Source organism: Bidens hawaiensis, unplaced genomic scaffold (genome assembly GCF_021521415.1).
Source record: "Bidens hawaiensis isolate Kalapana, Puna unplaced genomic scaffold, B.hawaiensis_p1.1 tig00003115_1, whole genome shotgun sequence".
Classification (NCBI taxonomy): domain Eukaryota; kingdom Viridiplantae; phylum Streptophyta; class Magnoliopsida; order Asterales; family Asteraceae; genus Bidens; species Bidens hawaiensis.
In genome coordinates, this window is record NW_027491167.1 from 2,004,398 (window position 1) to 2,076,486 (window position 72,089).

Below are 72,089 nucleotides of genomic sequence, written 5' to 3' on the forward strand. Positions count from 1 at the left end.
TTTGAGAACACCATGTAATAGGAGCATCACCATAGTAGAACACATGACCTGTGGTGCTCCGACCGTCATCCTCATCAATATTGTGACTACTGTCACTAAACCCGTGTAGTAAACCGGTTCCACCTCGACCATACTTAATGCCATAATTTAACGTGCCCTGTATGTATCGCATAATCTGTTTCACCGCCACCGAACGAGGTACTCTCGGGTTTTGCATATACCGACTCATCACTCAAACCGAGTACGCGAGATCGGGTCGAGTATGAACCAAGTACCGAAGGCAACTGACTTGTCGCCGATACTCCGTTGCATCTACTTCCGGTTCTGACTCAAACTTTGACATCTTGTTCGCGGGTTGCGTCGGACAATAAGTCGGATTACATGATTGCAAATTAGCCTCTTTCAAAATCTTCAACGCGTAGGTTTTTTGTTTAATTGCAATCCCGTCCGCCATTTGATTAACTTCAATTCCCAAATAATAAGATAACTTACCCAAATCGCTCATCTCAAACTTTTCCGCCATTTGTTTCTCGAACTCGTTAATTTCGGTCTTATCCGAACCCGTCACCACCAAATCGTCCACATAAACGCCAATAATTAGGACCGATTTCGGTGTGTGTTTCTTGTAAACCGCTTGCTCTTTCTCACATCTTGGAATTTTAGACCTTTAAGAATCCCGTCTAGCTTGGTATTCCAAGCTCGTGGAGCTTGTCTTAGACCGTAAAGAGCCTTAGAAAGTTTATAAACTTTTCCCTCATGCCCCGGTTTTTCAAATCCCTCCGGTTGTAAAACATATACTTCTTCCTTGAGCTCGCCGTGTAAAAACGCGGATTTAACATCAACATGGTGTAAATCCCAACCATTACTAGCTGCAAGGGCAATAAGAAGTCTTACGGTTTCGAGTCGAGCTACGGGTGCGAACGCGTCTTCGAAATCAATTCCGGGTTGTTGCACGTAACCTTTTGCAACGAGTCGGGCTTTATACTTATTAATTGTCCCGTCAGCATTTCGTTTGATCTTAAATACCCACTTGAGCCCAATAATTTTTGCACCGGTTGGTGGGTTGACAAGAGACCACGTTTTACTTTTCTCAATTGACTCGATCTCTTGCTTCATGGTCCGTTCCCAATTCACGTTTCCTTTCGCTTCGGAATACAAACCCGGTTCTCCATCGGTAGCTATTAAATGAACTTCATCTCCTCTTACCACCCCATCTTTGATCACGTAATCATTTAATCGTAACGGAATCGCTCGCGTTCTGGTGGACCTACGGATCAGAATTTCAGTTGCGTTTTGGGCCGAACCTGGACTGTTTTGGGCTGTAACTGCTGGTTCGTTTTCTGCAGCAGCTTCTGTATCTTCTTCGTGTGCTGAATGGGCTGGGTCAGCTGTGTTAACTGATTCGGTAGTTGCAACTGTGCTGTCGAAACGATTTGAAGACTTGGTTGCTGATTCTGTGTGATCAGTAAGCTCGATGGGCTGCTCATTTTCTGTTATAGAACCCAGCCCAACTTGAATTTTAAATTCTTCGTGTATTGGCTCAGTTTGTGTTTTAACCCATTCCCAACTTTGTTTTTCATCAAACCGAACTTCCCAACTGACATAAATTTTTCGATGAGTTGGGTCATACATTCGGTATGCTTTTGTGCCCGGTTCAGTTCCAAAATGTACCATCGGTCGACTACGATCATCTAACTTCTTTTGAATCGGTGTGGTTTCTTTAACGTAACCCACACATCCAAAAACTCTAAGATGATCAACTGTCGGTTTGCGACTGAGTAGAACTTCATATGGGGTTTTTGAGATCACGGCTCTCGTTGGTGATCGATTTAAAATATAAACCGCATGTCTCGCGGCTTCTCCCCAAAAACTTTGTGGAACTTGCATCGCTTTTAACATGCATCGTACGACCCCGATTACCGTCCGATTTCGTCTTTCCACAACACCGTTTTGCTGTGGTGCATGCGGTGCGGTTAAGTGTCTCCTGATGGCATTATTTTCACACCAACTTCTAAACTCGTTTGATATGAATTCGCCTCCTCGATCGGTCCGAAAAACACAAATTTAGCGCCGGTTTAAGCTTCGATTAACACTTTGAATTTCTTAAAGACCTCAAACGCTTGATCTTTCATTTTTAGAAGATAACACCACATGTAACAGGAAAGGTCATCAACGATCAGAAATATGTATCTATTTCCGTCAGGTGTCGGTGGTGTTATCGGGCCACATAAATCTCCATGTAGTAGCTCGAGTGGTTTTGTGGCCCGGTATTTGCTTTGATCAGGATATGGTAGCCTTGATTGTTTCCCTACTAAACATGCATCACACAAATTAGTAGCATGAGAAATTAAAGGAATTCCACGTACCATATTTTTCGTGCCTAACGCCTTCATTGCCTCGAAGTTTAGGTGGCCCATTCGGGCGTGCCATAGCCATGCCGGATCGTCTAGTCTCGATAATAGGCAAACCGGAGCTCCCACGGTTAATTTTATTTATTTTTTCCGGCCAATTTAATTTTAGTTTAAACAAAAAACAGAAACTTTAATTTTGTTAAGATTATAAATTTATTAAGCTTTCTAAATCATAATTGTGATTTTTTAAAACAAACAAATAATTTTAAAATTGACAATAAAAACAGTAATTAAGTAAAGAATTTATGATTTTTTTTATTATTGTTATTATCTTTAATTCCTAAATTAAGCAATTTTTCGAATATATTAACTGATTTCATTAACCTTAAATAATGAAATCAAATATATATTGTATAATAATACATTCTAAATTTACATTTTGAATATATTCAATCAGTTATTTTTGAAGAAAAAACATTTACAATAAACCGGTTTAATTATATTAATAATGGTTTTCAGTTACCTTAAATATTTAAATAATTTTTATTGTATAATAATACATTCTAAATATAAATTTTAAATAGAATCAGTCGGTTATTTTTGGAATAAGGAATTACAATAAACCGCTTAAATTATATTCAAACTTTATTTAGAAAGTTTCTAATCATAATATGTTTACCAAAATTTATATTCTCTACATCCTACTATATAATATCTAACTAATCACATAAGCCTTTATCATACTTTTCATAATTATAATTCTGCAACAATGTAAGCTCCTACCCTTTTAATAATTGTTTTTATGTTTCAAATAATTGAGTCTAATCTTTTATATTTTAATTTTATTCATAGGACAATGGAAGCCCAAAAATTTACTGTAACAACTCGGGTTTCTGATTTATTTATGTCCAATACCCGACCCGTTTTTATTTCCGGGTAATTTTAATCGACAAAACTTCGCATTCATCAAGTTAATAATATTCTATATTAATTGTTTATTATATATATATATATATATATATATATATATATATATATAAATAGCTTTCATTATTTACAATTTACACCTCACACTATACTTTCATCTCATTATGTATCCATTGAAACTATAGGGACTTCTTTGCAAAGCTGCCAAAAGATATAATTTAACCTGGATCTTTATCCAAACCCGTGACCCAATTCGTGTATTTGCGACCCGTTTGATTAAGTTGCACCTTAATTCACGTTTTAATCTTGGAAATCAAATCAATAGATTTGTCAACCTTGCCTAATGCAGCCTACCCACACTCGCTAATAGATTAATTGACCTAAAACATATTCGTATTTCCTATTTTCGCATGGCCGACACAACCTGCTTACGAATATATGATAAAACTACCACCATAATACAATTAAACGAGCACACACTATCCTTACAACCTTGCAATAATAAGCCCCTTAACGAATTGCATTATCAAAGCCTACTGATGTGAATTCTGTTTCGCGTTTGAGCCGCACCAGGGGGATCGCCGTTCACCATCAATACGCATATGGATATGGCAATTACTATATGCCTCAAGTTCCTTTTTCATACCTTAACGTTAACCCTAACATTAATTTAACCAAAACATAACGGATTGATCAATTTCGTTTTTAGGGTTTCTAATGAATTTGGGGATAATCAGCTTTTGGAATTTTAAATTTATGTTGTCATGCTTTAAACAACATTCGAGCTTGGCTCAGTTGGTTGTGAGTTGTGCGTCCATGTACTGAGCCGGCCAGGGACGCAGGTTCGAGCCCTGGCCAGCCCAGTTTTGGGTGTTTTATTTTTATTAATTGTTTAAAGGGTTTTTTTTATGAATTATAGTTATATTTTAAATAATATTAAATATCAAATAGATGTTATTTTATTAGACCGACATCCGTAAGCTCATGTTTCTCGTCAACCAATCCCGTTACAAGTATATATATGTGTATGTATGTATGTATATGATACATATGTATTATTATTTAAACAAAAATTAGAACCAATGTATTTCAAACGTATTCATTATATTTATAAAATTAGATGTTCGTTAAAGAGTCTAAGCTTTATATTGTATTATAAACATATATATTTAACGTTTGTCTTAAATTAATTAATATATTACAAGTTATATTAATACATGTACACATTTATAATTGCGTTATATTTAGTTAAATTTTATTAAAATAATGATATAGTTATTCAACTCATATTTATTTATTTAAACTAATGATTTCACAATAACAATAACCGTAGAGTTCAACCGTTCTATCCACAATATTATAATCAAACATAACTTAAATCAAACCAAAATCCTAAATTCATTATACATGTTATCTCATTATTAATTAATTCATAATATTATGTTATTAGGAATCCTTGACAGTAAATCCCGATTGGTTCCTCATTCTCACATCCTCACTTGTGTTTACTAATCAGGTGAGTAATCACTCCCCTATTTTACTTGTTTTCAAATGTTTTGGGGACACTTGCGTACCATTTATCAGATTATTTATCTTATTATTTCTCAAACGCGAACTGTGATCTTTGTGCTGTGTATCAATTGAATGATTGTTTGTTACTTGCTATTTGCATACTTGCTTACTTGAATCGCATTCGGAGAGGTCCAACATAATCTCATTATAGTATGATCATACGACCGTCGTAGTGGCCGGATCCCGATCACATTGGCAATGGTTTCACCGACATCTCATTTTTGGTAACCAATGCCCATTTGCATGGCAACGGTTTAGCCCTTTCTTTATGGTTGATTGTTTATGTATGTGCTACGGTTTAATTGTTTATACTCACAGATAACAGTTTTGCCTATTTTTATTCACTTATATCATTATATATTATTACCACTTTTGTTTGTGTCAAAACTGGTGATCTACTCACTCAACATGTGTTGTTGACAAACATATATTTTGTACGCATTTGCAGGTTATAGATTTGGATTGCTTATCGAACTGAAGCTCACATAGAGATGACTTTAGGATAAAACATATACAAGAATAGTTGGTTTTGTGTTTGTAATTTTCATTATTTTTGTTGTATATGAATGTTGTTTGATAATAAATAAATTAATTAGATATTGTCGCTTTATAATTTTATGATAGTAACCTTGTGGGCTGTGACAATCAGTTCACGCCCCGGCATTTTCGTCGTAGGTTGGGGTGTGACATTTACCATGCTAAATGAAATCGATGTTCTCAAAACATCACCATCAACTCTTAAGGTTAGAGTTCTAAGAATTTGGAGCATCAAAGACAACAAAAATGTGAACGAGGATTTTTTGATCGGGATGGTGTTAATGGAAGAAGATGCAAGTATCTATTTATGAATCTGTATGTATGTTACAGATTCTACATTTTTTATATCTTAATTATTTGATTGACTTGTAATTGTAATTCTCATATATATTTTGTTCTTTAATGACATGAAAATAGGATCCAAGTCACCTTTTACAAACAGGATATCTTTCGTTTCAAAAGATTCTTGAAAGAAAGCTCAACTCTGACTATAGTTAATCCGAGCGTTGGTCTAAATGGATCGAACTACCGTGTGATTGACTGTTCCAACAAATTGGTGTTGGGACCAAATACACATGTGAATCAATGTCAGGAATTTGATGGTCGAATTTTTGGTTTTAAGATGATTTCTTTTGAATCACTAATCAATAAATATATTTCTTTGAAATCCACTGTTGGTATAAAAAAAATTTCATTCAAATAAATTGATTTATAATTTTAGTGTTAGATTTGCATTAAATATGTTAATTAATAAATTATTTATTTTTCTTTGTCTTAGATATTATTGGTCACGTGGTTCATGTGTTCAAGAGCAATGCTTCAAACGTCAAGGACAAAAACAAGCGTACGATGGTGATTTAAGGTATTACTATTAACCCAACTCATTTGGTAACATATTTTTGTTAATATACTTTATACTTTATACTGTTTCTAACACTTCTATAATTTCAGTGGAAATTGTGTGTATCTCACATTATGGGATCATTATGCGTCTAAGCTCTCTAAATATGTAATTGAACATTTTGATGAAGGCCAGACCATTATTGTACTGCAGTTTGGTAGGGTTAAGTATTACACCGGTTCTGATGGTAAAGGTAACTATGTCTACTGTTTTGAAGTTTCTTGAGTTTTAACATGCCACTAACTTAAACTTATGTGTCGTTGTATAATTTTCATTTTGGTTAGAGAAAGTGTATGTGTCGAATTCTTTTGGATCTAATGTTAGCCGTTTCTTTATAAACGACTTTTTATTTGAAATAAAAGAATACAAAAACAGGTATATTATTAAACCAATAATTATTGTTTTAGTTTATGTATGTAGTTTTTTAAATTTCATATTATGTTACTTATTCCTAAATTCATTAAATTTTAAATTTTGTAGTTTGTTGGTTTTGCTAAATGGCAATAATGTTTCTGTTCGTAAACCGATTCCGATGAAGATGTTGTCTTCTGTTGATGATGAGTTTTTTAAAGCAACAGATTTTTTTAACATCGGCGACATTTGTACCATTATATTTGTAAGTTAATTATTACACTCTTTATGTTATCCTAATTATATTTCAATCATAATTGAATATTTATTAACTGCTTTTGTACTTTAATGCAGCCTAAAAAGTATCAAATGGTTAGAAGAATATTCTAACTATGAGAGTGATTATGAAGATTTTCTAGACAATTTTGAGTCTGATGATGAACATTAAGGTAAAATATAACTCTCTTCATATTGTTCTTAGATTTAATACAAGTGTAGATGTTAAACACCTCTTTACACTTTCTAATAACTATACTGTATTTTGGAAGTTAAGATTTATTGGTTACATATAACAACTTTATTAATGTTTATATGTTAGTAATTCTTATACATGTTGTTTTGTTTGGTTTATAGTGTATATAATCTGCTATTGTGTTTTAACAATTTTCAGGTGTGTTAGGAAAAGTGATTTTGTGTTGGTTGAAGTTTTCAAGATGTTGATGATGGTTTAGTAGAAAAAAACATTATTAGTTAATTGTTGTTTTGTTTTGGAAGTTACGTAGTATAATATTAAGACAATGTATATCTATTAACTTTTTGTTTATATGGTTTTGTGTTTGGTGACAATTTAAATCTATCAATTTTTAATAGTTAAAGATATTATTTTTTCTTTAAATTGATGTTTAAGTGTAATCGTTTAGTGACATGTTATTCCACCCGCATGTCATGCTAGATATGTTGAAGTTATCTAATCATAGAAAACAAATTACACATCTTGAGTTGGAAAGCGATGTGAGTTTGAAGGTTAAATGATTAGCACAATGTGCCAACTATGAAAGTGATTATGATTGTTATCCCGATAGTTTGTTGTCCGATGATGAAGTAGAAGGTAATATATTAATAATTTAGATTAGATATTGTTGATAGATTTAATAAAAGAAGTATATTGACAACATCTTTTTAGACTTACTAATAATGATTTATGAATCTTAGCTTTGTATGTTATGCATAACAACTTTGTAATGCTTAGATGTTATATTATTAAACATGTTGTTATGTTAAGTTTATTTTAATTGAATATTGTTTTGTTTTTAAAAATTTTCAGGTGTTTAGGAAATTGGAGTTTGTGTTGGTATAACTTTTGAAGACTTTGATGATGTTTTAATATCAAAGAACATGTTTAGTGTTTTTGTTAATGTCTTTTGATGGTTGGGTTTAATTTAAGTTATTGTAATTTTGAAGTTTGAATCTATAGACAATGTAATTTTATAATAGTTTGGTAACAAACTATGAACAAGTATTATGTTAATTTAACCGTATGTTTAAATTTATTATTTGTAGTGACATGTTATTCCACCCGCGTGTCACGCGGGTCTATACCCTAGTTGTATGACTATATACACAGGACCAGTCTTCACTTGTAGACACACCAACTCAAACACACTTCATCTTCTTCCTACTGCAATAATATTATTTCCGTTTTCGTTTCAGGCAAGTATTCGAGTCCGGCAGAGCATCGATTCTGTTTCGAACCGGAGTACCCTGCGAACAGACCACGAATCTGTTTAAGGGAATTGTGTTAAACACAAACCCGATTTACTGTGTCGATTATTTCGTTTATATTCTGGTTATTATTAATACAAGATTTCTAACAGTTTCTTTGAATAAAGATTTTTCTAAAGTGAATTTGAATCTGATTAGAAAATCTGACTCAAATTGATTCAAGCAAACCAAATTAGGTGAAAATAAAAACATAAATTAAGTCGATTTAGTTTGATTTGAGAAAAATGCTAACCATATGTATTATATGAAGTTTATTGTACTAAGTGTTTAACCTATAAAATATGAAAAACCACAACAGTGCGACACATGTCCTCAAAGTGAAAGACACATGTGTCAATGTAGTTACGAACATAATTATACACAAATTATATAAATAATTACTTACAAAAATACCAGAGTATATAAATAAATACATATAAAATGGCACAATATATATAAATAAAAACACAATACTTAGGGAGAACTAGGAGATGGGTTCGGGAATGACATTCGTAATCCCACTCCCATATCATATTCTTAAACAATGCCCATATCCGGCTCAATACCTAACGAACACATGTCCAGTAATTATCTATCATGTATCAGTTATGATCGTTAATTTTTTTAAAATTACATGTTGAAAATCACAAATACAATTCTTACTATTTTACTTTTTATATAACTAGAGTACTTAAGGAAATTTAATATATACAAAAACTATTGATTAGTAATATATGATATTATTTTATTAACAAAGAAAAAAGGGAAAACAATTGCGGGTGGGTAAACATATGTATGTTTTAAGTGATCGAGTCGAACTCAAGTAAATATTAAACTCATTACATACTGATGAATTATTTTTAACATAATCATATACTCGGTCTTGCGCTCGATCAATTACCCCTCCCTAATGTTTAAGGTTCCTGATTTGCCTTTAGGTTCGAATTCTTTTATCATCCCTACATGTGTAAACTGAGCTCGCCTAACTTGGCTCGTTTCTAAGTCTATATATTTCTAAAGTTTGAGTTCAGTTCGTTATTATTTATTAGTTATTAAAATTCATTTATAACTATATTTTTATATCTATGTAAGTATAACTTTTATGTATAACATAATATATATATATATGACGTTTATAATAAGAAGTAGATTTTTCCTAAGAAGTGAAGGAAGTGTATTTTCACTATTAAATCTAATAAAACACACCGCACAATAAACACGCCGCAACTAAAATAAAACACATCGCATAATAAACACGATTTCCATATCCGTCGTCAGAACAACATATCTAACGCACCAGATTACTTCTTATATATATATATATATATTATTGTTATTTTTAACATAATTTTATAAATAATGATTGTTATATATTTAATATATTACGCAAAAATTATATAAATAATAGACTCGATTAGGCATACGAGCCTACTCGAATTTGATAAGCGGGGCCCGGTCTCAATCTTTTTATTAAACAAACTTATTTATAGGCTTGACGTCAGGCTCGATTCAAAATTTTAAAGGACCAATCTCAAATAGTTTATGAATATAGATTTAGACAAGATAACTAAAAATCATTAAATAAGAATAACATCATGAGTTGGAAATGAGTTTGGGTGGCAACGTATAAAAACAACAAAATGTTTGAAAAGGTGTTTGTACGTATAACTTATATTAGATGACTAGGTACATCATAACATGTTCGTAGTCCTAAATCCGGTCATAGAGAGCCCATGCTACACACTACGGTTCTATTAGATAACTATGTACATTACCATGTTTATAGTCCCGGAAATAACCGATCATGGACCACTCGATTGCGAGATGAGTAGCGTAAAGATGAACAATGCATATATTAACATAATGACAGAATATAAATTAATATTAATTAATTGAATTCAAACGACCAAAAACCAAAATTTTATGAGGAAATCGACAATATTCGTTATATTGCTATAATTCAAATGAAAAATCAAATGACAAAAATTGAAATGCCACTTGCGGAGCATGTCTTCGTAAAGTTGAGGCTTAGACTTGAATTCCATTGCTGTTAAATGCACAAACTTGAGTAACTCGGTCTTCTTATTGTTGGTTGGTTGAGTTTTGCTGAGCTTGGATAGCATGAATAGGTAGGGCTTGGATGGCTTGAACGGGCTGGGCTTGGATTAGTTAAGGTTGTATAGTTTGAGGTTGATTAAGTTAGGCTTGATTGAAATTCGGCTTGGGAAATTTGAGTTTGGTAGGTTTGGGCTTGGTAAAATTGGTATTGGTTGTGGCTTGAACTTGAGTTTGGTATACAAGTTTTGGGCATGCATTGCGGAGATGACTTGGATCACCAAAATGGTAGCAGGCTCGAAAGGTCGTAGGTGCTTGTATGAATGGTTGAGACTTGAGAATATGGTATTGTTTGAGGTTGGGTAGAGGGTTGAGTTACAAGTTCATGACACGCGTTAATAAGGTAGCCAAAATGACCGCAATTGAAGCATTGGCGGCATTTCAAGGTAACGGGGTGGTGAAACTTGCATGAGCTACACAAAGTATAGATTCTTTTTGAGCTGGGTTGAGTGTCTTGAGTTTGCGATGTGTTTGGGTTAGTTAGGGCATATATTTGGTGGTTCGGTTTTCATTTCTTATCACAGATGTGGTTAAATTTAGAGGATGGCTCTACTTTAACTTCTAGGGTAGGATCGGGTATGGATTTGTCAAGGGTCTTCTTCGTATCCTTTCACTTCACGGCCCCGACCTTAACGTGATTTTTCGTAAGGGTAGCTACGAGAGAGATCACATCATTGAGGGTTTGAGGGTCTCGTCACCAAAGGGAATCTTGGATTTGCATGGAAGGGCCAGTAATGTACTTCAGTTGCTCTTGAGATCGGGATGACTAGGCTAGGAACCAATAAAATTAGCTTGTGGAAGCGGTTGGTATATGCAAAATTCTCTCTACTATATGCAAAATTCTCTCTACTATCCTGCTTGAGTTTCCAAAATTCGACTTACAATCTCTTAACCTCGTGCTTTGAGCAAAACTGTTTAAGCATGAGGTTTTTCAAGTCATTACATGGAAAAGCCATGGCAAATTTAGTACTGTGGCTTCGTTTTACACCATTCCACCAAGTGAGTGCTCGTTGGTCAAAGACGCTTGAAACATAAGTGGTATTTTTTCATCGGGACAATCGCAATGGAGGAATTCATTCTCCTCCATACTTTCAAACTATTGGAGGAGGGTCATGGCACCCTCTACCCCAACATACTTAGGCGGGTTGGTGGTGGTAAATTGCTTATAGGAGCAAGGGTTGGGAGTAGTAGTAGCGGTTGTAGTGGTGGTGATAGCATGAATTTGAGCAGCAAGGTTTGGGAGTATTGCCGCCATTTCTTTAGTAATTTGAGAAGACATCTTGCGGCCCGAGTTTCCGAAATTGAATCTGTCACACCCCAACCTACGGCAGAAATGCCGGGGCGCGAACTGATTTTCACAGCTCTCAAGGTTACTATCATGCACAATATAAGTTTCAATATCTATTTAATAATTTCAAATAAAACAAATATTCATTACAATATCCCAACAACAAATAAGACCTCAAACAATTATAAAATCTTATTTAATATTGTCTCAATTAATTTCTTCTAGCATAAATCCTTAAGTGATCTTCTAACTTCAATTACTTCACATAAACGATAACCTGCATATGCGTTGAAAAGAAAGTAGTTTTGTCAACACAAGGTTGAGTGAGCAACACACCAGTTTAAATGTTCATATAGAAAATAAGTATTTGCAAAAAGTCATATGAGTATAACAAATTAACCAAATGAGCAAGTATAACTGAGATGTCGAGAAGCACAAAGCTATAACGACTGGCGTATGATCATACTAGACTGAGATTATGTTGGACCTCTCCGAATGCGGAAGCATACAAAGCAAATAAGCACATAAACAAGTAAGGTATAAGTTGTTAACACATAAGACAAAGTTGCAGTTTTATGTATAAGTATATATGAGAAATAAAATTTATGCATATGTCCCCAAAACGTGGAAAACAAGTAAAATAGGGGAATGTGGTACTCACCTGATCAAATAAGCAAAGTGGGAATGAATACGACAGGAAAGCGATAAACCACGCTCGACGAGGTATATCAACAAACAAATTTCCTAAGTAATAATAATTACGGAAACTAAATAAGAATTCAACAACGAAACTAAAATTATATAGAGGTTTGGGATTTGAGGATGATCGGACGAAATCATACAAAAGTTATTGATCACTTTAATTTGTCAAGTTTATTAACTAATATCTTTAACTATGATAAATTACATTAATAAATAAAATACTTAACTAAATAGCTATTTATAATTTTCAAATCGATTATATAAAGAGATTGTTTTAAGAATATTTATTTTAAACCAAAATACCTTTAATATATCTTTATTATTAAATATGATTTCTTATTAAACAATTTTGTAAATAATAAATAATAATAATAATTTTATATAAAATATAAATCTTTTTATAAAAATACTTAGACTATATTTTTAATACGTGAATTTACTGTTATACATACATTAAATTAAAAACTCCTTTTTAAATAAATTAAAACATGTAACAAACTTTAATAACAAAAGTGTGTATACACACACACACACACACACACACACACACACACACACATTTATATGGTTTTAATCCGAAGCTCAGAAAAGTGACAAGCTAATATGACGTTTTTTATAAAAATATTGATTTATTATCATATTTTTAACATATATAAAGTGTTTTAAAGAGTTAATTTAACTATTTAATCATGAAAATTGATTTTTTACAAAAATAACCCAAAAACGGGCTGCAGGAGACTCAAACCTGGGCCCCCAGCTCGTCCAGTATCTTTAGCATGATGCACGAACCAACTGAGCTACCCATCAATTCGTTTATAACATGAGAATCAAATATTTTAAACAGAAATAAAATCACCCAAATCAAACATAAACCTTAACAAACCCAATTGATTAATCGTGTATCAATTAACTAGATTAATCATAGGTCTTTTGATCAACACTAATTCACGATCAAAACCCTATAATTAGTTTACCTTGACAATGACCAGACGGGGTTAATTGAACCCAACAGTGTCGGCGCTAAGGTTGATCAAGATTAGGTACTTGGACGATGATTTAATCAACTTAACGAATGAGGTGTTGTTTGCGCTGGTATGAGGGTGTTGTATGTACGTTTAATTGAATTATAATTCACATTATGATATAGATTGATGATTGAAGAGTGTCGGCTAAGTATAATAGGCATTGCGAATCAAATTGATTGTTATAATTTAATTAAGATTGTCGGTAATATCGTAAATGGAAGGATTAACAAGGCCTATGATTTAGTTTCCAAATTAACAATGAAAATTGTGGTTCAAGATTGTTAACGGGTCGCGGGTTAGGTTTTTGGATCGTGGATACGGGTTTGGGTTTATGGGTTATTGGGTTAAAAAATTATAATATTCTAATAATACAAAAAATTGCAGAAAAGTTCTTATAGTTTAAATGTGGAACAAAAATAGGTTAAAGTTTAGTTTAAGGTTAAAAGTGAATTATATCCAAAGTTATTTTATATCTATTAATTAGTTATAAATAAAAAAATTATTAATAAAGTAATATTAACTCGAATGACGTGATAAAATTTTCTGAACATCGAGATGGGTCGGGTATTTAATAAGAATATTAATTTGAAAGAACCTAGTTGTTGGTATGGATTGTGGGTTAATGGGTTAAGAATATCATTTTATCAGATTTTGCGATTAAGTTCCTCAAGTTTAGGGTGTAATTTGTATAAAATTGAAAGTTCATTTAGATTATTAATTAAATATAATAAATAATAAATGATTTGTTGATTAAAATTATTCGTAAACGAAAATGGGTCGAATAATGGATATTATATAATAATCGGAAAAATTGAAATACTTGAAATAGACGCAAGGACGTTTATTGGTATACATGCCACACCCCCAAAATAGCTGAAAAGGAAAAACGAGTTATGATAAACTCGTATGAAAGAAATAAGCGAGGTGTAAACAAAACAAGTAATTAAACGAGCAAAATCAACGAAGTTCGGTTTTCGATAAGATCCTCACATAAAAGATTATACAAGATAAATAAAATAAGATGAAAGATGAGGTTTACAATACTTGGGGTTTTAGTTAATGAGTTTTAAGAGAAAAAATATATAAATCATTTAAAAGTAAAGTTTATGAATGTTAGATACAATATCTTAAAATATCGGTTTTAGACGCAAATATTACCAAATATGTTAGTTATGTTTATCTTATATTTAATCGGACTGATGTTGAATATGTAAAAATATCAAGCACTGCGCAAAATTGATTTAGGTGAGTGTCCGGATCGTGTTCGGTTTGTGTGGCCCGAAACTTGATTTGAGATCAAGATCAGTTCCAACATGACCATGATATTATAAATAATATGAAATCATAAAATACAGAAAGTTTAACGAGTTTTTTGATTAAAATAGTAAAATCCCCAAATATTAAACATTAACCCGAACTAATCAATTAATTGCAATTGGATGCGAAAACTCCTCAATTCAATGGATTCGAACGACGGATTTTGATCCATTAGTGTTTATTACTGAAACATAACATTCAATTACTTGGAATTAGAGTAGAATAAGAAAAAGGCACGAGATTGACTTTTGAAAGTCAAAATGGCCGCGAACACCAATTTGGGTTAAGAGAAGAGAGAGATGGGATGAGCAACGATTAGAGTCAATAGAGGGTGGTTTATATAGCTAATGCATGACGTAGGGAACACGAAATTCGTTAATTGAGTTGTTATGACAAAATCCCGAAAACAACGAAAAGTTAACATAATTGATTAAATCTTGTTCCTTACAGATTTTAAAGGAATATGCTAGGGTTGATGCCAAATCATATTCTAATCGTTTAATAATTTACAATTTAATCCCCTTGACTTTAAATAAATGAAAACAAAGCATAAAATACGAGAAATAGAATTTACAATCGAGTGATAACATAAGAGTATTCACATCACCTTCTCTATCACTATCTCTATAATTACACTAAAAACACTACATTTTCTCTCTTATATACAATTAAATAATAATTTTTTACATCTTTATCATTATTTTTTCTCTCTCCTCCACTCACAACCACTTTTAAATATATTAAAAAATAAATAAAGGATGAATAATGGTCCTTCAAATTTACGCATCTCTTTAAATGTTCTCTCTTCTCTACTCACATCCACTCACCATTCTCTAAAAATTTATAGAGATTTCTCTCACAAAATTTTTAGAGACGCTGCTGTGAATGCTCTAAATAAAGAAATCCAAAATTTTAAAAGCGAATCAGAAAACTTAAAACGGGTCAGATTTTTTGGTTTGAAAATTAACGAATGTCACAAAAACCAACTTTTAGATTTTTTTTCATCTTATTTAATATTATGTTATATGTTAGGACATATTGGCCACTTATTCTCTTTTAAAAATTAAAAACATAGCTAAAATTATTTGACGAAAGATATGATTCAGTTATCACGTAAATTAGCTTGAGTGTAATTATTTTAAAGTCAGTGATTAACCAGTTAACTAAACCAATATAACTGAACTAAAAAAATTATAAAAATCTATAAACTAAGGAGGTACTATATGTGTTACGTGTCTTTTGTTATTATCCTATTTACTACGTGTCGTTTGCAATTTCCATATTTATGTTATCTTATGTTACCTCAACCATTGGCTATATATGACATGTTATGTGAATTGGATGAAATAAGAGTTTGGGTTAAATATTCCATCCATCATTCTAAGTTTCTTCTTCTAATTCTGGTTCTAACCCTATTAAGGCTATTAGAGCAATTCTAGTCGATCCTTTTCATTTACGATTGTAACCATGCAGAACATCCATAATAAATAGGTCGACAAGACTATCAAGGACCACGACAAGGCAATTTCCGATCTCCAAGAAAACCTCGCCACCGTGATGAAACAACAAGACCAATTGATGAAGCAACATGAACATATTCTGTAGCTTGTCAAGAATCAGTCCACTTCAGGTACCAATTCCGGCAGCGACTCCTTCAGCGGCAGTTCTTTTGGTGAGTACGATACAAAAACCAATCGGCCTATGCGAATTAGCAAGGTGGAGTTTCCCCGATTTTCAGGAGAAGACGTGGAGGCCGATATTTACAGTGTGATACACTGATATTTATATACATATTTCCCTTTATATTTTATATCATATTTTATTAGTGTTTTTTCGTTTTTAGTTCAGATTTGTTTACTACTAACATATTTGTGTTTTGTAGGTTTCGGAAGTTGAACGTAGTTGACAAGGGCGAAAAACGAGTCAAAATAAGCCTAAACGAGAAACCGAAACGCATCAAGAAAGAAACCGGAAGGAGAACCGGTCGGACCGGCTGAGCTGGCCCTGCCCCCATTGGCCCACGCCGCGCCGCGCGACCAGGTGCCGCGCAACCAGGTGGTTAGACCCTGGTCGCGCGGCGCCTACATCTCAGATTTCCAAAAGGTTCCGTACTTTGGTTAGGTTTTGGGCCCAATTCATTATATAAACCCCCTTAACCTTAACCTGAAAATAACCTACGAACTAGAGCTGAATTTAGAGTTTCTTGGAGCTTAGGATTGCAATATTTGGCGGTTTTGAAGGCAAGGAATCATCTGCTGAACTGCTACTTGATCAAGATCGAAGACTACGAGTTTTATCGCCTTTAATATTTCGTTTCTACTGTTTTTCACCATGATTCCTTTTATTACTATTTTGTTTGATTTTCCGATGCTAGGCTAAACATTACAGACTACCTAGGCTATCGATGAACATTTGTTAAAGTTTAATTTTATGTGGATTTTGCTTTTCGTTATGGTTTTATGAATTAGTAAACAATTTGATTTTATTTAATTGATGCATATGTGTGCTTGGTTTTGTTTGATGAATTTTATTGTTCCACATTATCTTTGGTGATTGTCTGTCATATAATTAGATTTTTTAGGTCATTTACTGTGTGTTCTTGACTAGTTTATGATAGATTTGCAATAAAATCATATGAATAATATTGTTAGTCAAACAAATAAGAGTGTGTTGCTAACCTAAAAAGTTGTTAGGTGATAGGTTATTGTTAGATATTTGTTGATTAAGATTGCTAGATTTGGTTTTTCGTAAGGCGTCCGTCTAGGTTTGATTGGTTAACATTGTCTATCGAGTCAATTGAGTTTATTAAAGTACCTTTGATTTACGCCCTGTAAGGTAGGATTTCATTATAAAGGTACTCGTTCATAATTAATTAGATAACCGTAAGGGAGTTTAATATATAAACTGGTGTGTCTTAAAAATTATTAGAAACCCATATGTGTCTTCTTGAGAAGGGTCAGGTTTCCTGTTCAGGTTTTCTTTTAAGTGTCTATTTTATAATCCCAATTACATAACAAGTATTTTCTAATTAACTGATAACTGCAACTTAGGAGATTCCAGCCTAGGTAGTTTTTCATTACCATATGAATCAGTTGAATTAAATTCTCGTGTGTTTTATTACATGTCTTTTCTTAATTAGTTATCTTTATTAGTTCAATATTAATTAATTTAAATCCCCCCTTTTAATAAAATAAATAGTTGTGTCGATCAGTTGAGTTTAATTAGTTAATATATGTAAGAGTTAAGTGTCATTTTAGTACTTGTGGTTTGGCCAACTACGCAACTTTAGTACCTATTCTTTATTTTGTGCAAATGGTTACCTCAGTTTCAAAAAACTTGCAATTTTAGTACTTTTTTAACCCCGTCAATTTTCCTCCATTAAGTCAAGGGTATTTGGGTAATTTTGCTTTCTCTCCCCTTGTCTTCTACCACATCTCCCCTTAACATTGAAAATAGATATTATATCGGTTTTTATATATCAAATCTCACCCCACCACCGCCAACCACCATCTCTAGCACCATCGCTAGCCACCACTGTTGCGTCAGCGCGAGGCTCCACTACCACCTGCACCATCTCTCTCTCTCTCCCCCCCTTGAGCCACAACTGCCACTCGATTTCCCGGCTATCTTTGCCTGAATCCACCATCGTCGCCTTCTCTTGCAAACCAAACCCCACTTTTCAATGGCGCCACGAAATCAAGTCGCCTCCATCTGAATCAGATGCAAAAGTAGTGGTTTCCGGTTTCTTTCCGATTTGTCGGTTTCCGGTTTTGAAGTGTATCTCCATTGCTGCGGTTTGTTTCTTCAGTGATTATCGTACCTGTGTTGATCTCCGATTTCCCTGAATCTGATGCTCGGTCGCCTCTGTCATTTGGGTGGGCCGGCGGCTTCTACCAGATGTTCGCCGGATTTACTCCGACAGTAACCAGTAGCTCCATCGGTGGTGGAAATGTCTCAATTTATGTATGAAAAGAAAGAAATTTGGTGGAGAGAATAAAGTGAGTTAGGTGTGATACGTTTGTTTGATATTGTAGGGGGGTCGATTTAGGGATTTAGGGATTTAGGGTTAAAGATGAAGATATGTTAGAGATGAAGATATACATGGGGATTTGATTAAAGGAAAAGATAAAATAAAAAGAAATTACCAATTTAACCCTGACTTAACGAACAAAATAAACGGTGTTAAAAATAAGTACTAAAATTGCAAGTTTTTTGAAACTGATGTAGTCATTTGCACAAAATAAAGAATGGATACTAAAGTTGCGTAGTTGGCCAAACCATAGGTACTAAAATGACACTTAACTCTATACGTAATTTAAAAAGTCCCGTGGGTTTGATATCTGGACTTACTTAGCTATACTAGAGTCGATCGGTTCACTTGCCGGTCAGTAGCTTAGTCGAGTTTTAAAGAGTCTAGAGTATTACTTAGTGTCTAGATTAGCGTAATTTAGTTAGTAATTATTTGACTAATTTTAGCACATCAAGGTGTGAGCACTTTTTTAACATCGATGAGACGCCGGATAACATGAAGCTGCGATACGTCGCTATTCACTTGGAAGGTGACGCTATATAGTGGCACTGAGCCTTCATGAAAACCCGAGGCTCCACGATAGCTAAACTTCCATGGGAGGATTATGTTCGATCAATTTCTGCTCGGTTTTCCAATGCAATGTTTGAAGATCCGATGGAGGAGATAGCCCCCCTTATACAAGGGGATGCGTTGTAAGTTTATAACTCCTCATTCGATAGCCTCCTTAATAAGGTAACTACAAGTGAATCTCAAGTGGTTTGTTTATATCTTAAGGAACTTTAACCAGAATTTCAAGGACCAGTGAAATGTATAAGCCACAGTATTATATGAAGCATACGGTTTAGCAAAAATCCAAAACATAGAGTTTGATGATTAAACTTAACCAGCGTTCAAGGGGGGGTATCAAATGTCAAGAATGGGAATGAATAATCCAAAGTAATGCCTCCGGTGAATGCTTCAAAACTTCTTTTGTTACCAAGTCCAATGACTGAGCCACCAGCTTCTGAATCAGGAATCATTAGCTCTATGCGTTTGACAAGTGATGAACTCGAGTCAAAAGGGGAAAATGGGGAATGTTTCTGGTGTCCAAAAAATTTCTATCCGGGGCACAAATGTAAGAAAAAAACAACTTTACATACTCGAGGTGGTAGATGATGAAAAACAAGCAACAGAGATGGGTGAAGACAAGGTTCATTGAATCGCTTTTTGAGGGGAAAAAGGGATTAAGGGAGGTGTATTGTTACGTGCCTTTCGCTATTATCCCATTTACTACGTGTCTTTTTATGTATCCTATTTACTATGTGCCTTTTTGCTTTTTATTAGGTGCGTTTTTTTTTTAATTTTCATATTTATGTTATCTTATGTTACCCCAACCATTGGCCTATATATGGTCTGCTATGTGCATTGAATTCAATATGAGTTTGGGTTATAAATTCCTTTTATCCTATTAAGTTTCATCTTCTAATTCTGGTTCTAACCCTATCAATATGTTAACTTTAATGATGTTTTCTCACATTTTAAATAGCATAGTTCTATTCATGTATTATTACTTCGTTAATAACTATGTTTATTTTAAATGAAAGTGTAATCTTTGTTCTTATATACTTCTAAATTTACCCATAAGTAACTCACAAATTTGTTTTTCTTTTTGTTGCACGAGTGAAGACTTTCTATAATATCATTTATTCATGGATAACTCACACTCAAACATAATAAACTATGGAGTACTGCTCTTATCAATAGCCATTAGGCCCAAGACATGTTGTTGATATTTGAGGGCCAACCCAACAGTTTATATGCTCATGGTTGACCTGGATTTGCCTAAGTGTTACATAAGCGACTTGATCTTAAGTTAAACTTTCTACATTGAAAATTAGATTAAACATACCTACCTAACACAATCTAAAGGTTTTGAAGTTGAAAAATAGAAAGACAAGACCAAATTTGCTTGTTGAAGAGATACTTGCATGTATGGAGTAACCATCAATAAATAAAGTTTATTATATGTTTGCAAGACTCACGCCTCATCCCTCCTATACCCATGCTTCGTGGTTTAACCGTTTAAGACTTCTTTTTGATATAAACGAATCTTTATTCAAAACAAAATCGTATAACTTGGCAGAAATTATTTACTACCAAAAATACCCGTTTCTAAATTTATAACATCATACTCTCTCTTTAAAATTTGGGGCGATGAATATATTTTTATTTATTTTAGAAGGAATAAAAAAGTAAAATATGCTCGTATATACCAACCAACCCATTGCCTAATTTAAAAATGGAATTAAAATAATATCGGAAAATAAAAATATTTTTAATGAATTTAATTAGTAACTTGACTTTTGTTTTGTTATTGGATGGATGAAATTGAAATAATAATAATAATAATAATAATAATAGGTGATTGATTCTTTCCATTTATATTTTGACGCTTTTTCTTTCTCATTCCTCTTTTCCTCCTCCTCAAATTTCCAAATCTTCTTCGTAATGCTCTCTGGATTATTATTATTATTATTATTATTATTATTAGTCTGAAGAATCATTTAATCTAATCTAATATATGGCGGCTAATAACACCAGCATCAAAGAAGGCGATCGATCGCCTAAAATTATACTGCACGAGCCTACCGGATCAACCGTCGAGGTTCATTTCGTCTTTTCATGTCAATATTAATATTAATTCTGCTTTTGTGATGAGATAATTTGTCTTTGATCCGGTTTCAACATATATAATATTATGTTTACGTGTTTGAATTATTAGATAGAATCATTTTAGATGAACGGAGTTTGGTGCCCGAATCATCCGTACGTACATAACACACGAGTGGTTCATTGATGCTCTAAGCTGTAATTCGTTGCATTCTTTACATAATTATCATAATTGTTGTTAGTTTTGGGGACGAATGTTGAACCTGTCATTTGTTATGTGGTGAGATAGAAAGATGGAATCAGTCATTGCGTTTTTACGATCTTATATTTACCGATTTCACGAATTGGTCTAAAGTAATGCTATGAATTTGAATAGTATGTTCATATCCTCTAAGACTTTAATGTTACTATAGCAGCTCATCTAGGGCACGGATTTTAATTTATTTACATGTTTCTGTTGCATTTTTGCTATAACAACTGTTTGTCAGAATTTATCTTTCTTACCATTTGATTTGTGTCTTTCTATGCATTTTAGGTGCTTTTGTATGGGGCTCAGGTTATTTCATGGAAGAATGAACGTCGAGAAGAAATACTTTTCATGAGCAACAAGGTAAACCTCTTGCACTTTACTTTTTTCGTTACAAGTGTTTGATATATACACTTCCCAAAAGCTAGTGGTTGCTTATGTAAGTGTGGTGGTTATGTATCTGATTTCTATGAGCTAATGCTTAAATTGTTTACCTTAGTTTTATGCTTTTAGAAATGTATTCGATGGCGTTTACTTTCTTTTTTTCAACTGCAATAGTTAGTTATCCGTGCTTGTGAAATGTAGTTTTAATAAGCTTTAATGAAACATATGTTTGATGTGTATTAAATTATGACATGTGAACTATTGAGCATCAAAACGCTGAAAATGAGATTACAATGTTGTATATGTGTTTTAGCTTCTACCTGCCAAAAGATCTCAACAAGGAATACTTTACTGTTCTATATACCACTTTATACTGACACGGGAACTTGCTATGTATGCAGGCAGTTTGGAAACCGCCTAAACCTGTCAGAAGTGGCATACCCATTTGTTTTCCACAGGTTTGATTTAAACAACCTTCTTTCATTACCTTCTTTATCTCGATAATCCACTTATTAACTGTCATATGTGCATATTACAGTTTGCAAATTTCGGTTCACTGGAGCAACATGGATTTGCCAGGAACAGGCTATGGTCGCTAGACGATGATCCTTCTCCTTTGCCTCCGGCTAACAATCAATCGAGTGCAGATCTTATATTGAAATCAACAGAGGAGGATCTGAAAACATGGCCATACAGGTACTTTGTCGTTTGTACATCAACTCAACTATGAAATAATTGTTCAATTTGTTTTTATCTTTTAAACACAATATGGAGCCATTGCAGATTTGAGTTGCGGCTCCGCATTTGGTCAGTCATGGCAAGCTTACTTTAATCCCTCGTGTGAGAAATTTAGATAACAAGGCCTTCTCATTTACCATTGCGCTGCGTAATTATTTTTCTTTATCTGATGTCAGGTTTGCCTACTTCATCTTGTAATTATTATTATTATTATTATTATTATTGTTATTTTAGTTTGCTTATAAAAAACTAATCTCATCTATCATAGCTGCTATACATTATTAGACTTATCTCTCATGTTATTGTTAATGTGATTTATGTGTTTTTTTCTAAAAGACTGGAAATATAATTTGCAGTGAAGTGCGCGTTGAGGGCTTAGAGACACTGGACTATTTTGATAATCTGTCCAAGAGAGAAAGGTACACAGAGCAGGCAGATGCCATAACTTTTGATTGTGAGGTAAGATATGGTTTTATTTAACCTCCAAATGTATTACATCTGTATATAAAGTTCTGATAGTTAATCTTTATTAGATTGATCGTGTGTATCTAAGTACACCTACTAAGATTGCCATAATTGACCATGAGAAGAAGAGAACAATTGTCTTACGCAAAGAAGGCATGGTTGATGCAGGTTTCTTTTCCTATCATCACTTTTGAAATTAATTTTAGCTTATATTGTTTATTAAGTGTTAACTATTTTAACTGTCATGTGGTAATTGCAGTTTTATGGAATCCTTGGGACAAAAAGGCAAAAGCGATTCCTGATTTGGGTGATGAAGACTATAAAACCATGTTATGTCTTGATGCTGCAGCTGTTGAAAATCCAATCAACTTGAAACCGTGTGAAGAATGGAAAGGTCGTCAAGAGCTGTCTATAGTGTCCTCAAGTTATTTCAGTGGGCAGTTGGATCCACAGAAGGTTATTAACGGCTTCCGTTAATATTCCAGGTTTCTTACTTGATCTGCAATATTAATGTTGCTGCTGCTTGCTGCTTATTACATTGATTTGGTGTTTAGGGTTCTTTAGAATATTTGCAAAAGAATCTCCATGTTATATATAACCATATTATTCAAGTTGATCAGTGAGAATATTGGACTTAGCTATGATCTGATCCACCAAATACACCTGGTATAATTAGATCAACTAATAGTCTCTTTTATTGTTATGAACCACTGTTATCAATTTTTGTTATCAGTATCTTGAGCAACATATATATACACAAATTCGCACACTATATTTATCTATTAAGTATTTTTGTTTGGTATTGTATTGGTGAAAATTCCGCTACAATCTCATACATGTGTTATTGAAATAATTTTGAGAACTGCTTAGAGTAGAATTTAGATAAGGGAAAGTAGGGACATCCCAAATTTTTCTTTGGCTTCCTTGTCTAACGGGTCGTCTCCCAGATACAAATAGACACAGGCCCTGCAGAGCAGTTCGCTTTCAAATTTATTTACCACCTTGCCATGCACTGCACCATAAAAAAATTAAAAAAACACATTTTAATCAAAATATTCTGCACCTGTAAATACATAATAGACTTGGGCATTATTTTGGGTAACGGGTCAAAGCATAACACCTGTTGAAGCGGGGCAGTTCGGTTAACCGTACACATTTATTATTCACTTTTAAGTTATATGTACTGAACAATTTTGTTACAATCTAAATATTGAATGAAACGATTTACCGAGGTTGCAGGCGTTAAAAATTTACTTTGGGTGACTTTTAACCATTTCCCATTTTAGCTAAATGTGTTTATTTGACCCGATTGGCCACTTGAAATAAAACACAAAACATACCTTTTGTCTCTAGAACATATCCCGGTAGGCATGTGATCTCAATTTCAGAACCAAGAGTTAGCTTGATGCCATCTTTTGCTTCCCCCATAATCCTTCATAACCATAAACAAGAGTTAGCTTGATATCATCTTGGCTCAGCTTGCCAAAAGGATAACCTTGGTTTGGTTCATATAGACATATAGTTAATCTTGGTTTGGCTCAATTGAGCTTGATTTATATAGTCATATAAGTAAACCTTTAAACCACGCTAGGTGGCTCGCCTAAGCTTTGCCCAGTTAGGTTTGGCTCATTAAGGTTCACCAAGCTACTCAGCCTGAGCCATAGTAGGCTCGATTTCAGCCCAGATAGTTGGCTACACCGACCACACTTGATGGAAATCATGGTTAGTTACCTCTTTGTGAGGTCACTTTTTTCACCGCCAAGCTTCTTAACAGCTGCTCCTACGGTTTCATTAAAATTGTTCCTCACCATGCTCGTAGTAAGATTAGGGAACACAATCACCATTTTCACTGTGATCCCCACTGGATTATCAATCACAATACTATACATATCTTTTGTAGCCTTTGCTTCGGCTTTCACAATCTTTGACCTCAAAACACCCATCAGTATTTCGTTATCGGCATATATCCCTGCCAAAAACACGTTATCAGAACTGGTCCACACAAGATTGGTTGTTAGGATGCATTTCTTGGGTTGTTTAGAACAACCCACCAAATGCATCCGACTTATATTACATTCTACTAGTAGTCAACTACCAAAGCTATAGATTTTGATCGAAAAGCCGAGCAAGTTTTTCTTCCGTACGCCAACAGCTTTCAGCTCCTTTCCATCACTTAGCTTAAGTGGAAATGAAATACCCGTTTTCCGTTCAACTTCAACCGCGATCGTTTTCTCATCTCCGTTTTCACCATTTTCAGTTGTTTTCTCTTTGGTGTCTCGGTTTCCGGTTGTCAACAGTGTGTTCGAGTTCATGTTCGAGATCGGTTTAAGTAAGTGGTGATACGGTGTTGTGTAATTTAGTTCAGGTTCTACTCTTATATAAAAAACAGTTTAAATGAGTTGGATTTTGTGACGAAACAAAAAGCCGTTAAGTGGTTGGATTTCATTTTCGAGTACGTAACTATACTGTTCTTAATAATGCTTGTACAACTCTGGATGTTGAATGTACAACACACTAATGTTGCATCAGATGCGTGAAGTTTGATAACAATAAACAATGACATTGGTGTGATTTGCATTCGTAGTTATGAGAAGGTATGTGTGGTTTAAGTAACGTGTGAATCATCCAGAAATGCAAAAATAAAAGAATAAAAGAACAAAACTTTTTCGTTAACTAATTTTGATAAAAGGGGGTGGCGCCGTGACGGCGCCACTTATTGCCCGCTTATCAGCCTCTCTATTGTAATTGGATTATTTTATTTTCTATTAATTTAGTTAAACGAAGGAATTTGATAAAAGATATGAGTCAAACCACTCTCTTTTTTTTTGTCATATACCTCTAATTATTCAAATAAATACCCTCTTAAACATGTATTTTTTATTGTTAAGATTTTATTAAGGTTATTAAATGTCATCGGAGTAATAATCCAGTGGTGAGCATCGGCGGCCCAAATCGGCTTGGGACCGAAACTGAATTTGACAGATGTCGGATTTTTCGGGTTAGGACCGATAACACTTGGTGTTTGGGTTGCTACAACTTCATTATGCACACACATTCATGTATCTATGCTTCTGTTAAGAGGTTTCAATATACCAACACATAATAAGCTGTTAATCGATTGAAGATCACCATTGGACGATGATGAGTTGAATCAAGTCGATATCCAGCAGTGGATTATGAACCGAATTCGTAATGGCTGATTGATGATGATGATGATGAACAACCGAAAATGATGAACACTAAGCCTTTTGGCGATGAAGACTACATTTTGCCCAAGAGCACCTGTACACTCCTAATACAACTATTTTTGGGTTAATCGGTTTTAGTGGGGGTAGTGGGTACCGTCTGGTTTGGCACGTATCAACCCGAAACCGATTTGCTTGGAAATCAGAACTTAGGACAAGGTAACTCAGTCCTCGTCAGTTCATTGGTTTCGCAGGCTGGGCATAGAGGCACTCACCTCTTATAATCTTTCTCATAATACATACAGCTAATATTTACATAAGCTTGACAAGACGTGTGTCGGGTTAGGCGTCAGTTATATTAGGTTCAGGTCAAAACGGGTTCATATCAGATCTTTCAGCCGTCTATGGTTGCAAATTTGTGCTCAGGCTGACCACTTTCATCAGCCGTCTATGGTTGCAAATTTGTGCTCAGGCTGACCACTTTCACCCCTTTAATCTAATCTTCTTACGGTTTGAGTGAGAATCGAAATGTTTGAGTGATCAATCCAAGCACATTTTCTAGTTAAATTGCAATTTCTATTAAGATTTACGCGAACTAAATAGAGCCTAATCTTTCAATATATTAACATTGGTTGGTTCTTAACTTTGATGACTTGACGTTATTAGAAACATGGGCTTTTATGTATTTTTCAACAAAGTGAATGATGATAAAGTCAATCAACTTTATATGTCTATTTTCCACAACTTCCTACTTGTCCAAAATAAATACTATTAATAGTGTGTTCATTTTTAAAAATTTATTTATTTCCTTTTTTCACTTTATAAGAGCATCCCAATGGGGTAATGGAGTGTGGAATCCAAAGTTTAAATGATACGGATGACTTTAAACAAAAGAGATACTAACTTTTCTTGTTGTAGGCTACGAGTTTGCTTCACAAAGTTTGTGACTACAAACTTCATTCAAACATCATAGGTGGCAAAAAGTGGGGACCACTCTCTCAACCACACACACACACACACACACACACACATATATATATATATATATATATATTATTTTAATAGTATGTGATGGGTTTGTGGAGGTTTGTTGTTGTAGAATAAAGTGAGGTTTTTGAGAAAAGTTTTGAAGAAGCACGGATCTAACCCTAGATAGGCTAGTCCGATGATTCCACAGGGTACGGGTCAAATAACAAATAACACGACGGTATGAGTAAAAGCTCAACAAGTCCGGTGATGGAAACCTGCAAAACAGAACACCGTGAGCTCGTTACGGGAAGGACAAGAGTAGAGGTCTTCCCGTAACCACCATCCGGCGTAAGAATAAATACAATTCTTAGAGAGAAAAAGTACTTTAAGTGATTGATATAATATGTGAAGTGTGAATGAATACCTTATGATAATGAAGAAGGTATTTATAACATGTGGTTAAAGGAATATTATTGGTACAAATGTCCTCTTCTAGAAGATGCTATTTGTAACAAACTGGGCACGTGTCTGCATACGATAGGACGAGACAACTGGCCATGTGTAGGGTTATAACAACCTTGTCAGTTGTCTTCCCCGGATTGGCTGTTACATCACGTGCTTTCCAAGAAAGAATCTTCACGTAAATCTTATAGAAGGAAATTAGTTACAACTGATTTGCTGACATCACTCTTCTGTCATCTCGCGTGTGATGGGAACGTCTTGCGGATGACTTCTGAGGGAGTCTTAAGTAACCCGTAGATAGTCTCTGGAGTTTTCCATTAATCTTCCTCTGACTTAAGTTATGCGGGCGATGGAGATGTTCCGCGGATGACTTATAAAGAAGTCCTGAATGACCTGCGGATAGTCCTTTATGGGTATTTGGGTCTTTTCACTACCCTACCTCTATAAGTCCCCTAATCCATTGTTTCTTCCGCGTGAAGTTTTATGCGGGTGAAATTTTGGACTTAAAGATATTTGTATGGGGATTTTGAATCTTTTGCGTGTGCGTGTGGAGATATTTTTTGTTTTGAGGATAATCGTGGAGAAGTATAACGTGACAGGTTTGCATACGTTGTATGGCGATGTGACGTCTGTGCCGGCTGTCAAATGTACCCTGCTGTACCTCCTTTTTTGCTTTTTCAGTTTTCCCGCATGATGTGTCGCCTTCGTATTGGACCTTTCTTTTTTTCTATCCACCGTCGCCTTCCCATCGCATTAACTGTGATGGATATAAATAGGTCGTTATGGGTTCTTTGTAGAACTTTATCGCTTCTTCTTCTTCTTCTTCTTCATCTTTCATCTTTATTTTTCTTAAATTTCATAGTTTCATCTGCCATCTCTTGTTCATTATCCTTGTAGTCACCATTGCTCACTGTTTTCCGTTATCTTATGAAATAATGGCGGGGGACAAGAAGGCTTCAACCTCACCTTCTGTAGAACTCGTTGAGATTAGTTGGAAGAAATATGAGTTTTAAAAACTCATTTCTACATACGGCATAGCGCTAAAGTGGGAACCGGAGTACCCAGCTGCCAGATCTACTGACGACAAGCCTCCAGCAGGCAGGCAAGATGGCCGTGTATGCTGAATTTTTTTTCGTCTGGGAATCTTTGGTTTTCGATAACCAAGTTCCTAGGCAACGTCATCACCGGCCACGGGATCCATCTTCCCAAATTTCTCCCTTCGGCCTGATGCGAATTCGTCACTTTAAATTCATTTGTAAGGCTAACAATATTGTGCCCAAAGTGGATAAATTTTCTGTGTTCTACAAGATGCACGGTCGTGGTGGTTGGTTCAACTGTGCCATGTGGCCAAGAGGGTTATAGAGACTGAGTCCCAACGCATCGCCTATGATTAGAGGACCAAATTTTTCTGGGTGCATGAAGATGTGGTTCCGATAACCATGGTTCACCGTCCACCTAACCAAAAGCTCGCGAATATGCAAATTGCAACCTTTTAGGATTAGTCTTGGTTCAAGATGTTGATCCAGACGCCAACACCATGCAGACTAATGCTGAGGAAGCCTTAGTTTGGGCCGGTATGTGCCGTTTGTGGCCATGTCCTGATATGGCACCTTTTTTCCAGAATGCGGATGAAAGTAAGTTTTATATACTTATATTTTTTACTTAACTCTGTGTTTTTTGGCTCATCTTCATACTTTCTAGGCGAGTGACCCATTCTAAACATTCTTTTCGACAAGACTGTGGGATGCGTGCAAAAGCATCCGCGTGACCCAAAAGCTTAGCCCATCCTTGATAGGACGTAGGGCCACTTTTTGTTTCCCAAAAATTTGCGCTCTGATCCCGTGGTGTCAAAGACAATTTTTGAGTTAGGTGGGTTCTTTCTCAACCCTCGTCCTTTGAGTGCACTTACTTATGATAGGGTGATATTTCTGTTATCCTTGAGTGACGAATCATCACCCCGCGAGGAAGAGGAGCTTATTACCGATACATCTGAACTGTCGGAAAATATGCATGCTTTTGCGGAGCTTGAGCGCAAAAGGAAGCAGCGGGCTTCCAAATCTAGTGACGCGTCCGAGAGTGATGATGGTCCGTTGAAGAAAAAACATGTGGCAAGCCTAAGAAAGGGAAGAAAATCCGTTTTGAGGACTGTGCCAAATATGTGGCCATGCGGTCACCACCAAGTAAGTTACTATGTCCGCAAGTATTCTGTAAAAACTATTTCTTTGTACAAACCAATTTTACATATTCTTTATTGCTCAAAGAGAAGACAATTGCACCTGATCAAGGTGTAACTATTCAAGAACCACTATCCTCCCCGCAAACAATCATTATTCCTGAAGATGATTCGAGTTCCAAGGGGAAGGAACCGATGCGGGATGTGGAGAACCTGGAGATGGAAGAATCACCGCAACACTCATCGCTCTTCCCCGCATTTTTCCCATTCTTCTCCCATCCATCAAACAATGGAGGGGGCGACCTCATATTCCCAACAATCTCCTCATGGGCTTGATTTCATTGTCCTTCTGATTCGAGTTACTATAGGATGGCCAACCCGGGGAGGATGACCACCTGCATATACCACGCTGGACCTTAGCCCAAGGGTCACGTTTCTCGGACGCGGATGTCTGTTCTGAGTTCCTCAGTCATGGAATCCCGCCTTAGCGTGGTCGTTCCCGCAATGATCTTGCCCGTGGTTTTAATTTTACTTTAGCCAACGTTGTGGCTAGCGGGGAAGAAATTTTCCGTGAGTGGATGTCCATAGGGGAAAAGTGGAGCGTGATGATGAATCAGGTGGAAGAAGCGAAGAAAATTGCTGATGAACAACGTTTACAAGCTAACACTGCCAAGTGGAAGCTGAAAGATGCTGAAATCGCACTTCAAGCAGAGAAGGATCGTCATGCTGTCGCATCCCGGGCTTGGGAAGAAGCATGCAAAAAAACAAAATGCTATCCTTGCTGCTTACTGGAGAAACCAAAAGCAAAGAAGCCGATCTGGATAAGGCATTGGAAGCCAACGCTGCCTTAGAGAGTCAGGTTACCAATCAAGGTAATCTAATTCAGACATATGACAAGGAGGCTAGGTTGCAGAAAGAGCAGGCGGATGAACTAAGGGCTGACAATGTTAAGCTTGCGAAGGGGTATAGTGAATTGGAGAAGAAGGCCAAGGTGTGGTATGGTACCTTCCTTATTTAGATTCATTTATTACTTTTGTTATAGGCATTTACTATGTTTTCATCATCCAATAGGTGATGACCATGTTAAGGACGAGCAAGAGCTGGGCGACTGTCTTGCAATATTGCTTAACATTTCTTCTCAAGCCGACCGCAAGGTCGGTTTTGAGGGGGGGGGGTGTTGAATACATGAAAAACCAGCTCCCTCTTGAGGAACATCCCTTGCATGACTGCGACTTGGAAGCGGAGTATAGGTGTATAAAAGGAGGTTGCGAGAATTCGATGATTTATCATTTCCTCTCCAGGAGGTGATTCCAGACTACGCGTCAGATGCAAACGACGTTCAACTTCTTCGGGAATATCTGAGTGAATATGTAGATGATAAACCACCAACTCCTACTACACCAGATCAAGAAAACCTACCAAACCAAGATCAAGAAGGACCATCAAACCGAGAAGCACCCAAGGAATAGAATCTTGTGTAAATACATCCTCATTTTGTAGTATCACCTGTATGGAAACCATTTGTGACCATCTTCTTTCGTATCCTCCTTTGTATGATATAAATGAAGCAGTTTTTCCTTTTCACTTTGTTTTATTATAAATAATATAAGTGTCATGTTGGATCTTCATTTACTTTTCAATAAAGGATTATTATTCTTGATAAAATTTTGAAGACACGCGGGCCATTTTTAGTATGCGCATCAGATAGACATTTAATGACACGATGGTCACTTTTGGTACGCTGACGAGGTATAAGTTTAATGACACGCAGGTCACTTCTGGCACGCAGAACATGTATAAGTTTAATGACATACGGGTCACTTCTGGCATGCAGGTCAAGTATAAGCTTAATGACACGCAGGTCACTTCTAGCACGCAGGCCAAGTACAGGTTTAATGACATGCGAGTCACTTCTGGCACGCAGGCCATATATAAAGTTAATGACACGCGGGTCCTTTCTGGCACGCAAGATAGGTATAAATTTAATGACACACGGGTCACTTCTGGCACGCAAGCCAGGTATAAGTTTAATGACACGCGGGTCAATCTGGAACACATGCCAGGTATAAATTTAATGACACGCGGGTCACTTCTTACACGTAGGCCAATTTTTATTTAACACTCGAATTGGTAAACAATTTCTTATACAAGAGTGGCATGCAAGACTGTTTACAATTTATTTCAACACTTAAGTAATACTCAGATTACGTTTGTCTAATAGTGGCACGCAAGCCATTAAAAAAATCAACATAGGCACACATGCCTTTAATAACGCCACGCGGGCCATTACATATAACACTTTTTCAGTTGTGCTATATTCCATGTTTTTGGAATCTCAGTTATGTCTAACTTTTCCAACTTATAAGAACCTATGGTTAACATTTCTTTAACTCGATATGGTCCTTCCCAAGTTGGATCCAGTTTTCCCAAAGGCTCTTGTCCTGACGCTTCGTTATTGCAAAAGACAAATTGTCCCTCATGGAACTTGAACTTATAAATCATAGTACTTCTGAAGCCGACGTTTGTAATTACTCTCTCGAATCAGTGCCAATTCACGTCGTTTTTCAAGGATTTTAATATTCAAACGTAATTCTTCCTCATTGTTAATGACATACAATGTTCTTGCCGATGGGATTCCTATCTCAGCGGGAATCATGGCTTCAGTGCCATATGTCAAACTGAAAGGCGTTTCTGATATGCTTGTTTTCTTTTGAGTTATAAAAGACCATAACATATGAGGCAACTCATCAACCCACCCCGTTCATTTAGTTACCAGTCTTGACTTAATCCCATCTTTGATGGTTCTGTTAGCTCTCTCAACTTGACCATTGACATGCGGGTGAGCCACTGATGTGAACACTTGGCTAATTTGGAGTTCTTTCAACCATGCTTATAATCCACCATCTGCAAATTAAGTTCCATTGTCACTGACCAATGTTTGTGGAAGGCCAAAGCGGCAAATAATAAACTCCCACAAGAACTTTTTCACACTCGCAGCAGTGATGGAGGCAACTGGCTTAGCTTCATCCCATTTGGTGAAATAATCAATCGCTACTATTAAAAATTTGACACGTCCTGGAGATTCTGGGAATGGTCCCATGATATCGATCACCCATTTCTGAAACGGCCACGCGGATGATACAGGCACCGACTCATGTTTTAGCCGCAACGTGTTTGGTGCATGTCGTTGGCATGAATCATATTTTCTTATCTTTGTAACTGCGTCAACATGCATCCCTGGCTAGTAATAACCCGCATTCATCAACTTAGCTACCATCATTCCCCGCGTGCAAGCCACATATTCTTTCATGAATTTCTCTTATCAAATAGTTAGCGTCTTTCGCATCAACACATCTGAGAAACGTACCCAAGAATGATTGGCGGTAAAGTACCCCGTTTTGCAATTGATAATTCAATGCTTTGTGTCTAATCTTTTGGGCTGCGGACTTGGCTTCTGGAAATGTTCCTGAAGACAAATATGCTACGATAGGTGTCATCCATGACTCTACTCTCGTTTGTATAACTAAAACTTGGTGTTGCAGAACTGATGGGCGGTCTAGAACCTCAATGCAGACGCCTTTTGCAAAATGCTCAAAGTTTGTTGAAGCCAATTTACTCAAGGCATCCACAGATTTTTTTTCACTTCTTTTAATGCGGATGACTTTACAAGATGAAAATTGAAGAATGAGTTCCTTCGTCTGAGACAAGTATGAGGCCATCACGTCATTTTTAGCTTCATAAGATCCATTAATCTGTCCCGTAATTAACATTGAGTCAAGACGCACTTCCAAATGTTGTACACCAAGTTTCTTAGCAATTCGCAATCCTGCCAAAAACGCTTCATATTCTGCCTCATTGTTAGTGTTCTTGAAATCTAACTTGATGGCATAAGTAAACTTGTCTCCTTCTGGATTGACCAACCTAAGACCAGCACCAGAACCTTCACCACTTGGCGCACCGTCCTGAACAATGACGACACTTGATCTTAGTCCGGTGGTGTAGGGGTTTGTTGTTCAATCAAACACTCTATTTCTTTGCTTTGTGGGACCTCCGTAAAGCACCTGCAAGTACCTGTCCCTTGATTGTGGGTCTTTGCTTATTATCGATTGTGTGCTCACCCAATTCGATGACCCATTTTGCCAGTCTTTAAAACACTCTTAAATTTATACCTTGTCAAAACATTGACCGGGTGTCCTTGGAAGTATATGCAGAGACGTCTGGCTGCATAAAAAGCATTGAATACCTTGTTTCAGCATCTGTCAATGTTCTGCTGACATAATGTATTGGTGTTTGGACAATTTTCCTATCTGTTAACAGCACTGCTCCAATAGCTATATTTGACGCTGAAAGGTACAAGGTTAATGGCTATCCCGCTTGTGGTGCGGATAATGTAGGCAACTCCATTAACAAATTTTTGACTTCCATAGACGCTTGCTCAGCTTCCGCAGTCCATTTAAAGTGTGCCTTCTTCACACAGTTTATTAATGTTGATACGAATGGAAAAGATTTAGCCGCATGATTGGCTAGAAATCTGTTTAAGGCCACCAGTCTTCCATTCAAAGTTTGCACTTCCTTGAGGGACGATAGTGAAGGCATGCGAGCGATTGCTTGGACTTTATCTGGGTTAGCTTTGAGACTCGTATTTGTAACTATCACACCCAAAAATTTGCCTTCCTCCATCCCAAAAGAACATTTGCTGGGATTAAGTTTCGTTTTCATCCTTTTCAAGGTATTAAATGTTTCTTCAATATCCCACAACATTTGATATTCCTCAACACTCTTAATCACTAAGTCATCCATGTAGACTTAAAAAATTATGCCCAATTTGATTTTTGAAGGCTTCATCCATCAGCTGCTGATACGTTGCACTCGCATTTTTCAACCCAAAGGGCATCATTTTATAACAAAATGTGCCTTGGTCTGTCCGGAATGCAGTTTTATCTTCATCACCAGCTGCCATGTGGATCTGATGATACCCCTTGTAAGCATCAAAAAAACACTTAATTCTAAACGGTGCAACCACGTCGACTTTTAGATCAATTTCTGGCAAAGGATAACAGTCTTTTGGGCACGCCTTGTATAAATCCTTAAAATCAATACACATTCGCCATGTCCCATTACTTTTGGGAACAATTACCGGATTCGCTACCCATGTTTAGTAACACATTTCTCTGATGATCCCAGCATGCAACAAGTCTTGAACCTACTCATTCATTGCCTTTGTTTGTTTAGGACCCATCTTCCGCTTCTTTTGGATGATTGGTGTAAATGCTGGATTGACCCACAATTTATGCTCCGCAATTTCTCTTGGAACACCAGTCATGTCGGCGGGTTGCCAGGTAAAAACATCCAAATTCTTCACTAGAAGCTGCTTCAAAAATGTCATCACTATTTTAGAAATAGTAAGACCAATTGTTACTGTTTTTTCTGGTAACTTTGAATCATCGACCACTTCTTAGCCTCAACTCTTTCCACCTGTTTTGGAATTTTACTCGGCTTTTTAACAATCTGTAGTAAAACAATGTTTGTTAACGTGAATGATTGCTATACTTGTGCGGGTTGGGATTCCCACCGCACCATGAGTTGTCGAAGGGTTGGCATTGAAGTCACCAATTGCTTCTCTTCCCAAGATTACATCATATTTTGATCTCGCAGGCAAGGCCAAAAGTTCTACGTCTTCAGTTCGAGAGTGAATTCCTTCACTAAGAGTGACTGGAAAAGAAATAACTCCTCGCAGGTGCATCACCTCATAACCAAAACCTGATACTGGTGTGTGGATAGGTTTCAACCTCGCCTTATCAACCTCATCCAATTACTCAAAACACTGTTCATACATAATATCTAATGTATTTCCTGTGTCAGAGAAAATATATTGGGACCTATAATGCCCAATTAATGTTGTGATAATCAGCGAACACTTCATACATGGACCCCCTTTGACCCGCGAGAACACCACTGGTTCACTTTTCCATTCCTCATAATCAATATCTTGTCTCTTGTTTCCGTAGAGTTTTCTCCTTGGATCATGTGGACATTTAAATCCTTAACCTGCTTTTTTGGTGGGCCAACATTGACTTGTCCGGGTGGTTTGCGGATCTCTTGTCTTACATTTTCTAACAGATGCTCCAACTTTCCCGACTTGATTGCTTGTTCAATCTCATTTCTTAAATTAACATAGTCATCAGTATGATGACCTATGTCATTATGGAACAGACACTGGTTTTTGAGATGTAAATGTGTTCTCTTCAGAAGTGGTTGTGGCTTTCTGAAATTCACATTTTCCGTAGTTAAAATCTCTGAAGGAGTTTTTGTTAAAGTGGTCAATCTATTATTGTCTTGGACCCGGTTGTGATCTTTGTTTATGTTTCCAATAAAAGATTGTGCACCGACTGTTTTGAAGTCTATGCGGATGGTTGGATTCTAGACCATACTGAACCCCGCACCAGCCTGTTCACCTGCGCCTTCTTGAACCCCACTTTTGTCTGTTCTAGCAAATAGTTTTGCTGCTGACATGATCTTGTCCCAAGTTTTGGGCATTCCATCTTTTCCAGTTAAACAACGAATTAAAGCACTGGTCCGCACATTCTTGCGGAAGGCTCCGCGCAACATATCTTTGGTGATTCCACTAATGTTCAGACTTTCCCCATTAAAACGAGTAATGAAATCTTCAAGAGATTCATTATCCCGCCTATTGAAGTCCAAAATCTCATACGGGCCGCGTGTGTGCCTTTTCTGTTGACTAAAATCCTGTGAGAACTTGGCCACCAAATCATTCCAATTCTGAATCTGACCAACTGGTAACTTCTCGAACCACTCACGGGCAGCTTCTGTCAACGTCAAGTCGAATATATGACACAAATAAGGGAGAGTCCAACCACTTACCCCACCTATTGCAGTGAAATTAAGTAGATGAACGCTTTGATCCGTCATACCGTTGTACTTCCCCAAGTTGGTAGGGATTTTTGCATTCACAGGAAACAGAGCTGTAGCAATGCGCGGGACGAACTTCGATTTCTCCGCAAACGTTACAGGACGATAAGGATTTGTGTAGTCTTCTTCCGCATCTCTACAGTATTTAGTATGTCTGACCATCACACGCGGACGACTGGTCTCTTCCCTACTATGAACTTGACTGTCATCACTAAAATAGCTATCCCCATTATGACGGTATGTAGGATCTCGTTGACTACTAGAAGCATGACTCTGATCATACTCTGTATGCGGGAAGATCCTCACATAACCGGACGACCTCTATCACGACTTCTTACCTCCATTTCCTCCTCATTATACACTTCAGTCCTGACATTCTCCCGCATCTGACTTCGACGAACTGTTGAAGGAGGAGATGGTGTAAGTCCTTGGAATGGATCTTTCAATGTGATATCAATTATCTCAATGTTAAGCGGAAATTAACGTGAGATGATTCAAAGTAAAGTATATAAACATGTAAAGAACACACGATGCATGCTTCAAAACACACGTATATTACGTAGGGTGCTTAAGCACAAACTTACACAATAACTCATTCAATAACAATTGTGAACGGCCAACCTTAAACCTAGATACTATGCATGTATATATAGGTACTACACCCTAGCACAATATAATCCCAAAAGCCCACCGAGATCATTTAGATATCGGTTTACATACAAGCCCAAAACGTAATACAAACAAACCCAAATTGAAGTACAAACCAAACAAATATAAGCCCAACAATCTCCCCTTTGGTTTGTATCTTCATCTTCAATCATGTTCCATGATATTCGCATCTGCTTCTTTGTATCCACCAAACCATAATCCCGTTCTGATAATCGATCCCACCATCTTCGTATACTCTTTAGCGGCAGGCTCGAATAGTGGCTCAGCCTGATCTGAAAATTGCTGAGAGTCTTGATATTTCTTTCATGGAACTTGAACAAATCATGTGAATTGACAAAACAAAATTGTCCCTTTCGTAGACGAATCACAACTGTAGTAGTTTCACTATCATACATCCAAAACTTCATATCATCAAGTGACCCTCTGGGATAGTAGTAGATAGAGGAATGTGATTTTCTTTGTTGGTTGCAGACCACATCACATAAACCATCGTTTTTCCGGTCTTTGGATCTCGAACTCTCTTTGCCTTCTTCAAGAATGACTCGGTGGTGGTCATATCAGGAAATCCTTTATCAACCTGTTTTAAGAAATTCCAAATATCGATAGCCCTCTTGTCATTGTTGGGATTGTGAAATAGAGCATTGATGAGGTCGCTAAGATCCACCTTCGTCCAGGATCCTAAATTCTTCATTTTCCTGTAATACTCAGTGGTACCGGACTTTCGTTTCACCCACCACATGGACTTATCAACATCGAATCCCCATAACATAATTCCAGACCTATCACTATACTTATCTGAAAAACCCTTTTGTAATTCAAGAATAAACTTATCTAGATGATCAGAAGATTCAACGTTCTGGTTTGAGTTCTTCATGATGAGAATCTTCTTTTGCAGTCTTTCGTATTGTTCAGTAGTCTTTGTATGGGCAGCAAGGTATTGCTCTAGTGTCTCAGAAACATCAATATATGAAGCAGGACGCACACTAGAACTGCCACCTTGACTACCAGCAGATGTCTTTGCAGCAACGTCCTCACCGCTTTTGAATTCATCTCCAAAATTTTGAATAAGCTTTTGTTGGAGGTCCAAGTATAATGCATTGAGGCCACCCATGTTGGCTTGAAGCTCATTGATATTCAAATCTTTATCAGAGTTGCTAGCTTCAAGTTCTTGTATTCGTACATCCTTCACAACTGAGTCTTGCTCAAGTTCAAAGACTCGTCGTTGTATGGACTGTACATCAACTGGTTCATCATCCAGGGTGATTCCCTTGCCTTTAACCTGCAAAAATTTATCTTGCATAGCAAGATTGTTAGAAATATTATCAGCTGAACCCGAGCTAGACTGACCAATCGGGTTAGATGATACCGATGGCTCGTCAACAGATGGATTGTCAGACTCAAACTCGAAATCGCGAGTAATATCATCGAAAATCTGTTCTTGAGTCTGAGGTTCTGTAGTGGATTGACTAGTATCAACATGAGGCTCCGACTCATTTTCTGCTTGTTGGCTTGTAGATGTAGTTTCAGTAGCCAGCACACCGGGTCTTGGATATTTCTTTCTTTGTTTTCGTGGAATAAGATCAGTGGCTGGTTCATCAGGAATCTCTTCTTCTTGTTTTGCAGTGACTGATTGAGGAGGTTTCAATGCAGTTGACTGGAGCTGATCTTTAAACTTCTCAAAATCTGCTAGTTGATCAGCAGTAGGTACAATTTCTTGTTCTTGGTGTTTTATCTCCATGGGTTGTACAGGAGAACTTTCTGGCTTATCGTCGTCTGAAATGGTTTCAAACGCAGTAGTGAACCTCCGAGCAGGTGTCACATGCTCATAAACAACCGAGGCATTGGCTGGAGTAGCCTAGGTCTCAGCAAACCTTCCAAACTTGACCAGTTGGTTAAGATATTTGTATACGACCTTCGATCCCTTCCTCGATTGCTTCATTAACCCAAAGGTATTGGGACTCATGGCTTTCAGATCGAGCGTCTCTACAGATTTGACAAGATCAGGGTAGTGGTAGTCAAAAATCATCTGTAGAAATCTCAGGTACATAAGAAACATCTCCTACTTCTTCCCCTTTAGATTGCTCATCATCTCATCGAACTCGAACTTGGAGTAGTTATAGTTCCAGTCCATGACCAACGCAACCACAACCGACTTTTGAATGTGGCTAATCTCGTCTGAACCCCCATTGCATCCTGACACACACGTGAAGAATGTGTGAATCAAGAACCTCTAGGAAGGATGAAACAATTTCTAGATGGGTGGAGGGTAGGATTCTTCATATCCCATCCTTAGTGCAACTTTAGTAACGACATCAGTTGAGTATTCAGTTGAATAGTTTGGTTGATTTCCGAATAGAAACATTTCATGTATGATGGCCTCAGAAATGACGACCGACTTCTTTTGAATCTTGGAGTCAAATGTAATAACTCCCCCGGCTCCCCGTTGATTGATAGATGCGTTGTTCTAGAACTCCGTCACTATCTTCTTGCATATAACATGATTTTCTTGTATAGCATGAGAAATCCTGCTCGTGTTAAGCCCCACTATCATGGATTTGAATTCTTTATGCACCAGTGATGGATCATATAAGCATCCTGATATGTTCTGAGTATCTACAAACTTTAATGGTGCTTGATCAGCCATTACTGCAACAAACGAGTCAAGTCAACAAACCATTCAATTGACTTAATCAATTACTCAATATTATGGGGATAAATATTCAACTTTTAAGAGTGCAGAGACCAAGAATGTAAATTCAGATAATATTGGTCATTAATATAAATTAATATCAATTTAATATTAGTTTTCAGTCCAAGGATGAGTTCTCTATCCAAATGAAAGGATCCATAATAACGATTTCTGTCCAAGTAAGAGTTTTCGGTCCAGAACTTGAGTTCTTTGTCCAGATCTACCGAGAACAGAAGTTCTCGGTAAACAAGTCAACCGAGAACCCTTTGTTTGACCACATGTTTTCGGTCAAACTTCCTGAGAAAAACCCTTTGATTTCCCTTCGAAATCCGAGTCATCTTCCCCAAAAGCAAAATAAAGATCCTTATAGTATCCATTTCGACGAGAGTAATTAAGAGGTAAAAATAAATAAAACAAAATAAAGATTAAAAACAACAAATAAAACAAATTTAATCACTCGGTCTTCTTGTAATTTTAACAAATTTTTGGGATCAGATTTCAGCTTCGATAAAAACTCAACCTCTAAAGAAAAGATCCGAACATGGAATCACATTGATTAAGATGCTTTCACAAAGATTCATGTTCAGCGTTATTATGACATTAAGAGACAGATTGATAGTAGGTATAATAGACTTAGCATAATTTTCATTGCATCAGTGATATGAGTTAGGTTTAATTCGGCATAAATCTTAGATGGACATCACTCATGGACCTATGATTCCTCCTATCTCTTCTCAAAGCGTATTTGGCTTTCTCCCGATCACCCCAATTTGACTCCAACCCCCTAGTGCTTGATCAAAGGTTTTTAAAGATAATCAATAATTTTTAAGGTTTAAGGTTGAACGTTGGACTTACATGCTTTTCATTTAGAGTGTTTACGACTTATTTGAATGTCACACCCTTGTAGTTCTCATTTGACCCTTTAAGCTTCAAAAACTAAATTTTTGCAACTCAATATTATATATACTATTCACATGATACAACCTTTTTTTTAAATAAAAAACAAAGACATTATATTTTTGGAGATCAAGACACTAACGGGCTTGTGTATGACTAGGTAATAACTTTTCTGCCTATCATTCGGAGAGATGTATATGGAGACATGCACATTTCTTCAGAATGACTCTCCACGATAAGTTTAGCATATTTAGTTTATATAACTTCAACTTTTACACATCATGGAAAGCTACCATGCAAATCAATGATTGTTTTAGAGTCTTTTAAGCCTAGTAACTTCACTCGTTATGCACACAGAATCAATTTTTCTATCATTTTCCAAAGGTTAGATCAATTTTCATTTGCAAATATTTAAAGCTTCTAACAATCTCTTAACCAAATAATCATAATACTTTCCATAGAATTATAGAAGACAATTTTAAACTCAGTCGCCCCATTCACTTTTAGCTCTCAGGTAAATGACTATCCCGTATGTCTAAAGATAGATAATAGAACCAAACACGTATATAAATAATGTCCCTCAAACTTAGAGTAACTAACATAATTTTAAGCGAAATAATTAAAAACAAAACACATCACAATCGCCACAGACGCTTTCAATCTTTAGATGAATGGCTATCATGTATGTCTACAAGTATATGAGAGGACCAAACATATACAAGTATATGTCCTTCAAACTTGAGGAACCGGCATGATTTTAAGCGAGAGTGTATAAATTTTTTTTATTTTTTTAATAAAACACACACGCTCTCTTTTTGAATTTTTGTTTAAATATCTCCCCCTAAATTTGTGCAAATTTAAAAATATGTACAAATTTAACCTCAAAAAGACTCAATCATCGAAACGAAACATTTTAAGAAACCTCACAAGCACATTAAATCTCGCTGTTCCGAGCGGTTTTGTAAATAAGTCCGCAACATTATTATCAGTGTGAACTTGCTCAAGATGAATCAATTTACGGTTGTAACAATCACGAATAAAATGAATTTTAATGTCAATATGCTTGTTTTTTGAATGCTGAACAAGATTTTTAACAATAGCAATAGCAACATCATTATCACAAAATATTGGAGTATCAAGAAATTCTAAACCGTAATCCAGCAATTGATGCAGAATCTAGATAACCTGTGAGCAGCAAGCTGACGCAACAACATATTCAACCTCGGCAGTGGACGTGGACACCGTTTGTTGTTTCTTGCATTGCCTTGAAATGAGTCGATCACCCAAGAATTGACAACCAGCAGATGTGGATTTACTATCAAAATCATCTCCACCATAATTGGTATCAGCAAACGCATACAAATCAAAATATGAGTTTTTATGATACCAAAGGCCAAGCTTCGGTTGCCCTTTCAGATATCTAAAAATACGTTTAACAACAATTAAATGAGAGAGTATAGGGTTAGCCTGGAAATGGGCGCATTGGCAGACAGAAAACATTATGTCAGGGGGACTGGTGGTAAGATACATCATGGATTACATCATGGATCCGATCATTTACCGATAGTACGTTTAATCTACATGTTTCCCTTCCGGGTCATACGACAGAAGAGGTCTTTCCGCCATAGGAGTTGACGCCTTCTTAGAATCTTGAAACTCAAACTTTGCTAGCATGTCTTCAACATACTTTCCTTGATGCAACAAGATTCCAGTAGAACTCTGACGAACCTGTAATCCCAGAAACGTTGTCATCTCCCCCAATGAACTCATTTCAAATCTTTTCTTCATCACCTCTTCAAATTCTGAACACAGTACTTGTAGACCCAAAGATGATGACATCCACATGTATATGAACCAAGATCAAATATTTTCCAACAGTTTTAAGGAACATAGTTTGATTGATGGTTCCTCTGTTGTAGCCATGCCCTAGAAGATGAGCCGTCTCGAGGCGCTTGATGAAGACCATACAGTGATTGATCTAAAATGTAGATTTGGATTCTTTGAGTCAAGAAACCCCGGTGGCTAATCCACATAAATCTCCTCTTTAACTTCTCCATAAAGAAATGCAGTTTTGACATCAGTCTGATAAACCGTAAATCCCATGTAGGAGGCATATGCCAGAAAAATCCGAATGGCCTCAAGTCTAGCCACGGGAGCATACACTTCAGTGTAATCTAAGCCTTCAACCAGATGAAAACCATGAACGGCGAGCCATGCTTTGTTTCAATCTATAACCACCATATCATCTTGCTTGTTGCGGAAAACCCATCTTGTATCTAACGCTTTCTTTCGAACTGGCAGCTCGACCAATCTCCAAACTTTTAGCTTATCAAATTGATTCAATTATTCATGCATAGTATCCACCCAGCTTGGTTCTTGTAGTGCCATTTCCATTGACTTAGGCTCTATCTAAGAGATGAAACAAGAAAACAAACAACGGTTGACATGTCCAGTCTGGCTTTTGGTGGATACGCCTGTTTCAAGAGGACCTATGACATTATCAATTGGATAATCTCATTGAATTCTTGACGGGATTGAATGCCCGGGAACAATCTGGTGGACGTTAAGTTTGATAGATCTTCAAGGATTTCAGTGAGAGGGTTCTTCAATCCAGATGTCGCCGTACTGTGGGAGTACGAGGTACTGGCGATGTATTCAATTGGTATGACATCTAAGAATAGAGTGCTTCCAAAGATTTAACGAATCAGATTCTCCCCCACAACTGATAGAGCATTGTTTGACAATGACTGAGTGATATCCAGTGATTCTAAGGGGTCAACACCCACCCAGAACTGGAGATATTTGAGAAACAACAGGTAAATCTTCTTCCTCATCGACAGAATTTGAAGCATCAGCACCCGAAATTTCTGTATCGACAACTAGAAACACATTAAAGGGCATAAAGAGTTCATTATAATTGAACAGTCAGTCGGGACCAACATGAGCATCAGTCTCATTCTCTTCCAGCCAACGTACGTCATACGATTCCACTATCTGCTTAGTTGACTTGAAGTATACTCTTTAGGGTGTAAGACCAGCATATCCAACAAAGTAGCAATCATCAACTTTGGCCCCAAACTTTAGAGTCGATTCAAGATTCAACAGAGTACATGGACAGCCAAATGCCCGAAAGTGTGCAACTATGGGCTTGTGACCATAGACAATCTCATATGGAGTCTTCATTTGAGACTTGTTTATCATCACTCAATTTTGAACATAACATGCCGTGTTAACAGCCTCTGCCTAGAAGAACAAAGGCAGCTTTGAATCACACAGCATGGTTCTTGCCGCCTCAATAAGAGTTATGTTCCTCCGTTCAGCAACACCATTTTGTTGTGGTGTCCGAGCTGAACTGTACTGTCAAAGCACCCCCTTTCGGCACAAAAGTAATTTAGTGTAGAGTTCTTGAATTTCGTGCCATTGTCACATCGAATACCCTTCAGCTTTAAGTTGAGTTGATTTTCCATAAGCACCACGAAGGGTTTAATCAATTATGCAGTTTCACTCTTATTTGACAAGAAAAACACCCAAGTGAAACGTGAGTAATCATCAGTAATAACAGGATAATAGGAGCTGCGAGAAAGACTCAAAACATGAACAAGACCGAACAAGTCCATATGCAGCAACTGAAAGACTGATGAAATGGTGTTACGAGTATTGGTTTATGAGATTTACGATTGTGTTTAACCAAGGCACATGCCACACATTTTCAATAGTAACAAAATCTTTGACGGATAAACCACGCACCAAGTCATTTTTAGCTAGACGATTTAAATTTTTAATGTTTGCATGACCAAGACGACGATGCCGATGCATGGCATTATGTTCTGACACTTTTAAAACAAGCAGGTTATGTCATGAGAAACGTTTATGTTCATGTCAATCACATAAGCATTATCTTTTCTTTGTGATCTAACTAGAACCCAATCCTCTGGTATGATGATACTAGGTTTTAAGATCAAACACTCTTTGTTAGTAAAATGTTTTGAAAAACCATTATTACATATTTGAGAGACGCTCAGCAGACTGTGTTTTAACTCAGGAACAAAATTAACATTTTCAAACTTTAGAACACCGTTACTTGCAGTACCTTTTTGAGTAATCTTCCATTTCTCTCTTCCCGCAAAGGAAACATACCCACCGTTAAAGATTTGAATGTCGTGTAGTTGGGAGATGTCTCATGTCATGTGCCTGGAACAGCCACTATCAACATACCAAGGTCTGATGATATTCCTCCATAGCTGTTCCTGCACGATGTGCGAGATCAGTTAGTCTTTGGCACCCAGTCCATAGTAACACTGGGGAACCTGAGTCATCTATACTTGTCACGGGTTTCCATGACATGTCTTCTCGATTATCTAATATATCACCGAAGATTTAGGCAACCATTTATATCTAGTTTTTGAATATTTACTGTTTTTTGTATGAATGGATGGCTTAGTCTCCGGTTTACGAGTGGGAGACACCGATGACTTTGTCTTCCTAACTTGTTTCGGTTCAGAAACCGAGTTGGTTCTGGAGACTAAAACATAGTTATTACCACCTTTCCGAAATATGTTACGCTTGGTCTGATGAGGACTAAACCTACCAAGTTTGTTTCTCGTCCGGTCACCATCAGAGGGATTTGCCTTATCATACCTTGATTTTCTTTTATAGGTATAACGAGACACATTCCTCTACTAATATTCATAATATGGGACATATGGACGGTGTGGACAATTTCTAGCAATATGACAGGAGTGCCACGATTAAAACATGTTTGACATTTAATGTGGAATTCATTTTGATCAACCCCTTGTTTGGGCTTGTTGTGTGAGCTAGTTTGCTTCACTTGACGTTTACCACCTGATTTATTGCTTGGTTTATAACAATTTTGATCATTTTAACGTCCTTCTTTAACAAACATATATTTATGATGATTATTATTTTTATCAAATTTATTCAAAGACACACCACCAGATTTCAAAGTTTTAAAGGAATCAACCACACAATTGTCTTTGCTCTTAAAAGCAGAGCCCACACAAACAGTTAAAGTAACAGAATTCAAAACAGGCAAATTTAAAGAAACATCATAGTTAATGTCTTTATTATTCGAAACATAAAATTCATCATCCTCATCAGTCCAATCCTCAACGATTACTTTATCTGCACTTGAGGCAAACACATTAGTAACATTAACCCCTGAGGTAGATTCAATGGATTTCACTGAGTCAGATCGCCTTTGTGATTTTCATCTGGTTTACCGTACTTCATGTTTTGAAACTTTTCTTCTTGCTCTTTGGTAACAGGAAGTGTCGTATAGTTGTCATTATATGGATGAGGTACGCTATTGTATCCTATGCCTTCATCGGCATTCTGTTTCCACCATAATTGACTTTCAGTCATGGAGTTAACAACAGTACTGGAGCCTTCGAATTTCTTAAAGTTCAGTTCAGCTCTTTCAAATTTATTAGTTAAATTTACAATTTCTAGCTTAGAGGCTTCCAGTTCAGCAGTTAACTCAGCAATTTTCTAGTTTGGCATCAAGATGATGACAACGTTTTATACTAAAATCATATTGAAGTTTAGTACAATCCTTTTTCTATGCTTAAATTTTATCTTTAAAAGCTTTCTCATTCTTCTTAAGATTAAAATTCTCAGATTTTATTCCTTCTATTTCTCCAAGCAAGTTACTATTATGGGATTTGTACAGATCTACTTTATTAATACAAGCTTGAGAACATAATTGATAACTTACCTCGGATGAACTGGAAGGAGTGAAAGCCATGAAAGAAAATCGAAGCTCCTTAACTTGTTCCTCATCTGCATTCTCTTCTTCAACACTTTCAACATGTGCAAAGTTGGCAGTCTGTTTATTTATGCTGAGGGTTGCCATCTGATCATTCCAGGAGAACTGTTGAGCTACCAAACTCCGTTCACCTTCAGTCGTACATGTCCCATTTTCTCCCTTAGCATTTCCCACCGGAACCAGCGCCCTTTCCTTGTTTCCTTCCTTTGATGGGTTGGTGCATTCACGAGCAAAGTGACCTGGCTCATGACAGCTGTAGCACCTCAGAGTATCCTTGTTAAATCCCACCTTCTGATTAGCTGGCATGTTACAGTTTTTTCTGCATGTTCTCTTAGTAAATTTCTTTGCACGAAACACTGTCATGGCGATCTGCCAAGAGATTTCAATTTCTTTTACATCATCAGGATGAATTTGATCTAGCTCAGTAGCTACTATCGGTTGAACCAGATCTCCAGCAAGAAAGGCGTTGTAGCAATTCATGAACCCCGCCATTAAGGAAATGTTTTCCTGAGTTTCCTTTGAAATGGAGGGAATCTGACTGGAACCTGACTAGAAGAAGCGGTAGATTTCTGAGGTTTAACAGTAGCAGCAGATGGTTGAGCAGATTTAGGAAAGAACACAGGAGCTGGTTGTGGTGGAACTTGAGAGAATTGACCTTGAGTGGATTTAAACATGGAGAAGTTGTTCTAAGGCTGATACTGCTGAGTATATTGCCCTTGAGAAGCCTTAAACATTGAGAAGCTGTCTTGAGAAATGAGTGCATTGTTGGAAGCAGCGCTGTAGCCAGCTGCATTGTAAGAGTTTGCATGGTTTATGGCACACTACTTGTCATCCATGTCACAAGCCTTGATGATTGCCATAACTTCTGACATAGTTAACTTGTTAAGATCTTTCATCTTCTTAATCACCGCAACATTCATATCCCAGCTTTGAGGCAGGGAATTCACCAGTTTATTGTTTGTTTCAGCGGCTGTCAGTAGGCCTGTTCACGAGCCGAGCCCGAGCCAAGGTAAACTCAAGCTCGGCTCGATATTCAATCGAGCTGGCTCTGCTCGACCTTGAGCTCTTAATCGAGATAAAATTTGAGCTCAAGCTCGGCTCGGTTTGAAATCGAGCAGGCTCGGCTCGGCTTGATTTGGCTCGAGTTTACCCGTAATAATAAAAATTATATGCAACCATCAAGTTAAACTAAATAAATATGACGTTGAGATCAAGACAAAACAAATACAAACTAAATAAATACATCTAATAACACCATCAAAAACAAAATATGTTCAACAAGTCTAAACCAAACCACATACAAAATTAAGCAGAGAAGTATTATCTATGAGCAACGGCTGGCGACGGAGGTGAATATGAGCGGCCAGGGTTAGGGTGAAAAATGGAACATATACTAATTATTGAGTTTGTGAACTATGAAGTCTCATCTCTTAGTTACTTAATATATGGAATTATGAATATGGACTATGGAGTGAGAAAGGAAATTGGACTGGATTAAAGGAAAGCCCATGTATTAAAATAATTGGGCTCGATAATTATATGCATTTATATATATATATATATATATATATAACAAATTAAAATAAAATAGTTCAAGTCGAGCCGGGGCTAGCTCAGGCTCGGATCGTTTAGAAATCGAGTCAGGCTAGGCTCGGCTCGTTTACTGTCACACCTCGGCCAAAGGCGGCGGAACATGCCGGGGTGCAACGATTGCTCATAAGCGCATGACACTATTTAAAACGAAAATATTTAACAAACTCATTTCATTTCACAACATCGAAAATGTCATATAACCAAATATTCATAAGTCAAATACAACAAAATATCACAAAACATAGCAAATCAAATATTGTTCATTTTTGCTAATATCCTAACGATATCTGTGACATTTTCTTCTTCAAACTCCATACTCAACCTAGATGCAAAGCTGTAACATTTCATAAAATAAAGTTTATCAACACAAAGGTTGGTGAGCAATTCATAAGTTTGAACATATAAATATATAGTAAGAAAAGCCACAAAACTTGTATACAAAACAATAAGTAAGAGCATTAACTTGGATAAATAGATAAAATCGCTCATAGATTTACGTTAGCGACACCTTGCTATAAGGGGATGCCAAATAGTCCAGGATATTATAGTTATTCGTTAATTGCATTACGTTAACAACACCTTGCTATAAGGGGATGCCAAATAGTCTAGGATTTATAGATCAACCAACCAAAAGCGATAAACACATAGGCATATAATCATAGAACACCAAATCGAGCATTTATTTAAGTAAGGTATACAATAACGTTTGTGGTTTAAGACCCAAGTATAACACATTTAGTTTAGATAAGATGAAATGTCACCCCCAAAACAAAAGATAGAAAACATGGGATGAATGTACTCACGTTCAAGTAATAAACTTGAAAGGTTGGTAATTTGAAGATTTGCCGGAACGACGGGTTTAACGTATGAAGCCTAAATAAAAGAAACTCTTGGATTTAGAAAGATTGTCTTGAAGATCTTTAAATAAACTAATTGTTGCAAAAAGTAAAAAAATTAAAGTTCAAGGTTTAAAATGTAACTATTTAAGAATTTATAATAATAACCCTTTAAAAATGTAAGTTTGCTCAAAACCGGGTTAAAGTATCTAACCTCAATATTTACTTAACCTATGGTAAGTAATAAGGTGAGAAAAATGCTAAATGCAAGTTCCTTTGGGACAAAGATACTAAAACGGGTCTTTAACGAGTGTTCGGGTTGTTGGTTCGGGTCTTGATAATTGGTCAAACGCAAAGTCAACTTTCCAAAATAATGAATGTTATGAGATAACTCAATAAAACTTACTAAGACTTAACCAAGGATGTAGGTCTATTGTTTTAAAACTAACAACGCACGTTAAGTGAGTAAAAATCGGATTTGTTCAGTTTCCATCTCACAATGCGTTCCTTGATGGTTTCCACATGCCCAAATATCATAGATCTTGTATAATAATGTACAAATGAAAATACTTAAGATTTACAACTAAAAAGTCAACAACAAGTCTTTTATACAAAAGTTTGGTTTGGTTCAGTTTTCATCTCACAACGAGTTCATAGATGGTCTCCACATACCCAAGACTTGTAATGTGACAAACAAACTAAAATGACCAGAAGTTAAGCAAGCTTAATATGTGCAAACAAATTATATGTGTGTATATATATCAAGAACACGAAGTCCTCCATGAAGCCTTGCCTTACGAGGCCCGAAACCTCTCCAATCGGAACCGGAGAAGTAACCACCAAAGGTAGGGGTGTGTATTATATATATGTTGTACCACCATAAATAAGTATTAATAAGACTACATAAGCTAATTAGAATGAAAGAAATAACTCAGTTTGACTTTTAGAAGTCAAACCTTCAAGAAAACTAAGAAAACAAACTTTAGATCTTTGAATTTGAGAGAGTTTTTGGTGTTGTAGCAGGGATTAATGGGTGGAAATGATGGTGTATATATAGGGTAAGTTGAAAGGGTCAAGCATAAAGGGTTTTGCATGAAAATGGGTTGGTTTGATCACATGTTTGCTTAAAAATACACAAAAAACGTGCAGCTGACCTGACACTGGTCGCGCTACACGACGCCCTAGGGTGTCCCCCATCGCGCGTCACGACGGGGTTGATTTCCAGATTTTCCAAGTTTTCAAAAATGGCAGTTTTGGCCCCCGAAGTTCGTTTTAAGTGATTTTTACGCGTTTTAAAGACCGAAATGAATGTTTTCAAGACCCAACAAGTGTAAAACAATATTGTAACGTAAAATCCATCATTTTGATTATATCCAAGGTTTCAGTTTACAAAATGGGTTGGTTTACATAGTAAAACAAATACGAATCGAATACAACAAGAACCAAAGTTGACGAATGTCAAATTTACAATCTAGCCGATTTCGAGCGAGCTTTCTCCGAACTTTTTTTGAGCGAGTTTTGGTCGAGCTTCGAGCCGTGAGCTTTTTGAACAACCCTACTTCCGAAGATGACTACAAGCTTCTTCGCGTAACAAACTCTTGCAATGTGTATATATACTCTTTGAAATATGACTTGTGAAGAAAGACCGAGTTGAATGAGGACATCCATCGTCTATCCGGCTATTTTTCTCGTCATAATGTGTCACTGAACGAGAAACTCTATTTCCTAAAAGAAAACAAGGAGGATGAGTATTTGGTTATAAGGCTCGATCTCAAGACCGGGAATTTTACAGTGGCAACAATTCCCTTCTTCAGAGATTTAACGACGGCATGTTTGTGTTTCACTATTCTAAGAGGCTGTGTTCATGTTTGGATGCGGGCAGATAGTAGGTTCGAGTTGTGGAAGATAGATGCGGATAACGATTGGACGAATGTGGCGACTTATTGGCCACCTAGTTTGGATGATCAGCAGCCATTGCACTTGATGGCTGATGGACATTGGCTCATGCTTAACAGAGGGTGAGGGCATGGAAAGAAGCATGTGAAGGACCACCATCGGGTTCGTTGTTGATTCCTCTAGGGACTTATATGTCACTTGCTGTTTAGTTGACTTGGTCCATGCAAGGGTCCGGTTGAGATCAATGCGAAAGGAGCTACCATAAAGGTGCCATCGGAGCTGCGAAGTTCATAACAGAAAGCAGAATCTCCATCAAAGGTGTTGATAAGTTAACCATAACTGTTGGTACTTTATGGCCAATGCCAAGAAACATGTAAGGGTACAAAATGCCAAGCGTCTAAAAAATGTCAGATACCAGAAGTAAGTGTTTCTTTGATGACCATTTAAAAAAAACCACCTTACACCAATGAGTTTGACAAATTAGCCTTAATAATTTTTTAACAAAAATACACCAAGTTTTTCATTTTTACATTAAGATATTTTTTCATTAAACCAGAAATTTCAATGTGTCATAATACCCTTGGCGCAACGGACTCAATCTGTTGCACCTAATTCACTTGAAGATCGAGATTTGACTCGGTGGAGCCCTTTGTGCCATGCATTGATTTTCTACATAAATTTCATAAAGATGGTGATGAATCTAGCATAGGAGATTGATTCACTTGTCAAACACTAGTTTATTGTAAATTTATAAAAAAAAAACAAGACGAGAAATCAAACTCATTGGCTATAAGACGATGTTTTTTATTATATTCCAAATTTTGTAGATTTTTGAAGTTTTAACATTCTAACCTTTCATTACATTTATAGAATCTTAGATTTAGTAACATGAGAAATTCATTGTTTAAAGACATAATATCTATCAATAGAAAAAAATTTCACATAGCATTAAGGGGTTTCGACAACAGCAGATTGGATAATATTAACAATGATACACCGGAAAACAGTGTCAATGCAGATGAGATTCATATCGCAAAGCTAAATGGACTAATTATCAAAAACTCGAAGATAGGAACAAGCGACAATTGTATATCTTTTGGAGAATGAAGCATGAACATTTATATTGAGAGAGTTTCGTGTGGACCGGGGCATGGGTTTAGTATTGGAAGTTTAGGAAAATTCCCAAATGAAGAGCTAGCAGAAGGAATCATTTTGAAGAATTGCTTCGTCACGGGAGCCATAAATGGAGTTCGGTCGAAAGAGTTGGCCTAATTATCACCCTGGAATCGTTAGAGACATCCATTTTGAATATCATCATCAACAATATGCAAAACCCCGTGATTATCGATCAAGAATATTGTCCAAAAAAAGCATGCACGATAGGTATTATACCTTTTTTTAAACAGCTAGTGTTTTGTACTCCACCTTTCACCAATTCATCACATGTCTCAAGTGAGACTAAAACCCAAAACCATTTGGTTGTAAGGCATAAACATTCGCCACTAGACCAAGCTAGTGGTTGCACGGTATTATACATGATGGGGTGTTTGTGATTATATGTTTATTGCGTGTTGAAATAAGTAGTTTGGTATAACCAACTTCAAATTGATCACTCAAAACAATAAATTTGCTCACAAGATATTAGCCCTAAATACTCTAGATCTATAGACGGTTTGGATTTGGAGGTGTTCGTGGAAGTTCTTTTGCTTCTAGGCAGTGCGCAACCCTACAAACAAACTCCATAAAGTTCGATGAAAAACTGTAAGCGATAGCTTAAGTTTTGTTGTCACCAAAAAACATGCATGGGCTCGCTTGCATGGTTGGCACACTTGCTAGAAGTGTAAGAACTTTCGAAAGGCCCCCTAAAGTACCCAAGGTCGCCTATGAGGCAAGGCCGGGTGGTTGACCGACACCGCGAGAGGCCGATTTTTTTTATTTTATATTTTTTGGAAAACAAAATATGTATTCTTTATATTTATAACCAATTACTTAACTAATTTAAGGCCAATATTTTTTTTCGTCTTCACTTCAATACCTTTTCATAATTCTTGGAGACGCCTCCGAAAGTACCTACATGTATCCTCAATCATATACTAAAATAAAAAAATTTCTACTAAAGTCCAATTAATGAATACTCCAGCGATTTAAAAGTAGTGAGCTAATTTTAGTTCTTGTGATTACCAGAAAGGCGCTCCTTCAAAAGTGAAGTTAACGAACGTGAGCTTTAGGAGGATCAGTGGAACATTTGCATCTAAGGTCACGGTGAAGCTTATTTGTAGCGCAGAAATACCGTGCGAAAATGTGGAGTTGGCTGATATCAACTTGACATTCAATGGAGGACTGGCCAGGTCCAATGTAATAATGGCAAGCCTAAAGTTACCAGTCAAAATGTCCCCGAAGTTTGTGTAGCTTAAATTCATAAATAATAAATGTCCATTACAAAACATTTAAACCCTATAGCACATATTATTATTTTTTATCCCATACTTGTATTTTAATTTTTAACTTACTATTCGCATGGTATTGTAGCAACTTTAAAGTAATATTTGTGTGCTTTCCAATTATGATTTTTGTTTTTGAAAATTATGAAACAGGTGAACTTGTATCGAATTGAATTTATTCGAAATCGGTCCATATTCGAATTCGAGTTCAAATACGAATTGAATCGAATTTCGAATATGGTATATAATACGAATACGAATTCGAATATAATAGTTCAACTTTTATTCGAATATGAATACTAGCAAAAAAATAAATTATTTCGATGAACACCCGTAACTTAAACCATTTTCGGATGAAGAAAATGAAGACTTAATCTTGATTTGTTAAGTGGTTAAACTTCGGGGTTTGTTTTGCTTAGTTTTATATTAATATTTTTAGTATGGTAAGAATATTATGGATTATTCTATAATAAGTTTGTCTTGTTTTCCAAGTTAGGTTTGTCTTAGAGAATAAGTTTAGTAGGTCTATAAATAGGGTCTAAATTATTAGGTTTATTAGAGAGAGTTAAGAGAGGTCTCTTCTTATTGTATGTTCGTTTATTAAGTTTGTTTGGTTATATAAAAAGAGTCGAGGGTTGTCACCCCAATATCTCGTATTCGCTTGTTTGATAAGTTTGTTTGATCCGTCTGGGCCAACAATTGGTATCAGAGCTTTCGTTTAATACTTGGTTGGTTCGAATAGTCGTGTCATGTTGTTTCTTTTATCCTATCGATCTTGAAAGTTTTGTTTTGGGAGTTGTTTTGACGCGGTTTTCAAGGAGGAATTAGTTCATATTTTCTCTAGTCAAATTGGAAAACGTTAGTGCGTCACCACAAAGTATTATTTATTTGTGTTTCTTTTCTTGGGATAAAAATTACTATCACAGCTGGAAATTTGTTTACCCACTCCCGCCACCAAATATAACTAGAAGTGCAATTGGTTCTTTTTTTTCTTATTCACAAAGAGGAACAAAAAATATATATATATTGTTGTTGATCCATAGAAAAAGTCAATCTTTAACGTTTATTCTACAATGAGTCATGGCGGATGATAAAGAAGATAATTTAGGAAGCTCAGGAACAATGAAAGAATTGATAGGTGGTTTTGTTTTACGCGCACCGCAGTTAACTTCGACCAACTATACGTCATGGTCGGTTATGGTGAAAATTATATTGGGTGAGAATGGTTTGCATGATGTGATTGATAAGGAAAAGGGGGCTGGAATTGAAGAAAGAAAGAAGTTTATGGCCTTAGGTGTTATCTTCCAAACCCTACCTGAAGACGTGATGTTTCAAATGGCCAAGTATTCAGAACCGAAAGATGTTTGGGAAGCGTTAAGAGTTCGTTATCTTGGTGCATAAAGAACTCAAAAGGATCGTGTTCAAATGCTAAGAACCGAGTTAGATGGATTGAAGATGAGGGGGACAGAAAGTATTGATGATTATGCAGCGAAGCTGGGTGGAGTACAGTCAAAGTACAAGAGCTTGGAAGCGGTACTTGAAGAAGAGGTTTTGGTAAGAAAGTTCTTGAACTCTATGCCGAACAAATATTTACTTGTTGTTTCTTCGATGGAGCTACTCGCAGACATCGAAACAATGGCGTTGGAATATGTGGTTAGATGTTTAACGGCATATGAAGAAAGAAACAAGTTCAAGAATATGAATGGAAGTTCATCCAAAAGTCAGCTCATGTTCACCCAAACCAAATAGAAAGTTGAAAACTATCGAGGACGTGGTAGAGGCCGTGGAAGATACAACGGACGAGGAAGAGAGAATCAAAGATGGAATGGTGAACGTAAGAATGATGAACGGGTGAATACCGAAAAAGAACCCTGAAGAATGGGAAGATAGAAGGAAGTATGTAATGTGCTACAACTGTGATAAGATTGGGCATTACTCGAACGAATGTAAAGAACCGAGTAAAGGTAAAGAAGAAGTGAATTTGACAAAGAAAGAAGATGATGTTGATCCTTCTTTGTACATGGCAATTCGTTCAATAAAGAACGTAAGTTTGAATGAAGAAATGGTTATCCCTAGTGTGCTTGAAAAGGATGAAAAGAATGAAGGAACATGGTACTTAGACAATGGTGCAAGTCATCATATGTCAGAAAAGAAAGAGTTTTTTACTACCTTGGATGAACGAGTTTCAGGTCAAGAGAAGTTTGGTGATGGATCCGAGATCGAAATCAAAGGTAAAGGTAATGTGACTGTGATAAGTAAAATCAGTGAAAAGAAACGTTTTGTGATGTTTTCTATATGCCTAAGTTAAAGACCAATCTTCTTACCTTGGAAAGTTGGATGAAGAAGGATGCAAGACTGAAATAGCCCATGGAACATTGAGGCTATATGATCAGAAAGGAAGATCGTTGATGAAGGTTTAGAGAAACCCGAATAGAACGTACAACATTAAGCTTCAGGTATGTTATAATCCTAACAACTTTGAAGATAAAAAAAAGAAATTTACGATGTTAAACCAATTATGAAAGTGAAGGTTTTTTGGTTTGAAACGATCCCGAATGATTTGTTTGGTGTTCGTAAAAGTATTGGTCAAGAACGAGCTGATGAGAAGAAGCAAGTTGAGAAAAACATGGCTTCAAAGTTAAGTTTTGAAGGAACGAATGCTAAGTTTGAAGAATCGGTGAAGCAAGTATGCTATAGTCTATTGTAAAGGAGAAACAAATGCAAAAAGAAATACAATTCAAGATTAAGGGGGTGAATGAAGACTTAATCTTGATTTGTTAAGTGATTAAAGTTCAGGGTTTGTTTTGTTTAGTTTTATATTAATATTTTTAGTATGGTAAGAATATTATGGATTATTCTAGAATAAGTTTGTCTTGTCTTCCAAGTTAGGTTTGTCTTGAAAAATAAGTTTAGTAGGTCTATAAATAGTGTCTAGATTATTAGGTTTATTAGAGAGAATCAAGAGAGATCTCTTCTCCTTGTATGTCCGTAAAGTTATGTTTGTTTTATTGTTTATTAAAAGATGAGTTATAAATATATGTAAAGTTACCAAGATAAGTTGTTTTTGCGAAAGAGTACGTTCCACGAAATTATGCACCACTATTTAAAAGCATGAAGAGCAACAATAACATATACGTTAGTTTCTGGGTTTAGATTTATTTTAAAGTAAACAAACACAAATAAAAATATCATCAACGACGACATGCCAGTTATGACTAGAAAATAAAAGCATTTAATAAATTCATATTCAATCTTAATATGCATTTATTCTACAACAAAATACGATATTCTTTGAATTTATATTCATTCATATCCTAACAAATTACAAAATAATCAAACAAAACATAAAATAAATTTTAATTATATTGAATTTCATTGAACTAAACATTTAAGATACTAAAAATATAGAACTAGAATACTGAATACATCATCGAGGTGAAAAAAGTAAAAAATAAGAACTATCAAGAAAAGTATTCAAAGTGCTCACAACCTTTTGACTTAATTTATTTGATATTGGATATTTTTTTTATAAATAGACAAAATAAATATATAAATAAATTTCTTTTGAAAACCCGACCTTACCATTTTCATCGTTGCCTAACCCAAAGGCCTAAACATACTTCCACCTAGAAGTGCACAAAATATCCAGTTCTGGAGAAAACTGGTTCCTACCTGTACTCGATCCATGGGTACGAAATAGTATTCGGTTTCTCCTCGGATCCGTCAGAACCGATTCCACCTTTACCGGGTCAAAACCCGACCCATCCCTATCCGAAACCCGAAAAATCCTGGTCAGATGTTCCTACCTAACCCGATTTTAACTTTTATTAACCATACCCGAAACGAGTTCCTAACCGGTTCATGTTCCTTCAAAATACCCGGTTTGTGCACCTGGCTCCATCAGTTAGAATTAAAACATGGTGCTGGTAGGGTGGTTTATCGAATCGAATAATCCAACTAATTTATTTTTTTTGCTAATATTTGTATTCGAATAAAATTTGAGCTATTCGATTCGAATCCGCGATCGTATTTGTATTTGTATTATATATCATATTCTAAACTCGATTCAGTTTGTATTTGAAACTCGAATTCGAATAGAATATGAACCGATTTCGAATAAATTCTATTTGATACTAGTTCACCTATGTTAAAATTTTCAAAAACCAAAATCATAATCTTAAAGCACACAAATATTACTTTAATGTTGCTACAATACCATGCGGATAGTAAGTTCAAAATTAAAATACAAATAGTATGGGTTAAAAAATAATAATATGTGATATAGGGTTTAAATATTTTGTAATAGACATTTATTATTTATGGATTTAGGCTACACAAACTTCAGGGACATTTTGACCGGTAACTTTAGGCTTGGCATTAGTACACTCGGAGCTGGCCGGTCCTCCATTGAATCTCAATTTGATATCAGCCACCTCCACAATTTCGCACGCTATTTCTGCGCTGCAAATAAGCTTCACCGTGACCTTAGATGAAGATGTTCCCCTGATCCTCCTAAAGCTCACGTCTGTTAACTTCACTTTTAAAGGAGCGCCTTTCTCGTAATCACAATAATTAAAATTAGCTCAATACTTTTAAATCGGTGGAGTACTCATTAATTAGACTTTAATATAACTTTTTATATTAGTAGGTGGTTTAGGGTACATGTAGGTACTTTTAAGGGCGCTTCCTAGAATCATAAAAAAGTATTGAACTATAGACGAAAAAAATATGGGTCTTAAATTATTAGTTAAGTAATTGAGTTTAAATATACATAATATATATTTAGATTTTCAAAAAATATATAAATTTTAAAAAACAAATCGGCCTATCGGGGTGTCGGTCGACCACCCGGCGTTGCCTCATAGCTGACCTTAGGTACTTAAGTGGGTCTTTCGAAAGTTCTAATACTTCTAGCAAGTGTGCCACCCATGTAAGCGAACTCATGCAAGTTTTTGGGTGACAACAAAACTTAAGCCATCGCATACAGTTTTCCATCGAACTATATGGAGTTCGTTTGTAGTGTTGCGCACTGCCTAGAAGCAACAGAATTTCCATGAACACCTCCAAATCCAAAACCATCTACTGATCTAGAGTATTTAGGCCTAATCACTTGTGAGCAAATATATTGTTTTGAGTGAGCAATTTGAAGTTGGTTATACCTGACTACTTAATTCAACACGCAATAAACAAATAATCACAAACACCTCATTATGTATAATACCGTGCAACCACTAACTTGGTCTAATGGAAAAGGTTTATGCCTTACAACCAAATGTTTTTGGCTTCTAGTCTCACTTGAAACGTGTGGTGAATTGGTGAAAGGTGGAACAAAAAAATTAGTTGTTAAAAAAATGTATAATACGTACCTTGCATGCTTTTTTGGAGAATATACTTGATCGATAATCACGGAGTTTCTCACATTGTTGATGATATCTTCAAAATGGTTGTCTCTAACGATTCCAAAGTGAGAATTAGGCCAACTCTTAAACCGAACTCCATTTATGGCTCCCGTGACGGTGCAATTATTCAAAAAGATTCCTTCTACTAGCTTTTTATTTGATAATTTGCCCAAACTTTCAATACTGAACCCATCTCCCGGTCCACACGACACTCTCTCAATATAAATATTCTTGCTTCCTTCTTCAAAAGATATACAATTATCACATGTTCCTATCTTCGAGCTTGTGATGTTTTGTCTGTTTAGCTTTGCGATATGAATCTCGTCTGTATTGACACTATTTTTCCGGTGCATCAATGTTAATATTTTCCTATCTGCTGTTGTCGGAACCCCTTAATGTTATGTGGATATTTTTGCTATTGATAGATGTTTGTTTACAGTTGTTAGGCGGAACTTCCACATAGCATTGAAGACATTACATATATCCATAGAAAAAACTTCCACATAGCATTAAGGGGTTCCGACAACAGCAGATATGAAAATATTAACATTGATGCATCAAAAAATAGTGTCAATACAGACGGGATTCAAATCGCAAAGCTAAACGGAATAAACATCACAAACTCGAAGATAGGAACAGGCGATGACTGTATATCTTTTGGAGAAGGAAGCAAGAACATTTATATGGAGAGAGTGTCGTGTGGACAAGGGCATGGGCTTAGTATTAGAAGTGTTGGCAAATTCCCAAATGAAGAGCCAGTATAAGGAATCTTTTTGAAGAGTTGCACCGTCACTAGAGCCATAAATGGAGTTCGGGTTAAGAGTTAGCTAATTCTCACCCTGGAATCGTTAGAGACATCCATTTTGAAGTTGTCATCATCAACAATGTGTAAACCCCGTGATTATCGATCAAGAATATTGTCCAAAAACGCATGCACGGTACGTATTATACTTTTTTTTAACAGCTAGTTTTTTTTACTCAATCTTTCACCAATTCATCCCATGTCTCAAGTGAAACTAAAATCCACAATCAATTTGTTGTAAGGCATAAGTCTTTGCCACTAGACCAATTTAGTGGTTGCACGGTATCATATATGATGAGGTGTTTGTGATTATTTGTTTGTTGCGTGTTGAAATAAGTAGACTTGTATAACCAACTTCAAATTGCTCACTCAAAACAATATACTTGCTCACCAGTGATTAGGCCTAAACACTCGGGGTTAGTAGATGGTTTCAGATTTGGAGGTGTTTTTGGAAGTTCTTTTGCTTCTAGGCAGTGCACAACCATACAAACGAACTCCATAAAGTTCGCTTGCATGGGTGGCACACTTGCTAGAAGTATAAGAACTTTCGAAAGACCCACTAAAGTACCCAAGGTCGGCTATAAGGAAACATCGGGTGGTCGACCGACACCCCGATAGGCCGATTTTTTTTTTTAAAATTATATCTTTTGAAAAAAAAATATGTATTCTTTATATTTAAACCTAGTTACTTAAATAATTTAAGGCCTAAATTTTTTTCGCCTTCAGTTCAAAACGTTTTCATAATTCTTGGAGACGGCCCTAAAAGTACCTACATGTATCCTAAACCACCTAATAATATAAAAAGTTATACTAAAGTCCAGTTAATGAATACTCCACCGATTTAAAATTATTGAGCTAATTTTAATTGTTGTGATTACCAGAAAGGCGCTTCTTCAAAAGTGAAGTTAACGAACGTGAGCTTTAGGAGGATCAGAGAAACATCTGCATCTAAGGTCGCGGTGAAGCTTATTTGTAGGGCATAAACACCGTGCGAAAATGTGGAGGTGATTGATATCAATCTGACATCCAATGTCCCAGTGTACTAATGTCGAGCCTAAAGTTACCGTCAAAATGTCCCCGGAGTTTGTGTAGCCTAAATCCATAAATAATAAATGTCCATTACGAAACTTTTAAACCTTATAGCACGTATTACTATTTTTATACCATACTGTTTGTATTTTAATTTTGAACTTCACATGCTATTGTAGCTACTTTAAAGTAATATTTGGGTGCTTTACAATTATGATTTTGGTTTTTGAAATTTTTAACATAGGTGAACTTGTATCATATCGAATTTATTCGAAATCGGTCTGTATTTGATTCGAATCCGAATTCAATACAAATTGAATCGAATTTCGAATCTGGTATATAATACGAATGAATACGAATTCAAGTTGAATAGTTCGAATTTTATTCGAATACGAATACTAGCAAAAAAATAAATTATTCGGATTATTCGATTAACTTGAAAATTCGTTATTCGATTCGATGAACACCCCTAACTTAAACCATTTGCGGATGAAGAAAAGTTATTATTTACGGAAAACCAGAAAGTTACCCAGTTGCGTTGCGGCAGACACCTAGTAACCCGACTTGATTGACACCTGTTAAATTCATTAAAGAGGTTAAATCAAGTAAAAATGGTATAAGACAATAAATTTTTTCAATTTTGTTGTTCACAAAGTGTGCTCTGTGTAACACAAAAAAAATGCCAAACAAAAACATCAGCATACCATATAATTATTGGCAATCGGACTTATTTCATCGGATATGACATGAATCACATCCAAGGTTAACCAAAACAGTTTTAAATGACTCAAAATGAAGCTTGAAACACCAACATACGTGCGTATCAAATCTTGTAACCCATAGCCTCAAAATCTAACCTTTTAAATTTCAAATCTGTCCATGCAGATTATTGACCCAGTTGAAAGCCAAAGCGTAAAAAGGTTATTTTTTTAATTCCAAATATGCCCCTGCGTATTATTGTCCCGTTTGGAATATGTAACTTAGACTAAAAACCAATCCTTTGTATTTACCAAGCAACAATCTCATAAGCACCTTATTATACACCACTGTGAAAAAGCATCAAGAACAACAACATATGCATTAGTTTTTCTGGTTTTACGTTATTTATTTTAAAGCAAACAAACACAAATAAAATATCATCAAGAAATAAAAAAAGCCAAACATGCCTGCATTAAGAACTTGCGAACGAACAGACCACAACATGTGATACCGGGTGTGGTGCATTAGGGGAACTCGAAATAATAATATTAAGAATCATCCCATACGCCAATAGCCTACTAAATGTGTTAAATAATATGTCCTATTTATACGAACACCTAAACGGATAAATAAAGTACTAATTAAGAAATATTCAAAGGAAGGAGGGTGGGTGACCTATATTTGTGCATCCACAAGCGATGGAAGTGGTAAGAGCATCTCCAACCATGTATGCACTTCCTCATCCAGTCTAGTTGGCAAATGACATGGATGAGAGAGGAGAGAGAAAAAGATGAGAGAGAGTGTTTCATGTTTAGTTTTCTGAATGAGTGTGGATGAGATATGTGAGTGAAAAGTTATTGAAAAGATAGAGGGAGGAAAGATAAAAGTAGAGAGAGGAGAGAGAAATTGATGATTGGATATCCAGTTTATGTTTAACATTGTGGATGCTCTAATAGCCACCTTGAAATCCGAATCAGTTTGCAACTCGTCAGAAGCTAATTGGAGCATGTTAAGTTTGTGACACAACAAAAAGTTAGTTGCCATTTAATAATTATATAATATAATTCTCATAATATCTATTTTAAAAAATGGTTTTGCAAATTTTAAATTACCCGATTCAACCGGTTATACCATTTTTACTCCAATCTATAAATTTTAAGAATCATCCCATACGCCAATAGCCTACTCCAATTTGCAAATTTTAAACCACCGGACTTAAAAACTGGTCTTTAAAACATTGGCCATAACGACTTTTCGATCAACGATAGAGGCCCGGTGTGTACATATCTCTGAAAGTATTCTTTCAAACAACAAAGTAAGGGTAGAAAACCGTAATAGAGGTAAAATTATGTGACGGATATAGAAACAAACAACATCTCGATAGATAATTATTAGTTAACAATGTAAGGGTAGAATACCGTAATAGAGGTAAAGTTTGTTTGTGTTCGTTTGTTAATATCGTAAACGGGCGCTAATGGACAAACGAACACTAACGGACCCTAGTGGATAAACGATCACACGAACACTAATGGACATTAATTGGCAAACGAACACTAACATACACTAATAAACATTCATGGACAAACATACATAAACGAAAATAATAATAAAAAGAGACATAAATCGTTAATAATTATTTAAAAAGTATAATCATTACCAAATGAATGTTATTGGACGTCCGTTAAGCTTACTGAACGGATTTTTTTTTGTTCATGTTCGGTTTGTTTATTAAATGGACAAACATAAACGAACTTCTTGTCGAACGGACGTCTCCGCCAGACGTCAGTTCGTTTACAAACCTAATAATCAACTAGGGAATACTGAACTCAGCCAAACCTAAATTAGAGAATACTGGAATATCCCGAACCTAACCAGCCCAAATCTTAAATGGATTAAATGGATTAGTTATCAAGTCTCAAAAAACCCGAAAAACTCTAAAACATACCCTGAAAATAACGCGAGGATTTATTGTCTTCTTTTTTATGGATGTGTTTCGGTTTTGAGTATTTGGTATTAGAAATATTGTGTTTTATAGTTAGTTTTGGGATTTTTGAACATTAGCATATCATATTTATCATATAATGTTTGAATTTAAATGATATTTATTTAGTAGCATGACGATGTTTTCGGAACAAAAATATTTATTTTTCATTTCATTTAAACCCGAAAACTGAACAAACCAACCTAAACTAACCTACACATGATCAACCCCCCCCCCCCTATAAACATTAAATAATTGAAGGGAAAAAATTGTGATTTAATAACTATATCTTAACAAGAAACCCCTTCCTATATATATTAATGTTGTGTTCCCGAGTCTCATTTAAAGAGGGGAGGGGAAGGAAATAGGTAGAAAATGTGAATTAATCATGTTCTAGAGATTTTTTAAGAAAGGGAGGGTAGGGGAAGGGAGAGAAAATTCTAGAAAATTTAAGTTCATACTCATTCTTCCAAATTGGAAAGATTATGAGAGAATGTGTGTATAACATTAACTACCTATTAACTCCTAAACTTTCTTTCCTTTACTTTCATTTCATTAAACTCAGGAACATGAAATGAACTGACACATTTTCCTTCCCTTCTCTTTCTTTTCTCTTTCAATTGTCCTCCCTTTCTTTTCTCTCCGTAACTCGAAACACTTGGGAACGACCTATCAACTCGAAAGTTGGTGATAAAAATAATTAAATCTAAAAGTAAACTAAATAATGTTTTACTAGGGTATAGCCCGTGTTACACACAGGTGGAAAAACATGTCAACAAACATAATAAATTTAAACAACAAATTCAAGCAACACAAAACTTCTTCAAACTTTCGGACCAAAACGTTACCCATTTACATTGTCTAGATATTAAAAGTTAAAAGTTACAATAAGTTAATGTACATCGAACAACCAAAAAATATCAACAAACGACATAAACATGTTCTTTCATATTAAACCACCATCAACTTCTTCAAACATTCCATCATAAGAAACTCATTTTCCTTCACCAACTGAAAATGTAATAAAACAATAGCATCCAAATTAAATATACCATAATAACATATTTAATAATGAGTAACATTTTAACATTAATAAAGTTGTTTTTATTAAATTGTTATTTTTATTAAAACAAAATAACATATAACAACAAACAAAGTAAAATGACAACATAAAACATCTTTCTAACTTAAACCACTAAACCGAAAGATATATCAACAAAAACCTTTTTTGCCGTCATTTTATAACTAACAATTTCAAAACAACCGGTTTTGAAATATTTTCAAAATAGTTACAAAATATAAAAATATTGGATTTAGTCAACTTCAAAAAATTATGAAATTGTTTTTGATTTTTGACAAATCTTGCAACAAACTTTTAAACACTAACATTAATATTTTGTTAAATTTGCAAAATTAAAAATGTTTTACGATAAATGAATTCTCAAATAACTTTGGAAAGATTAAAAAATTTTATGTTGACTTTGAAAATAATTAAAGCTGAAAAAATATAACTAATTAATAAAATAATTACAAAACTGAAAATCAAATCGGTTAATTTGAAAACTTCAAAAAAATTATGGAAAGATTTTGAATTGAGATTAAAATTTTGGAGAGTATTAAAACCTTTAAAACTTTATTGAAATATTGGTCAATTTCCGAATTTAAAAGGAATTTAAATATGTTAATTAAATTTTGTAGTTTTAAGTTTAAATTTGGTCTTCCATGTAAAGATAGAAATAATTTGAAAATATCTTGATTCATGGGAATAATTATATTAAGAAATTATGAAAAGTTGTCATGTTTAATAATATTCACTAAATCATATGTGCCGAATAATATTTATAAATGATGATAAAACGGTTGTTTAATTTATGATATATTAAGTATTGATTATTAGAAATTATGTCAATTTGAATATTGTGATGTAAAATAATGCGGCTATTATTTTAGTATTAATTAATAATTAATATTCACGTAATTTAAAGTAAGATTACATTACAATTATGACAAGTATATTTAGTTTGACAATCAGTTTTTTAAATATTAAAATGATAACTTATTCTAGTTAATGCCAAATGACAAAAATTAAAATCAAATATGTTCTAATTTTACTAATATGACTAATTAATTTAGAAATAATTACAAAAATGAAAATCAAATCGGTTAATTGAAAACTTAAAAAAATTATGGAAAGATTTTAAAATTAGTTTAAAATTATGGAGAGTATTAAAACCTTTAAAACTTTGTTGAAAGATTGTTCTAATTTTGAATTTAAAAGGAGTTTAAGTATATTAATTACTAATAAGGATAGTTAAACTCAATAAATTGTATTAATGGGATACTTAAACCTTGTTGCAAGTAAGACTCAGAAATTTATTTAATTTATAACTTATTCATTCGATTTTTTAACAAATAACGAAAGTCAAAAGATATAAATTGTAAAAATGGTATAATTAGGTTATTATTTCGATCAAACCACAAATTAAGGATGAGTTTATAAAAATGGAAAAAATTAAAAACATAAAAAAGGGTTGTTCATTCGTTTTTTTTTTTTTAAAATAAGGAATGTCAAACTTTATAAAGTGCCATAATTGGATTCTTAAATGTGTATAAATCTAAAAATGTAAACTAATATGAATGGTCAAAAACGATTTAATATGAATTGTCAAATACTTAAATCGGTCGGAAATTTATTTAAGTTATAACTTATTCATTCGGTTTTTTTAACAAATAAGGAAAGTCAAAAAATATAAATTGTAATAATGGGATAATTAGGTTATTATTTCGGTCAAACCACAAATTAAGGAATGAGTTTATAAAATTGGAAAAAATTAAAAACATATTAAAGGGTTGTTCATTCGGTTTTTTAAAAAAATTAGGAATGTCAAACTCTATAAATTGTATTAATGAGATTCTTCAATGTGTATAAATCTAACAATGTAAACTAATATAAGACTGGAAATTATAATGAGACTTTAAATTAGACGGAACATTTGTCACTTAATTGGAAGTTGACAAAAACAATAGAATAATGACTATATTAATATAGGTAATTTAATGTATATAATAATCTTATAAATAAGGAATATACATGAATATTAAAAAAAATATACATCAATATTAAAAAAAGTAAAAAAATACATCTTATTAACTAATGTTCAATCCATGCAATTAGCTTATATGAGTCGGAATAATAACCTGAAATGATAAAGTCAAATATTAATAGTCATATTATGGAAGATTTTAATTATAATTTTATAACCGGAAAATTTGAATGGTCTTACCGGAAAACGAAATAGTGATAATGACGATAGTATCTCCGATTTTTATTTAGAATGTAAAATGAAATATTCCGTACATCAATCGGGACAATAACCTGAAATAATTAAGTTTTGTTATAACATTGATATTATGGAAGATTTGAATTATAATTTATAACTGGAAAATTTAAATTGGTCTTACCGGAAAAAGAATAATGATAATGTCCATGGATGAAACTGATTTTTATTTAGAACCTAGAAGAACTACATGTAAAAGAAAAAATAGAAAAAATATAAAACTTTAAATAAATATATAACAACCATTGTTATAGGTATAACACATGAACGAAAAAACGTGAATACATAGAAATATTAGATTTATCGCCGTTTTTGATTTAAAACCAAAACTGATTTTAAAATAATCGGTTAACAATGAAAATAAAGATAAAAAGGTTAGATCTACAATAACCGGAAAAAAATATGATGTTGCCGGAAAAAGATATAACCTTGTCGGAAAATCATATAACATTGTTGGCCATTAGAGTATAATAATCTCGATCTACATTACTGGAATATAGAAGATGGTGGAGTTAATAAGCCGAGAGAGAGAGATTAAATGATTAAAATGATTAGGGTGGAAAATCTTAAGGTTTAAATATAGTGTGTGATATGATTTGGTAATAATAGGAATGGAAATAGATGAGTTGACAATGATGTGGCATTGATATGGAGAGGCTAGTTGCATGACATGTGGACAATTGATGTGGAGAGGCTAGTAGAAGGCCATGTGGATAATTTTATTGCTTTAATAGTTTTTAAAGATGATTGTTTACCTTTTCCTTTAAATAAAACCAAAACTAACTAATAAATAGTAAACGAGTCGTGTTAAAGCTTAGTCGAGCTTGGGCTCGACTCGACTTGTTTGCACCCTTATCATTTTGGATCAGGGTATTTGAGGTTGATTAGTGAAGTTCATATTGGTTTTTAACATGCATATTTTAGATTGTGAAGATTTTTTTTAGCGTAAAGTTCGGGATTGTCTATTCAAGTTTGTACTAGTGTTGAAATTAGAATTATAATAAATTATTCTTTTCACTAAATTCAAATCGAATCAATTCAAGTTCTATTTGAATTACAAACTCGAATCAAAATTAATTTCAAATTGAATGTATAAATTTGAAGTGAATTTGTCAAACCTAATTTTGAGTTCTAATATAAATGACAAGTTGAATTGACCAAGCAAAAGTAAACGAAAGTTTCGCTTGTACTTACTTGTTTTTGTTGCTTTCGCTTTGTACACTAACACTATAATGTAAATAGAACAACAGGTAATAGGGTTTAGTGTGTGTGCTCATTGTTGTAACAGTTGCTTTTAAGGCTTATCATTTTTATCAATAGCAGTTTAAAACCAATTTGTACTATTTGGTTTATGTTGTTGGTTCGATAACTATGAGTGTACACTCTTTCAAGAGATGTTTGACTTGATATGTATTAGAGGTGTAAAAAAACCGGTTTGTGACCGGCTTTAGGCAAACCGAACTGGTTTAGGTTTAAAACCGGTTTCACCAAAACCGACCCAAAGCCGGTCTAGTTTCAGACTAGTTCCCTTAAGATCTATCAACCCGGCTTTAAAATCGAACTGGTTTGAGGAAAAGCAGTTTAAAACGGTTAAATTGGTTTATAAACCGGACCGAACCGACATGACTAGGCCGACCTATCTTTCTTCTAAACCGGTTTATAAACCGGACCGGTTTAAGTCAAACCAGTTTTGACCAGTCGTTGACTAAACCGGTTCGGTTTATAAACTGGTTCGGTTTATAAACCGGGTTGGTTTGGGTTTAAAACCGGTTTTGTACACCTCTAATATGTATGTGTTCACTTGTTACACTAGCTCAATGGACTTTACAATGATAATATGCGTAAGCCCTGACATTTTTGGGTTTGAAGGCTGTGATCATGAACCCTCATGTGAGATACGATTTCATTAAACAGATAGTATGAGTTGATGATGATGATGATGATGATGATGATGATGATGAGCATAAGCTCATCTGAGGCCTTCCTTAATTTGTTATACGGGCTCATTTGTTTGTTTGAGACTAATATGTATAATGTCCAACACTTTATGGTGTTAGAGCGTAAGATAATAAGCCCGACTTCATATAAACATCGATCTTATTGGAAAAACACATTTAACTCGATAATGATGAGTTGACCCCTCATCTGAGATGTGGTCGCAATGTCCTTTACAATTGTTATAATTTACTCTACACTTAACTTTTGAGAAACGTTTGGAGGTTGCTAAAATTATGTCTGTAACACGTAATTATATTTGTCATTAGCATTTACATTACAGACACAAACCCGATGCGCAGGTTATATAACCTAAACAAACATTAAATATCATATTTAGTAGGAAACGTGTAGGAATTTTGATGAAATCCATAGGAAATCTACCGGAATTACTGACGAAATTATGGTGGAACCAATATGAATACTTTTATAAATGCTTAATATATATAAAAAAAGATCCATAGGAAATGTGTCAGAAACGCCGACGGAATTCCGACAGAACTCTAAGATGGCTATTTATAAAAAAACAACATTGATAATATGTATAAATATTTTTATAATATCCGTAGAAAATGTGTATGAATCTCCGACGGAATTCCAACGGCACTATGGAGGAACTTTTAAAAAACTTCATTGATCATAATTATAATAAGACGTGTAGGAAATTTGTAGGAATATTCAATGAAACATGTTTTTTGTCGGCATTCCGTCGGAAATTTCCAACATCGCTGCGTATATATTTTTTTGTCGCTAAGTTGTAGCAAATTAGCTGGAAAAATTTGGGTCTTCGTTTCCGTGGTGAATTTTGTTGGAAATCCGTCGGAAACTTTGTTCGTAGGAAATCCGTTAGACGTTTTCGTAGGAATATTGCCTCTTTTCTAGTAGTGGTGTCTTTATAAAACATATCCAGTGAAGTCATGCATCTATAGGTGTACAATGTACATATACCACTATGAGATACAAGTGTTTTTGTACGGATATGGATATCCCTCCAATGGGGAAATACCTCGAGACTTTGGTGTCGCCCATCCGGTAACATGCATCTAAGTTTTGGTTTATGCAAATGTGGAATGGAGGGTCATTGTTATACCAAGTATTTAGTTTAACTTTTTAAATTGTTCTTATCTGTTTACGTTTGAATTCGATCTGTTTGTTTTCGCTATTTTTTAGGATGTTTACGTTGTATGTTTGGCTGTTTAAAGCCTCACTTGATTATTGAATACGTGCGCAATCTTTCCCAATTCAAGCTCTGTCCATATTCATTAATCCTAAGTTTCTTACTTTCATTCCATTTCTTGTTTATCATAACCTTATCATTATGAATTGATCCAACTCATACTTGGTCGTTAATTCTTTACCATAGAAGTTAGAAAACAAAGGAGAAAGGAGGGGACAGTGGCGACCCAACCATTTTGGTAGCCTAAAGCGATTAAAAATTCTGGGGGCCTTCTAAAAAAATTTAGGTTCGTACTTACCAAAATTTATTTGTTTTGCTTCACAATCAATGATATAAAGAAGTTAAATATAAACCAAAATAGTTTCATTACTCTAATTTATAACATAATTCCTAAATTTATATTCTAAACTAGAAACAAGTTTTGGTTGGAATTAAGGGTGTGTAAGTGAAAAATGACTTTTTGTTAAAAGAACTTATAAACTTATGATTTTTTTAAAGAAGTTTTAAAAAAAATGTTTGATTAGCTTATGTGTTGAGGGGAATCAAAATGACTAAAAATGACACTCTTTTTTTGGGGTTTGAGGGTTTGAGGGATGCTATATGTAAATCAAACTAATTAAGTTAATAAGTTACATATTCATAACTTTTCAAAACCCCTTTATTTTGTCTTATTCATAAGACCTTATGGTTTGTGTAACAACTCGGTTTTACCAAGTTATGTTACCCGACCCGCTTTTATGTTCGGGTTATTTTATCAAATAAAATACCCCAATTATCAAGTTAAGTTAATTATTATAATATTAGTTTTAATTATTTATTTAAAGCATATTTACAACTTTCCCTTTATGGCAACTTTAATCCCAAACTATAGTTTTACTCGTTTGTGATTCCATCTTGATAAATCAGGGGCTAAATAGCAAAAAATAGTAAATTTTAATATTCTATCCTATCTCCCAAAGACCCAAACCAATAACCCGGTTACCAAACCCGAAACCCTTTTAAATCATCAAACCCGAGTCAAATTCTTGGGCAATACGTTTAGTAAATTTGGAATTGAGTTACTAAAATCGTTTACACATGAATTGCGAATACTACCGATGTTGTAATTAAGGAAAATCGATCAATAATATTCGAATTAACTTGTTTAACAAACCCGTCAAAACCCATTTAGGGATATGCGATCTGCAATTGTTATTATTTCAATTGAGATCTGGTGCACCTTCATCTTGACCTCGCGATCATAACTGCAGAGTGATTGGTCAAAAACCTTCTGCAACGATTTCAATTATTTCGTTTAGGGCCGACGGTGTCCTCGTGATCGTTATCCATCGATGTAACACCTTCTCAGGAATCCTTGTCGGTGTATCCCGAAGGATTTATCTTTCTCACATCATCCTCACTTATATTTCGTTCATCCGATCATGTGAGTAATCACTCCCCTTTTTACTTATTTTAAATCTTTTTGGGGACTTATTACAGTATTTATCTATTTATCTAGTATACAAAACCGCAATTGTTTAATCCTTGTGTGTATATCAGTTTCTTCCTAACTTGTTATTTGCTTACTTGCTTTATTTGAACCGCATTCGGAGAGTTCCAACATATTCTCAGTCTAGGTGTTTCGGTCAAAAATTGGTAAAACAACTTTTGATCAAATTAGTGCGTGAGGTAAAGTGCTTGTTGATAATAAGATCGAACACAATGATATGATTACGAGGGAAAAAACCCTTGACCACAATAATCTTACGTCGGTCAAGAATTAACAACGTAATCTTTGGTCG

General features: G+C 35.2%; 2 protein-coding genes and 3 pseudogenes across 3 annotated transcripts; 2 read left to right on the plus strand and 3 right to left on the minus strand.

Annotated features, from left to right (window-relative positions):
* Window positions 1–229, minus strand: part of LOC143622236 (UDP-glycosyltransferase 71E1 pseudogene) — a 6,491-nt pseudogene extending 6,262 nt beyond the window's left edge.
* Window positions 230–21,285: 21,056 nt separating this feature from the next.
* Window positions 21,286–25,387, plus strand: LOC143622327 (putative glucose-6-phosphate 1-epimerase; annotated as a pseudogene). The gene is made up of 8 exons (XR_013151679.1): window positions 21,286–21,521; window positions 22,062–22,136; window positions 22,559–22,615; window positions 22,696–22,853; window positions 22,941–23,071; window positions 23,252–23,354; window positions 23,429–23,528; window positions 23,620–25,387. The product of XR_013151679.1 is annotated as a putative glucose-6-phosphate 1-epimerase (transcript).
* Window positions 24,239–25,862, minus strand: LOC143622328 (chalcone isomerase-like protein 1). The gene is made up of 4 exons (XM_077093515.1): window positions 25,456–25,862; window positions 25,092–25,329; window positions 24,701–24,792; window positions 24,239–24,372 (listed from the first exon to the last, which is right to left on the minus strand). The coding sequence occupies exons 1-4, from the start codon at window positions 25,670–25,672 to the stop codon at window positions 24,239–24,241; spliced, it is 681 nt and encodes a 226-aa protein (XP_076949630.1). The 5' UTR covers window positions 25,673–25,862.
* A 7,553-nt stretch (window positions 25,863–33,415) lies between these two features.
* Window positions 33,416–34,405, minus strand: LOC143622237 (uncharacterized). Its single transcript, XM_077093435.1, has 2 exons — window positions 34,319–34,405; window positions 33,416–34,111 (listed from the first exon to the last, which is right to left on the minus strand). The coding sequence occupies exons 1-2, from the start codon at window positions 34,403–34,405 to the stop codon at window positions 33,416–33,418; spliced, it is 783 nt and encodes a 260-aa protein (XP_076949550.1).
* Window positions 34,406–52,335: 17,930 nt separating this feature from the next.
* LOC143622238 (putative galacturan 1,4-alpha-galacturonidase SALK6 pseudogene) lies at window positions 52,336–53,861 on the plus strand (annotated as a pseudogene).
* Window positions 53,862–72,089: the final 18,228 nt, after the last annotated feature.

Excerpts from the sequence above, each read along its gene's own strand:
- LOC143622237 (XM_077093435.1), bottom strand. The coding sequence starts at position 34,405 with ATGCTGAAACAAGGTATTCAATGCTTTTTATGCAGCCAGACGTCTCTG. Across the intron at positions 34,112-34,318 it reads CCGGTCAATGTTTTGACAAG|GACGGTGCGCCAAGTGGTGA; the intron begins GTATAAATTTAA and ends GTCATTGTTCAG.
- LOC143622328 (XM_077093515.1), bottom strand. The coding sequence starts at position 25,672 with ATGAACTCGAACACACTGTTGACAACCGGAAACCGAGACACCAAAGAG. Across the intron at positions 25,330-25,455 it reads GATCAAAATCTATAGCTTTG|GGATATATGCCGATAACGAA; the intron begins GTAGTTGACTAC and ends TGTTTTTGGCAG. Across the intron at positions 24,373-24,700 it reads ATATGTTCTAGAGACAAAAG|TGCATGGCAAGGTGGTAAAT; the intron begins GTATGTTTTGTG and ends TTTATGGTGCAG.